Source organism: Cannabis sativa, chromosome 9 (genome assembly GCF_029168945.1).
Source record: "Cannabis sativa cultivar Pink pepper isolate KNU-18-1 chromosome 9, ASM2916894v1, whole genome shotgun sequence".
Lineage (NCBI taxonomy): Eukaryota > Viridiplantae > Streptophyta > Magnoliopsida > Rosales > Cannabaceae > Cannabis > Cannabis sativa.
In genome coordinates this window covers 5,112,835-5,184,923 of record NC_083609.1, presented here as the reverse complement: position 1 = coordinate 5,184,923, position 72,089 = coordinate 5,112,835, and the positions used below count along the sequence as shown (strand labels likewise).

The 72,089-nt window shown below is 32.9% G+C and overlaps 3 protein-coding genes across 3 annotated transcripts in view; all 3 read right to left on the bottom strand.

The window, feature by feature from the left end:
• LOC115724183 (putative beta-D-xylosidase) overlaps positions 1–5,271 on the bottom strand; it is a 6,079-nt gene extending 808 nt beyond the window's left edge. Inside the window, exons 1-6 of the mRNA XM_030653656.2 lie at positions 4,636–5,271; positions 2,677–2,958; positions 1,105–1,274; positions 926–1,023; positions 476–826; positions 1–377 (exon numbers count right to left, since the gene is read on the bottom strand). The exon at positions 1–377 is cut by the window's left edge and continues 37 nt beyond it. Coding sequence (XP_030509516.2) covers positions 1–377; positions 476–826; positions 926–1,023; positions 1,105–1,274; positions 2,677–2,958; positions 4,636–5,067 — 1,710 coding nt within the window. The 5' untranslated portion in view covers positions 5,068–5,271. The remainder of the gene's footprint in view (positions 378–475; positions 827–925; positions 1,024–1,104; positions 1,275–2,676; positions 2,959–4,635) is intronic.
• Positions 5,272–33,766: 28,495 nt separating this feature from the next.
• Positions 33,767–37,586, bottom strand: LOC115724162 (acetate--CoA ligase CCL3). The gene is made up of 3 exons (XM_030653628.2): positions 37,082–37,586; positions 34,836–35,426; positions 33,767–34,748 (listed from the first exon to the last, which is right to left on the bottom strand). Exons 1-3 carry the CDS (start codon positions 37,301–37,303, stop codon positions 33,852–33,854), a joined length of 1,710 nt encoding a protein of 569 aa, XP_030509488.1. The 5' UTR covers positions 37,304–37,586; the 3' UTR covers positions 33,767–33,851.
• A 17,916-nt stretch (positions 37,587–55,502) lies between these two features.
• On the bottom strand, positions 55,503–59,041 carry LOC115723198 (chitinase-like protein 2). The gene is made up of 3 exons (XM_030652633.2): positions 58,442–59,041; positions 56,730–56,889; positions 55,503–56,250 (listed from the first exon to the last, which is right to left on the bottom strand). Exons 1-3 carry the CDS (start codon positions 58,842–58,844, stop codon positions 55,836–55,838), a joined length of 978 nt encoding a protein of 325 aa, XP_030508493.2. The 5' UTR covers positions 58,845–59,041; the 3' UTR covers positions 55,503–55,835.
• Positions 59,042–72,089: the final 13,048 nt, after the last annotated feature.

Sequence of the window (72,089 nt, the reverse complement as noted above, 5' to 3'; positions counted from 1 at the left end):
AGCACCACCAGCTTGGCCAGGGTATCCAGCCCAAAGAATCGCACTAATACGAGGCTCATTCTTGACAAATGAAATATCGATTGGGCCACCAGACATTAAGACCAAAATAGTTGGGCCTCTAGAGGCCTTAGCTACTCTTAATATGAGCTCTTGTTGGTGGCCTGGTAAGAGAAGCCCAGTTCGATCCAAGGACTCGGCCTCAATTGATTGGTCAAGGCCCATTACCAAGACGGTGGCATCAGCATGTCGAGCTGCAACTTCTGCATAACCAAAGTGTTGGTTGTCGCCACAAGCAACGCTTGTGCACCCATTTTGGTGAACAGTCTTGGCATACCTTCCTATTCCTTGTAGCGGTGTCACATAACCACAAGGAACACCTAAAAACAAAGAGATTAAAGTTTTGTAAAATCGAATTGCTAAAGTGGTATAATTGAAAAGTGTTTAATGTGGTAAATTTGAAAAAGTAAAACAGTACCAGCATAGTTTCCTATCATGGTTTGAGTAACATCAGAATTGGGCCCAATGACAGCTACAGTTTTGTGAAGTCGAGTTGAGAGTGGCAAGCTTTTGCCAAGGTTTTGAAGAAGAACAATGCCTTGGTGGGCTGCTTCAAGAGCCAATTGTTGATGGGCTGGACTGCAAACATCTTTTGGGCCCAAGTTTCCAAATGGTTGGGCTGATGGCTCACCATCAAACATGCCCAATCTCATTTGGACTGTGACTGTGTTAATAAGAGCATTGTTAACATCATTTTCACTCAATAAGCCTTTACTTATAGCTCCCTGGGTGTGAACTGCTAGGAACGGCCCACAATCCAAATCCAAACCTATATGTCAATACAATAATAATGTATCACTATACATGTAAATCTCATCTCATAATATAATATAATACTTGTATAAAATAATGGTATTTTTCTAAAAACCTGATTTGATAGTGACAGCTGCTGCTTCTTCTGGTGTCTTAGTATAATGTTGAGAATCATATAGAACACCAACAGAATCACAATCTGAGACAATATATCTGTTTTTTGCCAATCAAAAAATAATTATTATTCATTTCATAAAAAGTTTTTAATAATAAAATTGAAAATGACAAACTTACCCATTGAGATGCCATTGACCTCTGATTGTGCCCTTTAGTAGATTAGGGTCAGCACAAGTGGGTACTCCATTGACTTGATTGTAAGAGCACATTACACTAGCAACATCTCCTTCCACTACACAAGCTTTGAATGGTACATCATAGGTATCTTCCAAGTCTTGCTTGCTCACCTTTATATTAAGAAAAAAAAAATATGATTTTTTGTAGTATAAATTTGTAAAAATATGGTTTTTTCTTAGAAATAAGAAAATCTTAGAAAAATGTAAAAAAAATATTGAAAAAAATAACATAAGGTACCTAGTTATTCTCTTATAGTAGCTGGTTAACCTTCTAGTTACTATAAGGGTACCTAGTTACTAAAAACCCATAAATTTGTAGTTTACTGAAAAAAAAACTATAAATATTATAACTGTATATAGAATTGAATTTTTCCCATGCATTATGTTCGCTCTACAATGGGGTCCCTAATTATCAAAGATGCTATTTTATTACATACAAAATAGTCTTTAATTTTTTGAAAAGTACCATTTTATATATACAAAAGAAAATCAGAAAAATAACAAATTTTATATTTGTTTTCACCCTGTCAACCTATAATTGTGAGGTCAATAGTTGAATCAATCGAACAGAGATGTATTAATTATTGTAAACTTAATTTCATTAAATTAAATCTAAATACAAAAAGCTAGGTAGAGACCTCCTACAACAGATATTTGGTTTTTCAAAAAAGACCAAATGATGTGTATTTTATATTTAAATGAGATGGGCAATTCAATATTGAATAAAAAAACCATGTCTAGTAAAAAGAAGGTGGACCACACTCATATTTAATAAAACCATAATACCAATTTTTAGTAGTTTTATCTGAAAAGTTACAAGTAGCACGAGCAAGGTGCATTAATGTTATCAAGAGAAATTAAGTAAACTAGTTTGACTTGGTTGACAGCGGTAACTAATAATAAGCTTTTGGATTGGCTATTTCAATTATTAAATATTATTAATTACTGTCACTTTTTTTAATGAAGTCCAAAATAATGCATCTTAGATAGTATATTTATATATATATATATATATATATATATTTATGTATATTTAAGTGTTTTAGGACCACAAATAATTCCCCTAACTCTCTGAGCAAGAAAACCTAGTGATTTTGGATTCTTAACACATAATTGGAAATTGATCATTATCATCATTATGTGACTAATAATATATATTTTTTTTACCAAACTAAATTAATAATAATATCATTATTATATGGTAAGGAATAATCAATTACAAGTGCCTTTTTTATGCATGCTTCTGCAGCTTTATACTAAAAAAAATAATGGTATATGAGCAAGAGAGACAATGACAAAAGTACAACACACAACACAAATAAATCATTATAATTATTTTTTTTTGCCAAGAAAGTTCATGCATTGAAAACAGAAATAAAACATATGCACACTCTATATGAATATTGTAGAATATATAATTGACTAAAAAATGTAGAAATAATAATTAAAATTATTTATAATGAATCAATATTTAATAATAAAGAAAATTATAAGATATGAATTATTTTCTTACCCTAGCATTGAAATGGTACCGATCTACACCAATCCAATTATCAAGATCATAGGCTGTGTAGTGCTTGCAACAAGCAGCAACCTTGAGCCTATTTCCTGACCCGGCACCTTGGAGTCCCTTAACATAATTAACGGCGTACTTTGCAGCCAAGACGGGGTCTTCACCGGGAGTTTCTTGGCCTCGGCCCCACCTAGGGTCCCGAAAAATATTCACATTTGGACTCCAATATGTCAAACCGGCTTGTCCTCCATTGTACATTGCTCTTGCTTCATCTGACACTACCTGTGAATCCAAAATAAAATAATTTAATATTTATTAGAGCCAAAAAAATAAAAATTAAGTTACTACGTAAATGTATGTATTTTTATATGGTCCATAACATATTATCATTTATTGAGATTTAAAATTATACGTAACCCCAAAAATGTTCAATTGCAATTATTTTGAAAGCAACAATTTGTACAATTGTCAATTTTGTAAGGCTGCAAGAGTCATTTTGGGTTAATTTATAAACTCTAACTATTGAAAATTATATATTAATTTAGAAAAAGAGGCCAACTTTCTAGATTACTTGTCGAAAGAAAAAGAATAATTGAAATGAATTAATTAAAGGATAAGAAGAAAAAATAATCAAACAACCACCTAATAACTTGTTGAAAGATGAAGATATTCATTTGTTGTCTTTTTGTAGTAGTTAATTTTCATGATGACATAAAGGACTTCTCATATGTGTTAATAAGTACCATTAGTTATATATATAGTCAACTTTCTTTTTCAATTTGATATCATTTAAATCATATGGAATATATTATATATATAAATATTTAGTAAGTAATTAATTAAAATCTTAAAATATAGTGGTGGGACCAAAATAAAGTTTTTAATTAATATATTATTCTCTTAATTTAGTCTCAAGAACCAAAAATTAATAAAGTTTACAATCTATATACATGAAAAAAAAGATATTATATATTATCTTCTTAAATTAATTTCAATCACATAATAGGCCATGTTATATTATATCTATATGTATATATATGGCCTTGTTGATTGTGACTACCAGTGATAAAGGTCTTTTAATAATAATATAAGAGAAGAAAATACTTATCAAATTAATAACAAGAATCTTTTAGTTATAGTAAAAGACAACGTAAAAATGCCTTTAATCTATCTTTATATACATGTATAATTAATTAATAATCTAAAAAAAAAAAACGAAACTAGATATTGTTGCAACTTGCTACAACCATAAATTTCTTTTTTATATATATATAATCTATTTTTCTCAAACCAAGCATAACAACGTAAGATATATATGTCAAAAAAACAAAAACAAATCTCAATTTACTTCCAACCATATATTTAATAAATAAAAAATATATATTTTTAAAACGACGTAACAAATTGACTGAGATAAATAATTAAAATTCTAACTATCACACAATCCTTGCCAGAGTTAATTAGGAGAGAGCTCATATATATAGATAAAGCTAACTCAACTGATCATTTATATATAAATTAATATGTTTTAATATGTCCCCTCGTTTTTTTTTTAATTAAAAAAAAAACTATCGTTTTATTCTAGATTTTAGTAATTTAGAAATAGCATTATTTCTCCAAAAACAAATACATAATTTAGTTGTAAAAAAAAAATAGGTACGACTATATAAATAATATAATCCACATTTTGCTTATATATATATAATATAATATAATATGATGAAAACTACATCAATGCCAAATAATTGTTATATGTAATACCCGATACTAAACTTACATAATTTAATTTAATAAGTAATATCAAAAAATACTTAATTAATTTTTTATTATATATAAGAGAGAGAGAGGAGGAGAAAAAGACTGTGGTGCATGTTAGCCGATAAATATTTATTATTATTATTATTATTATTATTATTATTATTATTACAAGATTAGAGGGAGAGAGAGAATTAATATTACCCGTCCGATTTGTTGCCACAAGGATTGATTGAAAGAAGCAGCGGTGGTGATGACTTGAGGGAAACTAGTGGAACCAGGGAAGGCCCCACCAAACTTAACCCCAGGACCAGTGTTGGAGACCCCATGAAGAGCCTCCGACCACCATTCGTAGCCTTCAATCCCAAGCCTAGGCACAGAAATTGCGTTGTTAACCAACAGTCTGATCTTCTCAGCCAATGTCAGCCGTCCGATCAAGTCTCTAGCTCTTACGTGTATTGGTAGTCTCGTTTCACAGAATCTTAGACTCTTTGTGATACCCTTTTTGGGGTCACAAGCAAATGGTTGCCGTGCTTCCACTACTATTATGCTACTAATACAAAACGACACACAAAATAGTAAAACGACAAGTGTGTGACCATATTTGAGGTCGTTAATATTGGTGGTTTTGGCCATAATAGCTAGCCAGATTTTTTAGATGGAGTAATGGAATAGTGGAAAGTACTGCTATAGTAGTAATGAGTTTGGGTTTTGGTTTTGGATAAAAATGAAATGAGATAAAGGGGTATATATAGTGTTAGAAAATGCATGAAAGAGAATATATATATATATAGATTATTAACAAATTAATTGGATGGATGAGTATAGCGTTACAAGATGGCAATATCATCATATATATATTTAACAGTTTTTAAATGATTAGATTTCCACGTCGATATATATTATATTTATTATATATAAGAAAAATATAATAAGATGTTAAAGCTGTGAAGCTAAAATTAACAACAACAAAAGAATAAAAACCAATAAAAAAGAAGATGATATTGTATGTGAAAAATAGAATGAGAATCAATACGCATAGCTTTGAGTTTGATAGCTACATATTTTTATCTGCAGAGTTTGATATTAGGTAAAAATGGTTAATCATATTAATCTAAAAATATTATTATCAATAGTAATAGAACATATTGGTTAGTATTAAACATTATACTGATATATTTTTTTTGGTTTTTTTTTATTACATTTCAAATCAATTTTTTATATATTATGAGATAATTTCTTTTTTTTTTTACCATGTGAAATAATTATTAATTAGGCATGATCTATTTGATTGAGAGTGTGTGAATGTGTGGGTCACGGACTACAGAATAATCTCTATTATTACTTTATTTCAAAGCCACCATATATGAATTGTGATGGTCCCCTCAATCCACGGTGAATATATAATAGTAAAAAAAAAGTTACATATTTTATTTTGAATTAATATTAATTATCAAATATGTCTCTGTTTGATTTGTCTGGTTAAATACCTTTCCAAGAAAGTAATTATACAAATCTTTTGGAAAGATCTGTTTTTTCTTAGTTTTTTTTTTTTTTTTTTTTTTTTGGTTAGTACTACTGATCATATATATCTCATTCATTGGCAAGTGATGGCTTTGACTATATATAGGAATATTGTGTATATATATTATTTAAGACTTTTTTAATTAGTCCTTTATAAAAAAAAATTAGGACAATTAATACTGGGTGCTATAGGTGATCAGTAATACCAGAAAAAATATTATTGTCTTATCTCGTGACTGTAAAAATCTATGCTCAATAAACATAAACATTTGTCTTCTTGATCTTCAACTTTTAACTTATTATTATTATTAATTTTCTTCTTTGCATGTGATTTTGTAATTTAAAAAGAGTGAAAATATAAATAAAATAATAATGATATAAATATAGAAAAAATACAATTTTTTTTTGGTGGTCTAGCTAGCTACAACTAATTAATTATTAATTATTATATATTTATATATAAGTGCTTTATTGTGATTTGGATATGGCAGCTGACAAACATAATAAGATTTATGTAAATAAATACAGAAAATTTATAATTAATTATATTATATTATTGAGAATCATTTAATTGGTTGGGACCCAATAAGAGAATAAAGTCGTAAAAGCTACCTATGTATACTGTAGAATTTTATATATGTTATCTTTTATTTTTTTTGTTTATTCTAATTTGATCTTATTTCTTCTTCTTCTTCTTCTTTTTTTTTTTTTTTTTTGAAAGAAACTTCTAATTCTAAAACAAACTTTTATGTGATCTTATTTCTTAATAAAATAAAAAGAGTGATCTTTGCTTTTTAAATAAATAAATAAACAAAATTCGTACATACAATTTCATAATTTGGCGTATATACACACACATTTTGTTTAGTTATTGTTAATTTTATATATATATATATATATATTGTTAATCCAATTCTAGCAAATAATATAGGACAGCTATATATATGTTAGAATATTGTGAGATAATTATAGTATATATATAATATATATCTAACAGAATTATCGGTATAAAAAAATAATTGCCATTAATTATATCATTTGTGATTATATTCAGTGACAGCTACCAGTATTATCATTATTATTAAAAATAATAAATTGGTATAATAATTCTTGATTCCACATGCATATAACAACCATATCTCTTTATATATATTTGTTAATTATACATGTACTAGGGAGGGCTTACCATGCTAATTATTACAAGGAAGTATTATTTTTGTTCTTACTTATATGACTAAATAATAAGGTTCATTATGTTTTTAAGAATGAATCAATTAAAGCTGTGTATGTGTAGGTATTGTTTATATGAAGATAATATATACACTAGGGAGGGGTGGGCAATCGATCTAATTCAATGTATTTTTGCTCATCCGATCCAATTCAATTAGACCTCAAAATCCAATCCAATCCAATCCAATTACTAATTGGAATATTGGATCGGTTTTTTAATTGGATATCCAATTGCACACTTAGGGCTCGTTTGGTACGTCGTATTAGAACGTATTGTATTGTATAGTATTATATTAAATTATATTTCATGCAATATTTTTATGTAAAATTATATGTGGTAATGACTTTTATGGACATTTACATATATAATATTATAGTATAAATTAAAATTTAATATAGTTTTATATAAAAATATAATATATAATCCAATTTAATATAATACAATACAACACAATACGACCTAATACAACATACCAAACGAGCCATTAAATTTCAATATTAGTTTAAAAATATAAAGAAAAATACGTAAAATACTAAGTATCACTTTTTATTTAAGTTTAATACTTCATAAACATACTATTCTTATAAGTGTATTGTAGCTAAAAGTTTTAAATAATTAAAACAACAACATTTCTAAGTAATAAAATAGAACAAAACATTATGAAAATAAATATACTAAACAATCAAGTGTTACAAATTCAACATACAAAAAAATCTAATAAAAATATAATAAATATTTATTATATTTTTCAATATTTTTTATTATATAAATAATTTTTTATATATATAAATATAATTAGATTGGATCGGTTTTTAATTGGATTTTGAGATTGACATCCAATAATCGATCCAATCCAATTAGAATCTAACTTTTAGCATCCAATCTAATCCAATTGTAATTGGATATCCAACTTTTTGTAATTGGATTAGATTGGATCGGTTCGGTTCAATTGGATTGGATGATGCCCACCCCAGGTACAATTTAATTGATCCATATAAATAAATATTTTAAAATAAAATAAAATTTAAATGAAAAAAATATATTAAATTTGTTGAAAATTAAATTTTAATTAATAACTAAAAGAATTAAAATCAAAAACTTAAAAAGAAAAACCATAATTTTAGAAACCCTAAAATCTAACCCTAATTCCCTTTCATTCCTCCTCTCTCAGCCACCCTCTCCTTCTTCCTCCCATTCTCTCAACCACACTCTCCTTCTTCACCTCTGCCCTCGAAAATTCATAGAACCAAAAAACCCAATTCTGACCCCCCCCCCCCTTTCTCTCTTGCTATCGAACCTCTCTCGTCTCTCTCAGCGTGGCCACAATGGGCAACCTCTGTCATTGTCTCGTCTCCTTAGGAGATCATCAGATCCGAGATTTCACAATGTAACACCCTAACTAACATAGGCGTATTACGTGATTTTTAAACATACTGTGCAGCTCGTTGCTAATCAACGAGGTTTATGGAAAAACGTGATTAATTAAAATTTTGCTTTTTAATTAAACTTGCAAAACAATATTACAAAAGACTCGGGATCCCGATTATAAAATCATTTACAAAAATATTTAATTGTTTAACTGATACATAAAATAAAAGTCGTCTAACGACCAGTTACAAAAATCAGCTCACGTCCCGATGATCGTACGCTCCAGGCCTAACCGCCCCAACATGGACAATCTTCTCAAGCTCGCTCCCGCCCATCGCCTTTAGCCTTGCCTTTACCTACACATAACGTAGAACCGTGAGTCGAATGTACTCGCAAGAAAAGCATAATAATACTCATACATAATTCCAACTGCCGTGTCCAACACGATACTGAGTCCCGCTACTGCCATGTCCAACATGGTACTGAGCCACTACTGCCATGTCCAACATGGTACTGAGTTCTGAACGTTCATAGGGACGGTACTATTGACACGTAACAACCTGATCGGTCGAACCTGGGCCATACTCCCATTGCTGGTCATACTCCACTCGTACCGACGTGTTACTATATCCTCCTCGATCGGCCGAACCGGCCATACTCCAAATTGGTCATACTCCAAACTCGTACCGACGGATACGTCAATAGCACGGAACCACCAACCAAGTGTCGACTGACGGCCAAACCGGCCATACTCCGCCGCCGGTCATACTCCACTACCGACGTGACAGGGTTGGATGGTTCGAAGCCAACATACAACTAATGTAATCTAATAGGCTTCCTACATGCACGCTAAACATGTAATCTACATATGCATACTGTTATACTAATCTTACCTGGATTCCGAATTCAGGGGTGCCGGTCAACCTGACTGGAACTTAGCTGAGCGGCGGATTACAGGCTCCTAAACCGTAAAAATCACAACACTGATAAGTGACACGCTAAATCACAACGAGGACAAAGGTTCTGAAGCCAAACTTAACCTACTGTAACTTAACACAAAATACCCCCAAACTAGCAGAGAACAAACTGTCTGAAAACCCGAAACTAGCACGAAACGGCAAGTTGAGAAAAACCGGTTTCTCACCCTACCGCAAAATCCGGTAACCTGCTTATGCGGCAGTAAAACCGGTTAAGCTTTACCCAGAAAAACCACAAAAATCAATTCTCCAACCAAAACGTTTCCAAACTCAACCAAACTTTCCAGACCTGCTAATTAGACCCTAATAAATATTTTCCAGGTGATAAAACAAAGCTTCATGCACAGAATCAAAATTCACCATTAAAGCTCAAGCTTTGAGTTCTAAATCAAACTTGAGCAATTCCCACAATCATGCATTCAAACAAGCTAGAATCTACTAAATCATGCATAAATAAGCCTCTGCAAACAATAGAAAACATCCAGCAACTTCACAGCAACAATTTGAACCATTTCTTTCAAAAATTCATAACTTTTTACATGAAAATCTAACCTACAAGAACAAGGAACTCAAGCATGCTATACAATCTCATTAAACCTATTTATTTCAACATTTAATCAAAGAACAACAACAACAATAATCAGCAGTAACAATCACCAAAAACATCATGCATTTCACTCAATATTTCATCATTTTTTTCATAATTTTAAGGAGGAAATCAAGAGAAGCTAACCTAGCTTGGAAAAAGCTTAGATTTGGATGAGAATCCACTTGAAAAATTTGAGCAAAACCCAGTTCCAAGCACCCACATGCACAGCCGAAAATAGAGAGAAAAAGAGAGTGTTTTTTTTTTTTTGAAATTTCCTTTCTTTTCTTACTTAGTGATTTTTTTGATAAAAAGGGAAAATGAAATACACTACATACACTATTCATTTCAGCCAAGTACACAATTAAATAATTATTTAATTTCAATTAAACAAGCCACTAAAAGACAAAACATTAATGGGGCAAAAAGACCATTTTGCCCCTCCACCTTAAAACCACATAAATCATACTAAAGGGGTATTTTCGGGAAATTCTAAATTCCCGGCCATTCCCGACATTCCCAATGTCTAAAACCCGTCCCCAAACTACTAACATACTAAGTTGTGATTTCTACTGAGCCAAACGCCGAGTTCCAAAATACCGGGCACCGAAAATGCAAAATATGAAAGCTACTAAATAACATAACATGCATTTCTGAATTCCATAAATAATAGTAATAAATTATTTAAATAGCTATAAATAATTTCATAATTAATCATGATTAACTGCTAATTTTCAAATTAACTAAGCGGGCTTTACAACTATCCCCCCCTTAAAAGGATTTCGTCCCCGAAATCTAACCTGAATAACTCTGGATAATGAGCTCTCATATCTGACTCTAGCTCCCAGGTGGCTTCTTCCACCTTACTGTTTCTCCAGAGAACCTTGACCAATGCTATGGTCTTATTCCGAAGGACTTTATCCTTTCTATCCAGATCCGCACCCGTTCCTCATAAGTCATGTCCGGCTGAGCCGAAGACTCTCATAACTGAGTATATGAGAGGGGTCTGAAACGTATTTTCTCAACATCGAGACATGGAATACGTTGTGAACTGCTGATAAGGCTGGAGGCAATGCTAACCGATATGCCACTTGACCTATTTTCTTGAGAATCTCGAAAGGTCCTGTAAATCTAGGGCATAACTTGCCTCTTTTCCCGAAACGTTTAATCCCCTTCATCGGAGATACCCGTAAAAACACATGTTCCCCTACTTGGAACTCAACATCCCTGCGTTTCGGATCTGCGTAACTCTTCCGCTGCTCTCCGTGAGGCAAGCATTCTAGCTTTTATCTTCTCTATCGCCTCATTGGTCCGCTGTACTGACTCTGGACCTAGGTATTTCCTCTCCCCTGTCTCATCCCAGTGGATAGGGGATCTACAATTCCTACCGTACAACAGTTCATAGGGAGCCATCCCTATCGTACTCTGATAACTGTTGTTATAAGAAAATTCTATCAACGGTAGATACTTATTCCATGAGCCTTCAAAGTCCATAACACAGGCTCTCAACATATCCTCCAATATCTGAATTGTCCTTTCTGACCGACCATCCGTCCGAGGATGGAATGCCGTACTAAATTTCACTTTCGTACCCATTCGCGTTGCAAACTTTGCCAAAATTTGGAGGTGAACTTCGGATCTCGTCCGAAACTATAGACTTCGGTACCGTGAAGTCTTACTATCTCTCTAACATACAACTCGCCAACCGATCCACCGTAAATGTTGTTCTAACCGTAAAATGAAGATTTCGTAAATCGATCCACCACTACCCGGATGGAATCAAATAAACTCGTGGTCCTAGGTAACCCGACCACAAAATCCATCGTGATATCTTCCCATTTCCATTACGGTAGGGTTAGATCGCAACAACCCGCCGGCCTTTGATGTTCGCCCATTCTTGGCGACAAGTGAGGCATCTCGATACGAATTCTACCAAATTCTTCTTCATACTGCTCCACCAGAAGTACGGTTTCAAATCTTGGTACATCTTAGTGGTGCCGGGATGCAGAGAATACGGGGTAGAATGAGCCTCCTCGAAGATCTCATTTCTAAGTTCTACACTGTTCGGAACACAAACCCTGGCTTTATACAAAAGCATCCCACTGTCTGACACTGAAAAGTCTTTGGCTTGACCAGCCAACACCTCATCTCGGATCTTCACTAACTCCGTATCTGTCATCTGAGCGACTTTTATTCTTACCAACAGATCAGATTGCAGCGCTAAGTTGTGAAGCTGACTTACCACAAACTCAATGCTGGATCTAACCATATCCTCGCTAGGCCGAGGTGAGATCTCGAACCATACTAGCTACTTGCCCGGACCCTTTCTCGCTCGGGGCATCCGCCACTACATTGGCTTTGGGATGATAGAGGATCTCACAATCGTAATCCTTCACTAATTCCAACAAACGCCTTTGTCTCATGTTCAAATCTTTACGAGTAAAGAAATACTTCGAGACTTTTATGGCTCGTATCATCTCACACTTCTCCCCATAAAGGTAATGCCGCCAAATCTTCGCAAAACCACTTTGCGGCCAATTCTAAATCATGAGTCGGGTATCGCTGCTCATAATCCTTTAACCGACGGGAGGCATATGCGATAACCCGGTCGGCAACAATACACACCCCAAACCCCGTTTTGGATGCGTCACAAGAGGATCGCAAACTTCTCCTTGTCCGAAGGCAAAGCTAGCACCGGGCAATCAATCAACCTCGCTTCGCCCGAAAACTAGCTTCGCATTTATCCGACTAGATAAACCGCCGATTCTTCTTTGTAAGCTCTGCGTAGGGCATTGAAATTTTGGAGAACCTCCACGAACCTACGGTGCATTCCCAGCTAAACCCAAGAAGCTTCGATCTCCGTCACCGTCTTCGGTCTCGGCCAATCCCCGACGGATCAATCTTCCCGGATCCACCTTGATCCCATCTTTACTCACAATGTGCCCTAGGAAGGACACCCGAGACAACGTAACTCACATTTCTTGAACTTGGCGTAAAGCTTATGTTCTCGAAGCTAGTTGCGTACCATCTCGAAGATGTAACTCATGCTCCTCTTCGATTGAGAGTACACGAGGATGTCGTCGATAAACACAATCACACGGACTATCGAGGAAATCCTTGAATACTCTATTCATCGGATCCATGAATGTCAGGGAGCATTGGTTAGTCCGAATGACATAACCGAGAATTCGTAATGTCCATACCTAATGTGAAAGCCGTCTTTGGAATGTCCTCCTCTCGGATTCTCAACTGATGATAACCCGAACGGAGATCAATCTTAGAAAAGACCGTCTTCCCCTGAAGCTGATCGAACAAGTCATCGATCCTAGGTAATGGATATTAATTCTTTATCGTCAGCTTGTTCAATTCCCTGTAGTCGATGCACATCCTCATAGATCCATCCTTCTTCTTGACGAACAAAACCGGGGCTCCCCAGGGTGACACACTGGGCCGAATGAACCCTATGTCAAGCAACCCTTGGAGCTGAATCTTTAATTCCTTAAGTTCAGCTGGAGCCATCCTATACGGGGCTTTGAAACCGGTTCCACCCCAGTGCCAAGTCAATCACAAAATCAATCTCCCGCCGAGGTGGTAACCACCCGGAAGCTCTTCGGAAAAACGTCCAAAATTCCCGAACCACTCCGATGTCCTCTCGGCCGAGCCGATGGTGTACGAGTGGTGTCCACCACCACGCCGAAACCCTAAGCACCCGCCGTGCAACAATTCTCTCGCTGACATAGCCGAGATCACCGGGATCCGAGATCCCTGAACTGAACCCACAAATACAAACGGTTCTTCACTTTCCGGTTGGAAGACCACCATCTTCCTTTTACAATCAATGCTCGCCGAATATTTAGATAGGAAATCCATTCCTAAAATAATATCAAATTTGACTAAGCTCATCTCTATCAGATCAGCGCTTAATTCTCTACCATCTATCATGATCGGCATAGACCTAATCCACCTATTGGAGATGACCAATTCTCCGCCAGGTAACAGGGTTCCAAACCCTGATTCATATCTATCATACGGTCTATCCAATTTATTAAAGATTCTAGCAGCCACACAAAAACAACCTTGACCCAAGCACACACCCGGGGGATGCCTCTTACTGATGAGACACTCCAGTAGGAATAACGGGTCTCAACACTACCCTGACGACCGCCTTAATTCTGGTTCCCTCGGAACCTCTTGTTCTGCCTCGAGCCACCGGATGCAGTGGATGATTCCTCCTCCTCCACCATGGCCGAACCACTACCTCCCCGTCGAAACCCCGACGCGAAGCGGGTAGGAGCCCCGCCACATTCCGGAGTCCTAACTGATTCCACATACATCAAGCTGCGCCCTCAGCTCACCATGCTTTCTTCGCCATCTCAGCTTAGATGGTCTTATCGTCGGTAGTGATCATAAGGTCATACTTGATCCTCACATTAAGTCCATCGAGATATTTTCTTTCTTACTGAAATCGGTTGGCGCAAATCCCGAGGCTAACCTCGCCAACCAGCTGAACTGAGTAATATATTCCGTCATGCTCATATTCTCTCGCTGGGTCAGGTGGGCGAACTCTTTCCTCTTGGTGCTTCTGACCGCCTCGTTATAACATTTAACGCTGAAGAGTCCCGAAAACCTTTCCCAGGTCATAGTGATGACGTCATGGATCTGAGACACCATGTCCCACCGCACGAGCGTCTTCTTAAACCGAAAAGTGGCACTCACCACTCGTCGTTCCCGGTGACACCCATAAAGTTTAGAATCTTGGTGATCACCGTCGCCCATCGTCGGCTTTCATCACGTCCCACCTCCCAGAAAACCGAGGTGCACAGCTTTCCGAACCGTTCGTACAAATGTTCCAATCTACCGGCCGCCACCACTATCTCGGCCGGACAGCGGCGGTGCCATTGGAACTACGGCACAGGAACCGGCGGAGCACCCCCGCTCGTCTCAACCTCTCGAATCTCGAGGTCTTGCTCTTCAATCCGGGCTTGCATTTCAGCAAACCTAACTTCCCAATTCTGGGCTTCCTGATTGACTTGGGCAGCCTGCGGCGAGTTAACATCCTCCAACTGCGAACCCTGCCCCTGGGACCTCTACCTCGGCCCCAAAACACTGAGGGGAACCGAGCTCCTCGACCTTGATCCGACCCGACCGAGATGCCCCCGACTCCTAATATTTTGTCTGGCGTCCATCTAGTCTGAACCGCCTCGAAATCCCGAGTTGGCACTTCAGGTCACGATCATCGAGAGCTTTACTAATGCCGCTTAATTTGGAAATTAAAAACGAAACATGCGCCTATTCTACTATCAGGCTACTAACATGCTTCCTAACAGGCTTTTCTTTTTCATAACTGAATAACATAAACTACTAAAGCAATAAAGGCTTACTGAACCGTGAAACGAGCTAACCCGATGATGATTGTACATGTCGTGACGATCTTCTAAGACAACCCGGCGGCTCGATACCAAATTGTAACACCCTAACTAACATAGGCGTATTACGTGATTTTTAAACATACGTGCAAGTGTACTCGTTGCTAATCAACGAGGTTTATGGAAAAACGTGATTAATTAAAATTTTGCTTTTTAATTAAACTTGCAAAACAATATTACAAAAGACTCGGGATCCCGATTATAAAATCATTTACAAAAATATTTAATTGTTTAACTGATACATAAAATAAAAGTCATCTAACGACCAGTTACATAAAAATCGCCTTGTCCAGATGATCGTACGCTCCAGCCTAACCGCCCCGACATGTACAATCTTCTCAAGCTCGCTCCGTCCATCGAACTTAGCCTTGCCTTTACCTACACATAACGTAGAACTGTGAGTCGACAGACTCAGTAAGAAAAGCATAATAATACTCATACATAATTCCAACTGCCGTGTCCAACACAATACTGAGTCCCGCTACTGCCATGTCCAACATGGTACTTAGCCACTACTGCCATGTCCAACATGGTACTGAGTTCTGAACGTTCATAGGGACGGTACTATTGACACGTAACAACCCGACCTGGCCGAACCGTCATACCTCGTCGGTCATACTCCCGTACCGACGTGTTACTATATCCTCCCGACGGTCCGAACCGAACCATACTCATTCGGCCGGTCATACTCCATCCGTACCGACGGATACGTCAATAGCACGGAACCACCAACCAAGTGTCGGCTGATCGGTCACAAACCGGCCATACTCCGCCGTCATCATACTCCGGCACCGACGTGACGGGGTTGGATGGTTCGAAGCCAACATACAACTAATGTAATCTAATAGGCTTCCTACATGCACGCTAAACATGTAATCTACATATGCATACGTATACTAATCTTACCGGATTCCGAATTCGAAGTGCCGGCCAACCCGACCGGAATGTTTACGGCGGATGTGCTCCTAAACCGTAAAAATCACAACACCGATAAGTGACACGCTAAATCACAACGAGGACAAAGGTTCTCAAGCCAAACTTAACCTACCGCCAACTTAACACAAAAATACCCCAAACTAGCAGAGAACAAACCGTTCGAAAACCCGAAACTAGCACGAAACGGCAAGTTGAGAAAACCGGTTTCTCACCCTACCGCAAAATCCGGCAACCGGTTTACGAGTGTAAAACCGGTTAGCCGGTTTTACCCAGAAAAACCACAAAAATCAATTCTCCAACCAAAACGTTTCCAAACTCAACCAAACTTTCCAGACCTGCTAATTAGACCCTAATAAATATTTTCCAGGTGATAAAACAAAGCTTCATGCACAGAATCAAAATTCACCATTAAAGCTCAAGCTTTGAGTTCTAAACTCAAACTTGAGCAATTCCCACAATCATGCATTCAAACAAGCTAGAATCTACTAAATCATGCATAAATAAGCCTCTGCAAACAATAGAAAACATCCAGCAACTTCACAGCAACAATTTGAACCATTTCTTTCAAAAATTCATAACTTTTTACATGAAAATCTAACCTACAAGAACAAGGAACTCAAGCATGCTATACAATCTCATTAAACCTATTTATTTCAACATTTAATCAAAGAACAACAACAACAATAATCAGCAGTAACAATCACCAAAAACATCATGCATTTCACTCAATATTTCATCATTTTTTTCATAATTTTAAGGAGGAAATCAAGAGAAGCTAACCTAGCTTGGAAAAAGCTTAGATTTGGATGAGAATCCACTTGAAAAATTTGAGCAAAACCCAGTTCCAAGCACCCACATGCACAGCCGAAAATAGAGAGAAAAAGAGAGTGTTTTTTTTTTTTTTGAAATTTCCTTTCTTTTCTTACTTAGTGATTTTTTTGATAAAAAGGGAAAATGAAATACACTACATACACTATTCATTTCAGCCAAGTACACAATTAAATAATTATTTAATTTCAATTAAACAAGCCACTAAAAGACAAAACATTAATGGGGCAAAAAGACCATTTTGCCCCTCCACCTTAAAACCACATAAATCATACTAAAGGGGTATTTTCGGGAAATTCTAAATTCCCGGCCATTCCCGACATTCCCAATGTCTAAAACCTGTCCCCAAACTACTAACATACTAAGTTGTGATTTCTACTGAGCCAAACGCCGAGTTCCAAAATACCGGGCACCGAAAATGCAAAATATGAAAGCTACTAAATAACATAACATGCATTTCTGAATTCCATAAATAACAGTAATAAATTATTTAAATAGCTATAAATAATTTCATAATTAATCATGATTAACTGCTAATTTCCAAATTAACTAAGCGGGCTTTACACACAATGTCAGTTTGACCATATCTAGGATCTCTCATGGTAAATGACCTCTAGATCCTTACCCTAGTCTATGTGAGCTTCATGATTTTGAGATCCATTTCTTATTTTGTTATTATTGAATGTTGACAGCCGCTATGAATGGAAGGGCTCCAGTGGTGCTCTGGTTAATAGTACAAAAAATTGCTACTTTTAGTGATAATTTTTAGTCACAAAAAAATCTATTACACTGATCAATATAAAAAAAGTTGTGATTAAAGTTAAACCCAACACACTTTGAGATTCACAACAAATCAACAACAATTTCAAGAGCTTGAAACAAAATTGGGAGCGTCTGAAATGATGACTACATTACAAAATTTTTTACTTTTAGTCACAATAAAACTGGTGACTGAAAGTAAAAAAATTGTGACTAATTATAAATTATGATTCCTATGTTGTGACTAAAAAAGTCTGCGACTATAAGTATTAGTCACAAAAATTACAATTTGTTGTGATAAATGTATTTTTAGTCACAATACTTGTTGTGACTAAAACTAAATTAGTAACAACTTGCAACTAAATGCTATGTTTTAGTCACAAGTAACATTTTATAAAATTAGTAATATTGTGGTTGGTTTGGACTGTAATATTGTTTGCACTGTTATGGGAGTTGTAATCTCAACTATTCTTATTGTTTGTGGGAATTATATTGCTAATTAATGTTACATTTTTTAAGCGGAATTACTTCATATACTGTTTTTTTAACTTTTTTTTTTCAAATTTACGGTTTGGATTTCTGAAGTGGTTTCTCTGGTGGTTTCTATGTGGGTTGCTATACGATTTTTTGTTGCAATTTAGGTTGCAGCGCTAGTTGGAATATGTGTCTATGTAGAATTCCGTAAAAAATACAAAAAAATAAAAAAAAAACTATTTTGAAGTGTAAAAATAAAAAAGTACAATTTTTTAATTGGTTTTGAAAATGAGAAATGCCTAATTTAACAGGGGGAGAGAATGGGAGAGTGTGGTTGAGAGAGGAAGAATGAGAAGAAATTAGAGTTTCTAAATTTTAGGGTTCCTAAAATTAAGAATTTTCTTTTTAAGGTCTTAATTTAATTCTTTATTTATTAATTAAATCTTTAATTTTGAACAAATTTTTATACGTTTTTTTATTTAAAGTTTATTTTTTTTTTGAAATATTTATTTACATAGGCAAATTAAATTGTATCACGTGTACACTGTGTCTATGTCGACAATACTCTATATACACATGGACAGTCAATCTAACTGCTAAAATATTAATGGAAATGACTAAATACAAATAAAACATGAGTTTTGGGGAGTTTAACTGCTAAAATTTAAGTTTTTAAAATTAATTGCTAGCGAGATAAAAATTTTAAGAATTTTACCGTAATTTATTTCTTTGTGAACTTCTCAAAAAAAAAGTAAAACTTTAAAATATAGTAGGTTAAGGAATAAAAATATTATTTTCTCACAAAATCTATGTATCATCAAAACATTAATTATTGCCTAAGTTCTTTTTTTCTTAAAGAGAAAAAGAAAGAAAGAAAAATGGATGTGAAGTATATATATAGTTGTCCCATGCAACATGTTGCATCATTCAGTTTCGATCTTTAATATGCAAGCTCCCAAAATTATTCCCATATAACTCTCTCTCTCAAAAAAATGGTCTTATATTATTATGGAAGAATAACCAAGTTGTTATGTACAAAAATAACTTCTTTTTTTTTTGGCTGTTTCTTTCAATGAACAACTTTATCATAGTAGTCTTTATTTGGTCATGTCATCAATAGAATTACTTGATAAGGTTTCTTATGGTTCTTTTTATTGTTTCATATAATATTTTAATTTCGATTTTTTCTTGTCTCTCCTGATTTTTTCACAAAAATATTTTATTTTTATAAAACAAAATACAAAAATTATAATAAGTTGAAAAAGATCATCATAATTACATTATGACTAAAAAAAGCAAGAAATATTTTTTTACCAGAAATTTACAATGAGTAATCTTAAACAATGTAAAGTTATTTTTTATAACTAATTAATATATTTTTCGTTGTAAATAGATAGTTAGCGGCATCCCCCACTAAATTTTATATACATTTTATAAATTACGTTTTTTAAATAAATACCCTTATAATTAAGCTCAAGTCTACAAAAACCAATAACAGAAAAATAGTTACAAACTACAACGACTGAAGCATAGCAAGCTACTTTCACTGTCTCTTACTCTAACAGAATTTACGAAGAAAAAACTTCAATATCAACAAATCCAACTCAACTGAACCAGCTCAGAACAGACCTTAGCAAAAAAGAACAGAAGAGCATCATGCTGCATTTTCCATCTGTGAGCTAAGAGTTAGAGAGAGAGCTTTCTTTATAGAGAGAAGAACGTTACTCACCATTGTTGTACCAGCAAAGAAAAGAAACAAAAGAGAGTTAGTAAAAAGAAAGAGGAAAACACATTTGAAGAGAGTTAATACAATATATTATCTGCCAAACCTAATTCTGGCATGAAATCTTGAGAGACTCAAAGATCTGTACCTGTTATTGACGATAGTGGAACTCGAGCATCACTAAGGCAAGCTCGAAAAGGATGTAGCCTATCTCTTGGGTGAATCTTTGTCAAAAATATGGTGTTTTGTAAATTGTTTTCATTCTCTCTTTGATTCTGATTGATCATGTGCGTGTGTGCATGTTTGGATATGAAACCCTAATTTTTCTCTCTGTGTTTTGTGTTTTCTCGAAGGAGACAAGTCTCGAATGTTCTAATCAAACATTTGAGGTTTGCTAGGGTTTGCCTAGGGTTATTGGTATTGCTATTGGGTCGGGGTTTTGGTTTTGTGTCAATTTTTTAAATGGACACATTAATTTTTTTTTAATAAACACCGTAAAACGTTTAATTGGGCCTAAATTTGTGTTGAGTGATTTTGGTGTAGGAATAGGTAGAATTCCAATAGTGGTATCAAAGAAATTTTTCGCAACAATTAAGATCACAAGAAATATAAGAAGCTAGCAATATTGGAAGAATTCAATCAGTAAGAACCAGAGGAGGGTGCTCCTCAAGAACTTGAATCAGACAATGGAGAACTAAAGGACATCCCTTTGGATGATCCTATCAAAATATCTAACCCTAACTCTGATTTGATTTCTAGCAACTTTAGCATGAGTAGAATTAAAAATGATATTGAAAAGTTTGATGTTTTAGGTGACTATCGAATCTAAAGAAGGAAGATAAGATGATTGCTGGCACAACGAAAGCTTCTAAGAGTTCTTGAAGAACACATTGAATGGCCAGAAGAAATCTCTAAGATTTAACAAGAAGAGTTCCTTGAGACAACAACTAGGATCATTTTCTTCACTCTCACAAATGCAATCATCAGGTTGGTTGCTGAGGAGGAAACTCTAGCAAGAATCTAGAAGAAGTTGGAAGATAAATTTCAACATAAGTCTTTGACCAATAAGATCTTTCTTAAGAAAATGATCTTTGGATTCAAGATGAACAGGCCAAAGAATCTAGAACTAAATCTAGATGAATATTTAAGGATGCACAGAGTTTGCAAATTCTAGTGAAAATGAAGCTCTAAGTGATGAGAATCAAGCTATTATAACCCTCAACTCACTATACAGAGAGGCGAAGACATCTATAAAGTATAGGAGAAATTCTATTACTCTAGAGGAAGTCATCTCTGCACTCAATTCTATGGATCTTGAGATGAAGAATGACAAACTGGGAAGTTCTAATGGTGAACTGAACCTAAGCCGTGGAAGACCTAATCAAAGAAAGCCATGGAAAAGTAGAGGAAAGAGTCACAGTAGGGGTCCTAACAGAGGTGGATGACATGGCAAAGGAAAGTCTAAATATAGAGGACTCAAAGACCAAAATGGATGTTACCGCTGTGGGGAACTTGGGCACTACAGAAGGGACTCATATTTCTGGAAAAGAAATAAGAACAAGTCTTATGGGAATGGAACAGATACAAATCAGGGAAACAATCATTTTACAAATAAAAAAAAAAGCAACAAGAAGCTAACCTAAGTGATGGATATGAAAGTGGAGAAGTCTACACAGTTGCTTTAGAATTTAAAGATGAATGGATCCTAGATTCTGGTTGTCAATTTCACATTACAAACAATAAGAATCTTCTTTATGATTACAGGGAATCTAAAGGTGGAAATATAATTCTAGGAAACAATCAGACTTGCTACATAGAAGGATCTGGAACATTAAGCTTTAAAATATTTGATGGTGTAGTAAGAACCCTTACATGGGTAAGGTTTATGCCTAACTTAGCTAGAAATTTAATATCAATTAGTTTTCTTGATGATATTGGTGTTGTAAGTAAGATTGAAGTAGGTACCATGAAACTTAACAAAGGTGCTATGACAATTATGAAAGGGTTCAAAGAAAGTGGTTTGTATTACTTACAAGGAGAACCAGTTTCAAGCTGTCACAACATTTCTGTTAAGACACCAGAAGACTAAGGCAATCCTATGATATAGAAGGCTGAGACACATAAGTGAAAGAGGTTTAAAAATTACGAATGACCAACATCTATTATGCAAATACAAAGTAATTAAATAGATATCTGTGAGCATTGCATCCTAGGTAAGCATCACAGGTTAAAATTTAAAGTTGGCACTCACAAATCTAAAGGCATTCTAGAATACATGCATTCTGACTTATGGGGTCTGAAAAAACCTCAACTCATGGTGTAGTTGTAATTACTTTATGTCTATAGTAGATGACTACTCTAAGAAGGTCTGAGTTTCTCTATTGAAACATAAGAATGATGCATTTCCTAAGTTTCAAGAGTGGAAAGTAAAATTGAAAATTTGACTAACAAAAGAATTAAGACTCTAAGGATAGATAATGACCTAGAGTTCTGCAATGATTTGTTCAATTCTTATTGTAGAAAGACAGGTATTCAAAGGCACAGAATTGTGAGGTTAACAACTCAACATAATGGTGTGGCAGAAAGAATGAATAAGACAATCCTAAACAAAACTAGATTAATGTTGTTTTAGTCAAGACTGGCAACTAGATTTTAGGGAGAAGTTGTGCTCACTTTAGCATATTTGATAAACAGATGCCTATCTAGTGCTAAAGAGTTTAAAACTCTAGAAGAAAGGTGGAGTGGTAAGCCACCATATCTAGTGCCAAAGTGTTGGTAAGTTAGAGACTCAAATATATTTTTCTAGGATACCCGGATGGTACTTAGGGTTATAGACTTTGGGTGAATAAAAATAGGGTTTAAAGACTATTAACAATAGATATGTTATTTTTAATGAATCACATTTTCCTTGTGCTATTAAAAACTCTACTGTTGCAGGAAATAACTCTAAAATTGACAGTGCTAACACTATCAATTTTGACTTGGGGACTAGGACACCAAAAAATATACCTAATCCAGAAGTGATAAATGGCACTAATCTAAACCCAAATATTGTTTAGGTGAACAGACAAAGAATGAAGAGGATATTGTTCAGGTGGAACCCCAAGAGAACTTGGAGAACTCAGGAACTAATCTAGACAACTACCAAATAGCTAGAGACAGACGAAAAAGACCACCTAAGCCTAATACTAAATACAACTATAAAGTTTGGAATAAAGAGAATTCCTATGCACTACTAAGTACTCTAGATGGTAACAAGCTTGAACAAGAGTGTTATGAAGAAGTTGTGACTTGCAAGGAATCTAAGAAATGGGTATGGATGAGGAGATGAATTCTCAAATCAAGAACAAGACTTGAAAAGTGGTACCTAGACCTAAAAGGAAGCACATAGTTTCATGCAGGTGGATGTTCAAGCAAAAAGAGGGAAACAATAAAGGTGATCTAGTAAGGTACAAGGCCAGACTAATGGCTAAAGAGTTGCACAGAAAGAAGGCATTGCTACACTGAGATATTCTTCCCTATAATCAAGTATAAAACGATAAGAATCATGCCATGACTGGTTGTTCAGTATAGCATGGAAGTGGATCAAATGGATGTGCCTACTGCTTTTCTATAAGGTGAACTAGAGGAAGACATCTATATAGAATAACCTAAGGGATATGACATTAAGGGCAAGGGGGACTTAGTTTGCAAGCTAATAAAGTCGTTATATGGACTCAATCAGTCCCCTAGATAGTGGAACAAGATGTTTGACAACTTTATGAAATTAGACAGGGATTCACTAGAAGCTACTATGACACATACCTGTACTTTAATAAAACCAAGATGGAAGAGGTCATCTACTTACCGTTGTACGTAGAGGATATGTTAATTATCAGCAAGGAAAGAGTCAATATTAATATGATGAAGCAACTCCAGAATTCGAAATTTGAGATGAAGGACCTTAGAGTGGCTACTAAGATTTTGGAAATTTCTATCATTAGTGGGAAAAAAGAAGGGGATCCTAAAGTTGTATCAAGAAGACTACTTAGAGAAGCCAATTGAGAAATTTTTTATGAAGGAAGTTAAGAAGACTAGTCAAACTATCACTTATCAATACCAAGTCTTTAAGAAGGATTTCCCTACAACTAAGATAGAGAAAGAACATATTAGTAAGGTGTATTATAATGTTATGGGATCAATTATGTACCTAATGGTGAGCACTAGGTCTGATTTGGATTTTTCTATAAGTGTACTGAGCCAAGTACATGGCTAACCCAGGATAGGTTCACCAGTTAGCCATGAAATAGATCTTTGGGTACTTAATTGGAACAACTAAAACTATGTTGATCTATAAATAGAACAAGAATTCAACTCTAATTAAAGGATTCTGTGATTCTGATTATGCAAGGGATAGAGACACTACGAGGTCTAATTTTGCTTACTACTTTCTAATAGGAGGGAATTGTGTTAGTTGGAGAGTTCAATTGCAACCCGTGATTTCACTCTCAACTACTGAAGCAGAATACATATATACTACAAAGGCTATTAAAGAAACTATGTGAATCAAAAGAATTATGTAAGACCTAATGCTAAGTAATGGAATGTCTACAATATACTTAGACAATTAAAGTTGCATTGCAAAAATTCTGCATTCACTACTACAAAAATGAGTTTTTCTGACGTTTTTAAATAGTCGTTTAAAGTATTCCCGTCGGTTTCTATAACCGTCGCCTATACGACCGTCGTAAAATGGGCATAATAGGCGATGGTTCAAAACCGTCGCTAATGTGGGTCTTCCGACGGTTTTAAATCGTCGGGAATATAAAAAAAAAATGCAAATTTTTCTGCCATTAATGGTTAATGGCAGAAAAATCTATATTTTCCCCCATTTTTTTCCTCCATTAGCTTTATAATTTTACCTAAATTAAAATAAAAACACTAATTAATTTTGTTACAATAACAACTAACTTTAAAACACATTAAATTTATACAATAAATAAAAAAAGTATATAAATAAATAAATGTATTTATACCGAGCTTGGAGAGAGAGAAAGAGAAAGAGCGAGACGGACGGGAGGTGGTGGTGGTCCGACGTATGCAACGAAGAGTAGAGAGAGACCGACGGGAGAAGGGGTGGGTGGAGATCGATGAACAAGAGAGACAAGAAGAAATGAAGATCGAGAGAGGGAGGAAGACGGCGAGAGAGGAGGGCGATGGTGCGTAGGCGTGGGTGGGGTTTTGGAGAGTTAAGATTTTCGTTTTAGGGTGTGGGAAATAGAGAAGAAATAGGTGAGAAGATATAGGTGGGCATGTGGGAAATAGAAAAAAAGTAGGTGGGCACGTGAGAAATGTGGCAAGAAGTAGGTGATGATTTTTCAATGGACCCTTATAGGCGACGGTTCAAAACCGTCACCAAATTACATTTTATTAAAAAATGTCGCCTATTTTGTTTACTACAATTTTAAACCGTCGAGAATACTAAATTTTTCCCGACGGTTTTAAATAGTTACTTAATTTTTTTAGTGACGATCCCCGAAAAAAATCGTTTTTAGGACCGTCGCGAATTCTAATATTTGTAGTAGTGATTTCATGATAGAACCAAGCATATAGAGATTAAGTATCACTTTATTCGAGATAAAGTGACACAAGGAGAAGTGATAGTAGTGAAGGTCCTTACTGAACACAACCCAACAGACATGGGAACTAAAGTCATATCCCTGAGCAAGTTTAAACATTGTATGGGCTTGCTATGGATTGACAAAGGAAGCTAACCTTAAAGGTTAGAGATCCCCTATCATTAGGTGGAATTTTTTTAATAAATACCCTTATAAGCCCAAGTTTACAAAAACCAATAATCAAAAATAGTTACATACTACAACAGCTCAACTTCAAGCTGCTGACATTGCCTTTTGCTCTAATAGAATTTACAAATAGTAAAATTTTAGTCACAACAGGTCCAACTCAACTGAACTAACTCAAAACAGACCCTAGTGTTATAAAAGTCAAAAGAGAATAACAGAAGATCAACATGTTGCATTATCCATCTTCTGCGAGCTGAGAGTTATAGAGAGCTTTCTTTGTATAGAGAAGAACGTTACTCGCCATTATCGTACTAGAAAAAAAGGAAACAAAAGAGAGTACTTAGTAAAAAGAAAGAAGAAAACACATTTGAAGAGAGTTAATACAAAAGATTATATGCCAAACGTGATTGTGGCATGAAATAGATTCAAAGATCTGTACCTATTATTGACGATAGTGGAACTCGAGCTTCACTGAAGCAAACTCGACAAGGACATAGCATATCATTTGGGTGAACCTTGACAAAAATTTGGTGTTTTCTATATTGTTTTCATTCTCTCTTTTTCTATCTTTGATTCTGATTATGTTTGGCTAGTTGATCGTGTGTGTGTGCATGTGTAACGTCCCCGCTTCAAGCCTCCATTGGGCCCTTACACCCACGGACTAATGGCTCTTATACACGAGTACGCCACTCTGGCTGCTTCCTGGATTGATGACTGACCCTACAGACCAACGCGAGTGTTTTCAGCGTGCTTTGTCCTCACTCACACGCATCCTGGGAAAACTTCCCAGGAGGTCACCCATCCTGAAATTGCTCCCAAGTCAAGCTCGCTTAACTGTGGAGTTCTTTCGAGATGGGCTACCGAAAAACAAGATGCACCTTGTTGACATAGGTAGTACCAATCAATCCATTTAAGCCCTCTTCAACTGTGTAGTCCCATACCTACACAGTCTGAGAATCATCCCACTTGACCTTCCCCAGGCGGTGTGGGATTGCACAGCTTACCCGGTGTTTCCCCTTACGGATCACGGGACTACTGACTGTCACAGCATGTTTGGATCTGAAACTCTAATTTTTCTCTCTGCATTTTGTGTTTTGTGGAGGAGACAAAGTCTCGAATGTCTTGATCAAACATTCGAGGATTGCTAAAGTTGGCTTAGGGTTATTGGTATTGCTATTGGGTAGAAGTTTTAGTTTGGTGTCATTTTTTTTTTAATAGATGCATTAAAATATTTTTTGATAAATATCATAAAATGTTTAATTGTGCCTAAATAATTTGTGTTGAGCAAAATGTAAGAATTGGTAGAATTCCAACATTTTTTCTATAGAAAAAATTACTATATTATGCTCTTGTTGTAGTTTTTTTTTATATGTAAGTTTTATACTTTGACAATTATGTATGTATTTACATCATAATACCTTTTATAAATACATATATTTTATACCTTACATTTAAATCTCACTCATGCAAGATGACCAGCGGCTATAGAGATAGAGAGGTAAAGCTTATATATATATGTTTTTTCTTACATTTATGTTTATATTTCGTGTCTCATGTCTTTGTATATATATATTAACTTATTCTAGTCCATGTAAGGCTTCAGACTTCATGTGTTTTTGTTTTGAAATTTTGTTGCTCGTTGTTGAGTATGTTTATCGATGCATGATCTGAATATACTATTTACGAATTACTCTCAAACCTTGATCGGGGTATTTCTTTTCATTATTATTATTCTTTCGGCTCCTGGTCCGTGTGAACTCTGATAGCCTTTGGACTATTTTTATACACATAATATATATATACAATTATTACATTTGTTTTTATATTTCATAAGTCTCTAATAGTTCATAAGTTTTTCTTTTCGACTCAAAATTTGTTTCTATTCTTTTTTCGGCAGGAAGTTTTCTTTTCCTATATTTTAATTATTATTAGTTTCTAATTCTTTGTGACTGAATTTCTAGGAAGAGATGATGTTCTGCAAAGTTGTTACCGGAAAAAAGTTAAAAGAGTTTTATTTTTCGATGATGAGGGTGGTGGCGGAATAACCGGAGACATGATTTAAGTTGTTTTGGTTTAAGCTTTATTACTTTTTATGGTAATTTATATATTATATTTATTACATTTATTATTTTCATATATATAGTTATTACATTTATTATTATATTTATATAATTTTGACTTTTGTTATTAATAGTATCTTTTCTTATTTTTTCCTTTTATATATTTAGCGGTAAAGTTTGTTTCTTTTCATTTATTGAATCAGAAATTTCTAAATTTCTTTCTTTAATATTTTATTTTAATGAATTTTATTATTATTATTAATACAGACTTTTGCTTAATTTGTGGTTTTTATTTTATTTTAATATTTTTAGAAATTATTTTATTTTAATATTTTAAATAATTAAATAAATATATTTTCTTTTAATTTATTTTCCTTGATTTTAAACTATTGTATTTCTACCCTATTGATAGTTTATAAATTTATATTTAGCAGATTATTATTACTTAATTCAGTATCAATTTGATAGTTAAGTTGCGCCATTGATAATAGTTTTGGTGTCTTTCAAGGCTTTTGCGCCTATTATATGGCTAGCCCCTAATTATTTAAGTTAATTTGGTTAAAATATCAGTATTTCATGAATTTTAAAATATATTAAAATTTTAAATGAGAAAATATTAAGTCATAATACTCAAATTGGATTGTAAATATATTAATTAGTTCATTTTAATTCATTTTATGGGAATTTATATTGATAATAAATATAAGGTTCATTATATATAACATAATATTTTTTTGGTGTAAAAATTATAAATGTGGAGATTTTATAATCAATGGGAGGTGGAGACATTAAAAGTGAATTGGGGATATTTTTTATTTTATTCTATTATTAGGAAGATACTAAAATAAATGGATCGTAAAGGTTAATGAGTATTGATTTTATTGTTTTTTTGTTGTTTAGATAGATACGAATATAAATAATTTATAGTAAATCGAATGGCTAAAATAATTAGAAGGTTTAGCATTGGTTATGATGGTGGTATTCCAATCCATCTTTATAGATAATAAATTAGAATAATTAAGCTGAATTGATTTGTGATTATATTAGTTAATTTTAATTTGGTTATATTGTCTATAAATATGATTTTTACCATAAATAGATATATAAAATAATACAACTTTATTGTATAAATTATAAATGTGGGGATTTCGTCATCAATAAGAGAGAGGGGACATTAATAATGAATTGGAAAATTTTATTTTATCCTATAAGATGCTGAAATAAATGGACAATTAAGCTTAATAAGTTTGAGTTTTATTTTATTGTATTGAAAGATAATAATAAAAAATAGCTATATATAGTATTAGGAAAGCATTAAGATATACATTACTTTTTCATTGACATCTATTTATCTTAATACTACTAGTAGTATATTATAATTTATTTAAAAAGTAGTTAACTCCAATAGAGTTAAATTATAGTTTTATCCTGTTGGAAATGTCAATCAAAAAGCTTAGATTTTTCCAAGGTTATTTTTGGAAGATCTTTTTCAAATAAGACAGTCAACTTCTATAATTGATATAAATAGAAATTGATCAAATTATAGTTTCATTATATATATAGTAGGATTTAGGTTCATTCTTTTTTACTAAATTACATACTAAAATTTATTTTAGATGATATGGTCTTATTAAAGGATGGTGACTTTAAGAAGGTTATGAAGTAGAGTGCTATAATTCAGTTGCTACTAGCCAAAGGGTAATCCATTTGGCTAGTTCTAATATTTTTTAGTGGGGTTCTGGTTGCTTAGATCTTGTTGTTTGGTAGATTCTAGTCAATTTGATAATTTTCTAGTAAAAGTTTTATTCTGGTTTTCTGCTTTTTTTATATGTATTTCAATGAGCTAGGAGCGGTATTTGAAAATGTTATAGTTTTATTGTCTAAATTTCTGGGGCACTTTTATCCTATGTGGTTCGCTTTGGATATTTAGCGGCCCATAGTTTGGCAAAGCATGCTCTGCGGTTAGACGATGAGATATCCTGGTTCGAGGAGGTTCCAGCGCCAGTAGCGGACGTCTGCGGCGTAAATTCATGAGTGATTCTAATCAAATTATCAAAAAAAAAAAAAAAAAAAAAAAAATCTCACTCATGCAAAAAAAAAAGTTGGTTCCTCCCTCCAATCATTATATACATAAAAAATTATATTTAGTAATATTTTATAACCTAACTTTATTATTGATATAAAAAATAAAAAATAAAAACCTATAAACTAAATTAAATTAAATTGCAACTAAAAATGAAGGTGTTGCATTGCAACTAGCAAATATTAATTATATTAATATAATATATATATTAATTATATTAATATTATATTATTTATCAAAAATATATATATATTAATTATATGAAAAATGTCATATAAAAAGAAGGTGTTGTGTGTAGCACTTTTTATGATTTTGTCACCAGATAAGTTTTAACCTCTATTATTTAGGTAAGAAATGTGTTGGTACTTTTCTGATTTTGTCACTGTTTTTAACCCCTAATTTTGTTATTTATTGAACATCTTCCACAGTTTAAAACAAAAATAAAATTGTTATGAAAATGGTGTCTAAACAAAATAAATTTTTCAATAGCTAAAGAAAATTAAAACAGAAACTCCTTATTATAATATTACCAAAACTCTTTATTGGTATGTGATGTGACACCTTTAAAATGACACATACACACCAACCAGTACCACCATAACTTGTGCACCAAATTCGAAAAGAAAGACATAACATTAGATAAATTAACTATTATTTTCATCCAAATCAAAAAAAAAAAACTATTATTTTCATCAAAATTAATTTTTGTATCTAAAACCATGAAAATAATTAATTAATTCTAATTTATTTATCAAAACATTAGAAGTGTTCACAGATTGTTCTGGTCCGATTTTTTTATATTTTTTAAACGAAACAAGTATAATAATTTTTTAAGTATTAGAAACAAAATCAGACCAATAAACTTGTAATTAAACTAAAGCTAACGAAACCATTAAGAATATTTTAGTTTGGTTTGAAACTATAGTTTTAGCATAATTCCAAACCAAACCAAATCGTTTGTATAAGTTTTTCACTTTTATTTTTGAAAGTATTTATATTTAACATAATAATAAGTAATAAGTTTATATATAAATAACAATATAAAAGTCAAAATGTAACATAAAAATTTAAAATTTATGCAATAAAAAACTTGACACATAACAAAAATTCTATATGTTAGTCACTATATAAGAATAATAATGATTTATAATTTATGCAATTGGGATAAATATATTTTTTTTCTATACAAAAAGTACGTATATATAGATATCTTATTATAGGAAAATGATATTAATTATTGTATCTAAAGGTGATATGAAATAAGATAGTGTGTAACAATTCAATAATATCAAGTTTTTGGTTTTTTGCTTTAAGGTCATGGCCAAGCAGTGACGAAGCTAGAAATTTAGTTGAGTGAGGGCTTGAATAAATATTAAGTCAAAACTAATAAAAATAATGATAAATGTATCTTTCAAATTTTCATCTTCAACAAAATAAAATAATACTATTGACAAAAATAAAATAAAATATTGTCAATGATATTAATTTATTTTTTAATAAAGTATTATTTTTTTTTATTATTTGTATTGGACTACTTTTTAAATGGGCTTGATTAGAATAAGAGTAGGCTCATGAATCATGATTAAGATATTTAGTGAGGGCTTTTGTGAATTGGACTTTAATAAATTGAGCAAAGTGAATTAATATATGTATATATCTACATATAAAAAATTTGATGTTTATATTTGAGTGAGGGCTTTAGCCCACATATGGGCTAAAGTCCCTCCGTCCCTGTGGCCAAGCCAACAAACTATATTTATATATTCTTTCTTTACAAGCAATGATTTAGAAGAAAGAGTAGAGTAGGGTAGTTAGTTGGGTTTGGGCAAGGAAATGACATAAAAGACAGACTAGTAATTAATGTGAGCAACAATAAATTGTATTTTTGAAAAACATGATTGGTTGGAATTTAATTAATTGTAAGCCAAAGAAGGCTTGACTTAACTAGTTAGGGCCATGAATGAGTGTGTATGAGATGGAGATGGACCCCAACTAATCCTCTATTATCACAATTTTTGACTACTTTGAGTTTTTTTTATTTATATATATTTTTTTGGATGAGTACAAATATAACCCATAAAAGAGAAAAAAAAAGTTTTATAAATAAAATAAATTAATATTAAAAGATCAAATTGCATGGATGAGACCAACCTTTGTGGATGATAAGCTAATTTAGGCCTCAACATGAGCATGGTGATGAAGATAGTGATTGGCCCTTGTGTTCTTATCCTTAAATAAACAAAATGCAAACGCAACTAAGTAGAGTCAAGTAGCTTGTGTATAATATATTATTATTATATATATGTATATAAATGTATATTTAATTAAGAGCTCATAAAGCCACTCTTATCCTCTTCTAGCTAGATATTTTTGCTACCTTAGAAATCCCTTCGAATTTAAGTCACATAGTATGTATGCCCTCCCAAAACATATTAGAAAGCTAGCCACTCAAAAAAAAAAGACATTATATGATTATGTCGTTCATTGGTTGATCATGATATGAAAATGTATTTCCATCTCATATACACATGACAAGTATATATATATAGAAAGATCTGATAGTAGTGATCAAAATTGTTATGGTTTTTTTTTTCATTCATTAATTTGCATGGACCAGAAACACCACACAAACAATCATCTCAGATTGGTGATTGTCATTACTTGGTTTTTAGTAATGAATAATGTTCATGCATGGGTATTCATTTCCCATGGTTTTTGCTCTTATTGTTATGAAATGGAGCATAGTGAAGCTCAATCTTTCTTCCCTAGAAAATGAATAATATGATTTCAGGATGTTTTGCCTTGGAATTGGAATACTTTACTGATGATGATCACTGAGGCATTGAAATATGTCCTTTTCTATATGTCCACAATGTAAAAAAGGAATTAAAAAAAGTTGTAAAAGCAAAGAAAAGGTTTATAATGAGAAGATGATTAGTGTACGTAATTAAGAAAAAAGATAGATTCCTTAGTAGGCCTAGTATTGTCTCCCCAACCCTCGATGATTGGCATTTGGTACATAAAAGTAGTACAAGAAAAGAGGTCTTTAAAAATCACAAGAAAGAAGTCAAATCGTAATTTATGTTGACAAAACACAAACAAAAAAGAGAAAAATGATATTAAAAATGTTTTGTTAAAGCTTACACGGCCTAATATGCCTGGCCCCAAACCCATTTGGCAGGCAAGCAAGCAAAAGCAATAAATTGGATAATTATCATATGTTTGGAAAATGAAACAGTGATTTTCATCTTGTGAATAAATAGTGAGGAATATTACATAATATATAGTTATCAAATTGATTGAACATGTAAGATTTTAATACTTGATTGGTATTATACTTTCTGGTAATGCTAATGTGTTATATATGACTGGGAAAGTGGATAATCATCATGGTCATTGGTCATCATATAATGAAACCACATTTGGCCCCACTAATGCTTTCACTTCCGTCTGAACCAAGTAATATAACAATAATAATAATAATAAAGACAGAAACATTGGAATGAGATGTGGAGAACAGTCCCAAATCTCAAACTAAAAGCTTTCCTTTTTTTTTTCCTTCATATAGAGAAGTATATGAATAAGAAGAAGAAGCATATCTTTATTGATCTGATCAGTCAGCATCATACATATATATATAGTAAATAATAAATATATCTAACTTATAACTTACTCTTCTTAAGGGCCCCCATCTCTTTGGCCTTGGTCCTTAGTACATGCTTTTGTATCTTACCAGTGGCTGTCTTTGGCAATGGTCCAAAAACAACTGATTTTGGGACCCAATAAGCAGGCATTTTGGACCTGCAAAACTTAATGATATCTTCAGCCAAACCTTGTTCGTTGGAATTGTCGATATTGGGCTTTAATGTTACAAAAGCACATGGGGACTCTCCCCAACGCTCATCGGGCCTGGCCACAACAGATACTTCCAACACTGCAGGGTGCAAATACAGAGTGTTCTCAACCTCCAAGCTACTTATATTCTCACCTCCTGAGATAATGATGTCCTTTGATCTGTCTTTGATTTCTATGTACCCATCTGGATGTTTTACAGCTAGATCACCTGAATGAAACCAACCATTAGCGAAAGATTCTTTGTTAGCTTTTGGATTCTTTAAGTAACCCTTCATCACAGCATTTCCTCTCATAACAATCTCTCCCATAGTAGTTCCATCAGCAGGGACAGACTTCATTGTTTTGGTATCGACCACATCGAGGCCCTCCAATGCAATGTATCGAACACCTTGGCGTGCATTCAGTCGAGCTTGTTTGATAGGAGGAAGTGAATCCCATTCTGGCTTCCATGCACATATTGTGGAAGGACCATAAGTTTCAGAGAGACCATAAGTGTGGGCAACCTTGAAGCCTTTTTCGGACATTGCAAAGAGAACTGATGGAGGTGGAGCAGCACCAGCGGTCATGACATGTACAAGATGAGGGAGAGGAAGGATAGCATCCTCTGCTGGGGCATTCACTATGGTGTTGAGTACCACAGGAGCAGCACAAAAGTGAGTAACACCATACTCGGCTATGGCGGAATAGACACCCTTTGCTGTAACCTGCAAAGATGAAACAAAAACAAAATGAAGAAAGGTTCGTGTCTAAAATATATTATGTAAGTAAGAAGTATAGATCATTTCTTTTACCTGTCGTAGACATATGTTTGTACCACACATAGCAGCCATACCCCAAGTGTAACACCAACCGTTGCAATGAAACATGGGTAGAGTCCATAAGTATATAGCTCCTTCATTCATCCCCCAAACAACAGCAGCACTCAAAGACATCAGATATGATCCACGGTGACTCAATACCACCCCCTTGGGGCTTGCTGTCGTACCAGAAGTGTAACCCAAAGCAATGCTTTGCCACTCATCCTCTGGTGGTTCCCAAGAAAATTCAGGGTCACCCCCTTCAAGAAATTTCTCATATTCAATGGCTCCTCTCTTCAAAGCATATTCAAGATTCTTAGGATCACAGCTTTCATCACCTATTACAACTAGAAGTGGAGGCTTGTAATGACTTTTTCTTTCCTCTGCTAAGATTTTCAAAGCTTCCTCAGCCAAGGGGAAAAACTCCTGATCTACTATCACAGCCGCAGCTAATGAATGACCCAAAAGGAAACCAATGGTTGATGCATTTAAACGGATGTTCACAGCATTCAAAACTGCCCCTGCCATTGGTACACCAAAATGTGCTTCATAAAGTGCAGGGATATTTGGAGCAATTACAGCTACCTGTTGAATATAAATAAAATCAGACAGCAAATTTATACATTATCAGCAAACGTAGATACATAAATTGCAGAAATGAATCAAATAATGGTGGGAACCTGCTAAAACATCAAAGGTAAAATTTGCAAATACTTCAAATTCTGTTAAATAAATTACTGATGCTGTAGAGAAACAAGAAGCTATGACAAAAAAGGACTTCCATTTCCAAGTTTCTCTGAAACATAGTACCTTTCTGGTGTGATTGAAATGAAACAATAATAACAACAAGCACTAACTCTCTCTGAAAAAGCTACCCTGCTAGTGCTATCACTTCACTCTAGTCACTAGCCCTGCCTTGGTTTAGAGACATAGTTCATCTTCTTCTGCTCCTAATATATTGATGCTTTAGGGGAAGATATATAACAAAGTAGATTTCCATTTCCAAGTTTCTCTCTGAAACGTGGTTCTTTTCTGGTGTAAAAAAAATGAAACAATATTGTGAACATTGTCCCACATGGAATAAATGGTAGAAAATTAAGTCATATATAAGAACATGGGCTACTCTACCATTGCCAATTGATTTTGAGATGGAACCCCATAATTCTCAACAAACGAAAATACCAACAAGTAGTAACTCTTTTGCATAAGCTATACCCTGCTATCACTTCGCTCTAGTTACTAGTTCCAACTATATTGATGCTACAGGGAAAGAAAATATAACAAAATAAGATTTCCATGTCTAAGTTTCTATGAAACATAGTTCTTTTCTGGTGTGAAAGAAATGAAACAAAAAAACCAATAATCTATCACTTCACTCTAATCACTAGCCTGCCTTGGTTTAGAGACGTAGTCTGTCATTCCAGCACGAAAGCGGAAAGCTTGAATAACAAATGAAGATTTCACCCAACTATTCTGATCATATGTTTTTCTTAATTATCTTTGTTATTACATCTTACTTCTATAATGTGCTCCTGCAATATCCAAAGTTCAATATACCCATATACCTGACATTATAAACTCAATGAAAGAGGAAACCAACAACTAAAGGCTTCTTAGTTCTTAGTAACATTTATAAATTATATACATACATACTGCATACATGTGTATATGGGTATCTACACACGCATTTCAAACAATCTCTTCTTCAGTACATTTCATTATTCAGTATCAATTACTTCACTGATATACAAAGTAAAACAGAACCAAACCCATAATTTCATTAATTACATTCTTTTTCGCCATAATCTCAGGTTTCAACACGCAGTCCTAGCACCCAAAATAATTAAAGTCAACTATAAAGTAAGATTCTTTTACTGTTGTGTAACCATAACATTCCGAGAGAATCAAGAAACGAACTACGTTATTATTATTATTATTTTTTTTGTCCATACAAATTATGAAAAATTCAAATTAAAATAAATAAATGTAGAAATGACATATTACAAAATTGAAAAAGTCAATAACATGACTCATTCATCAGCTCACCTCAGCTGAGGTGAGCACAATCAGTATGTATTGTCTTGTCCCACACGGATTAAATCATATATAACTTTACAACATGCCAATCTTTTGAGTATGAATGATTCAACCGAAACTTAAGTACGGCGCCCGGTTTCTCGGCAACCAAACAGATTTAGCAAAAGGATTAAGTAAGTAGGTAAGTAAAAAAGAAGTAGTACCGTGCTTCCGAGGGCGATGGAATGAGTGGTGAGAGCAGAGGCAAACTGGCGGCATCGACGATACGTCTGAAGCCAGGTGTAGCGTCGAGATCCATGGACCACTGAGTCTCTAGTTGGATGTATGGTCGCCGCTCTCTCCAGAAACCAGAGCGGAGTCAACGCCGTGTAATTGGCGGCGTTCTTCGGAAGATCGTCGATATCTCTCCTCCCTACCATACCCATATCCCTGCACTTCTCTCTCTCTCTCTCTATAAATATATGTATATATGTATATGAGTCGGCGGCTGTGGTGGTGACAAAGAGGAAAATAAAATTAAAAAATAAATAGCAAAATTAATTTAGGAGGGTGAAGCTCTTGAGCTGAGTCTGAGAAGATTAGAGAATAGAGACAGATATATATATATGGCTGAAGGTTGTGTCACTCTTTGCTCATCCAACGGCTCTGATTCTGTATTTGACCTTTTTTTTAACGTATATTTTTTTGTATATATAAACGAACGGTTTCCATTTGTTCAAAGAGGCTATGTGCATGTATTTATTTATTATTTCATTTTGGGAAGGATTAGAAAGTAAATATTTTACCATAATAAAACAAATTCTAAGGTGGTATTTGGTTGGAAGCAATGAAGATATAGGAATGAGAATGAAGACATAGGAATGAGAATGAGAATGAAGACATAGGAATGAGAATGAGAATGAAAATGGAAATCGGAATATGAATAGAATGAAATAAAATTTAAAATGCATAAAAAAAATTGATAAAAAAAATTATTAAATTTTTTCTCATCATACATTGGAATAATTTTTCCTTCCATTTCAAAATAGAATATTCATTCCACTAAAATGGTGGAAAAAGTATTTTAAATTCTAATACTTTAATATGCAACCAAACAAAAGAACAAAAATTGTTTCCTTTCATTTCCATTCTATTTCATTACCTCCAACTAAACATTATATTTTGGTTGAAATAAATGAATGAAATAGAAATTGTTTCTTTTATATTTCATTTCATTTCACTATTTCCAACCAAACGCTACTTAAAGTTTTTATGGGTTAATGGCGAAAATTTAAAAAATAATTTTTTTTATTAAAAATATAATGTAAAACTTAAATAAGTCTACAAACAATTAGCATTAACAAGTCCTAACATTATTGACTTTCATTAAGAAAAAAAAAATATTTTGTTGCCATGCCAAACTATTTATGATTAGGTATTATTGTCCTTAAGAAAATAAAAAAGGTGTGGATGGCTGTTGAGCCAAAAGAATTAGTAATAGAAGTAGCAATTGTGCCTATCATCTTTGGATAGGATGTTAGGGATTTTGGCTTTGGCATTCTAAGTTAATATAATATGGTTGTTTTGAACTCTTCCAAAGTTTAGTACCAATTGTGCCTATCATCTTTGAATAAGATGATAGGGATTTTGGCTTTGGCATTCTAAATTAATATAATATGGTTGTTTTGAACTCTTCCAAAGTTTAGTTGTATATATTCTTTATGTTATGCATGAGTCAAGCTACTCTCGTCTAAAATAAGGACGGTTGACCAAAATTTTTCAGTAACCATTAAATAAGTATGAGTAAAGATGATTACGAAAAATAAAGAATAGATTTTTTACGTGATTCCAGTATTAATGAACTGTAGTGCACGAGTCATTTTTATTTATGGAGAGAATGTTCTCTTGATCAAAGAATATTTAAGTTAGTCTGAAAGCCCACCCTTGTGTGTAAGTCCAAAAATTTTTTTTCCTATTACAATTCTAAGTATTTATAGGAAAAAGAAAGAGTCAAAAGGAAGAAAAAAGGTTCATCTCCCTTCTCTAGGTGCTACTCAACTTTCATTGTAAGAGTTTAGTGATACAAAATTTATTCCATGTGCGGTTGATGTGATAGTGTATAGTCATCACTTGATGATGGAGTCATGTACAGTGACCTGCTTTAATGATGGAGTCCCGGAGAACTTGTGATCCGAGCGCTTAGTGCCTCTTGGATAGTTAAAGATCTACTTAATCATTTATCTTGATATGGGGGGCCTACTCCCAAGTGCACCCTTGCTCAGGGAGTCCGGGTGCAAAGCAATAATAATCTCTCCACGAGTAGGTTCCCCCCTTGACACGTGGAATCCATATGCTTACCTTGCTATGTATTTTAGTTAAAAATGAGTCTAATACGGATGGGTTTGAAGCATTCATAAAAAAAAAAAAAAAATTATGTCTAAATAAAAAAATGGGTCTTTCTATAAATTATTTTTGATTTTCAATATTTATGAAGATCATAAGAAAAAATTAAGGTGACGTTTGGTTGGGATGAATGAAAATATAAGAATAGGATTGAAAATGAGAATTGAAATAGGAATAGAATGGAATAAAATTTAAAAAGCATAAAAAAATTTGATAAAAAAATTATTAAATTTTTTCAAATCTTACATTAGAATGGTCTTTCCTTCCATTTTAAAATGGAATAATTATTCTACTAAAATGGTGGAAAGGTCATTCCATTAGAATGATATTCCAATACTAATCTAACCAAACAAAGGAATGGAATAAAATTATAAAACTTGTTTTATTTCTATTCCATTTCATTTTATTACTTCCAACCAAACGCAACCTTAAATATGATTTTTCAATTTGAACCTATCAACAATTATGTTTTGATTATGAATGCACAAGGAGTGAAGAATTGGGAGGTGATTATAGTAAATAGTAATGTTATATGAATTCACCACTAATCCTAATGCATTATACTAATTAGTAATTATCATAAAAGGATGAGTAAAGTAATAGTTAGGGGTGGTGTACATCTATTTTTACAATTTACAAACTTTAAAATTCTTTTTTTTTTCCTAATATCTTTAAAATTCATTTATATTAATTAGTATACAATGTAGTCTTTTTTGGATACTACAAACAAGATAAGACATAATCACTAATTCTTAAAAAAGAAAAAAGAAAAAATAATGCTGAACCACTTGTGGTGTAACCAGAAATGGTTTTTCTTTCTTTTTTTTTTCTTTTTTAATTCAACAAAAAACTAGAAATGGTATTTTGAAATAGCTTTATCATGTATTTTATTTATTTTTGTTCCAGCAAAATAAATAAAATGGAAAGACAATACTTTTTCCTAAAACAAGAAAAGATAAAGATAAAACAATACTTATGGAAATATTATATAACAATTTTTTAGCAGAAAATATTAAATAACATTTAAGAAAAAGACAATAAACATACCTTAAAAATAGTTTATATATATAACTACCTTAAAAAGACAATAAACATACGTTTTTATAAAAATGTTATATAACATTTAAAAATAATATATAACAATATTTTTTATAACTACCTTAAAAGTAGTTGGAGTAACTACTAAAGCAATTATTTTTTTTTTTTATTTTGTCAAACTAAGCAATTATTTAAGGAGATTTCTATATATATTAGGAAAATAAAAAAGAAATATATATTTCTATATATATAGACTAATTGCAAGCGAAAATGAATTTTTCTTCTAGATATCCTAAATTCCTATTACCTATTTAAATGACTAATTCACCCCTTTTAAATTTTTTAATACATCCACTTGAATGAAACGGCTTTCTATTTTTTATTTATTATTTTTGAGAAATCAAAACAACAATAAGTGCCCATTTATAATTAAATATTTCAGTCTAACGAAATAGAATTTATGTGATATAAGAGTGTTCACATGTTAGTTTGGATGATTTTTTATATTTTTTGAACCAAGTATAGCTGTTCTTTTTAATGTTAGAAATTAAACCAAATCAATAAATTGCTCAAACCAAAATGAATTAGTTTAGTTCGAAACCACGATTTAGAGTTTATAATTATTATTTTTTTAAAACAAAAAATAATAATAATAAAAGAATACTATTTATTATTTAACCTTAATCTTCCCCATGCGATGTGAGATTGCATACCTCCCAGTCTTTCCTCTTCTGGCTCACGAGACTCTGACTGTCATAATCACCCCCCTTTGAGGGTTTAACGTCCTCGTCGACCACACTTCCAAATAGGTCAAGGCTCTAATACTATGTTGTAACTCCCTAACTCCTAGGGATGCTACATGCGTGCTTTTATAAATTAGTTTATAATAATAAATCAACGATTTGACGAAAATTGTGTTTTAATTAAATTTAATAATTAATTAAAATACACAATTTATGCTGGTATTAAAAAAATTTAGGATTTATTTAGGAGTCCCTCTAAGACCGACAAAGTGGAAAGCTGAGGATTGTGGGATCATTGTGGATAAAATCAAACAGAGATTACATACTTGGTCGAGCATACATCTCTATTTTGCTGGTAAGGCTCAACTAATACATTCTGTTTTACTTGGCTTTAGAAATTACTGGATGAGTATCTTTGTTCTTCCGCATAGCATGACTAAGGAAGTTGAAAAACTTTATCGAGGCTTTCTTTGGGGAATGAACGGTAACAGAAGTAAGATCCACATTGCTTCCTGGGAGAAAGTTTGTCTGCCGAAGGCTTATGGTGGCCTAGGTTTTAAAAAAAATGTATCAAATGGAACCAATCTATCCTGGCCAAGTACATTTGGGCGATTTCTACTAAGCAAGACCTTCTATGGGTTAAATGGATAGATAATATCTATCTGAAATCAGAGAGTTTTTGGGCTTATGATCTTAAACCTGACACTAGTTGGTATTGCACAAATTATGTCATCCGAGGAAGAAGTTTCAGAGGTCTGATGTAAAGCCCGCTTAGTTAATTTGGAAATTATCGGTTAATCATGATTAATTATGAAATTATTTATAGCTATTTAAATAATTTATTACTGTTATTTATGGAATTCAGAAATGCATGGTTATGTTATTCAGTAGTTTTCATTTGTTGCATTTCCGGTGCCCGGTATTTTGGAACTCGGCGTTTGGCTCAGTAGAAATCACAACTTAGAATGTTAGTAGTTTTGGGACGGGTTTTAGACATTGGGAATGTCGGGAATGGCCGGGAATTTAGAATTTCCCAAAATACCCCTTTAGTGTGTTTTATGTGATTTTAGTGTGGAGGGGCAAAATGGTCTTTTTGCCCCAATGATATTTTTGTCTTTTAGTGATTTTATTTAATTGAAAAAGACTTGTTAAATGCTTATTACTTTGCTGAAATAAGGTTAATATATGTTAAGTGATTTATTAGTTTATTTTTCAAAATTTTAAAGTTTAGAAAAAATAGAAAATTGGAAGCTTTTCTCTCTTTTCTCTCTCTCTTTTTCGGCTGAAAACTTGGGGTTCAAAAGCTGGATTTTTGTGGTGATTCAAGCTTGGTTTGCAAACTCTAGTGATCTCTTGATTGTGGTATGTATTTCTTATTTGTCTTTCTTTGTTTTCTTAAAAAAATGATGAATTATGGAGTGAAATGCATGCTTTTTGATGTTGTTGCTGCTGCTTGTGATTGTTGTTGTTTTTATGTTTAAAATGTTGAATTAATTATGTTTAGTTAGGTTGAAATGCATGCTAGTTGTTCTTGCTTGAGTTGGTTAATTTTCTTGTTAAGAAACTAAGGTTTTCAAGTAAAAAATTGAGAAATTGGTGGCTGTAGTTATTGCATGAATTAGGTTTTGTTTTCTGCAGTGTTTCTATGCTTGATTATGTGATTCTAAGCTAGCTTTGAGGCTTGTGAGTGAGCTTTAGCCAAGTTTGAGTTTTAACTCAAAGCTTGGAGCTCACATGGTGATTTTTGTTTCTGAGTATTCTGGGTTATTTTGAGGCCTTAGAAATGTTCTAGGGAAGGTTTAGAACAGGTCTGAAAAGTTTGAATCAATTTGGGGTTGAATTGGTCGAGTTATGAAAATTTGATGTTGCTGCCTGCGAGGAACCGGAATTCCGGTTGTACATCCGGAATTCCGGATGAGGGTCCTGAATTTCCCAAAACCGGAATTCCGGTTGGGCAATCGGTCTACCGGTTGGGGAATTTTCAAAAACCCTAGTTTTTCTCGTTTTTATGTTTTAGGGGGTATTGCCATGCTTTTTATCGATAGGGAAACTTTTAGTTCCTAGTTTAAGTCCCCGGGAAGTGATTTAGCGTATCACTTATAGCGTTGTGATTTTTATGGTTTAGGAGCCAGTAATCCGCCACTCAGCTAAAGTTCCAGTCAGGTTGGCCACACCCGAATTCGGAATCCAGGTAAGATTAGTATAACAGTATGCATATGTAGATTACATGTTTAGCGTGCATGTAGGAAGCCTATTAGATTACATTAGTTGTATGTTGGCTTCGAACCATCCAACCCTGTCACGTCGGTACGAGTACTGGAGTATGACCGGCGGTCGGAGTATGGCCCAGAGTTCGACCGATCAGTGTGACATTTGGTTGGTGGTTCCGTGCTATTGACCTATCCGTCGGTACGTGGAGTATGACCAGCAGGCGGAGTATGACCGGTTCGGCCGTCGGGAGGATACTTGTCAATAGTACGCGTCACTGTGAACGTTCAAAACTCGGTACCATGTTGGACATGGCGGTAGTGGCTCGGTACCATGTTGGACATGGCGATGGCGGGACTCGGTATCGTGTTGGACACGGCGATTAGATTTATGTATGAGTATTATTATGCTTTTCTTGCGGGGTACGTCGACTCACGGTTTACGTTTATGTGTAGGTAAAGGCAAGGCTATAGCTGATGGGCCGTGAGCGAGCTTATGAGATTGTACATGTCGGGGCGGTTAGGCCTGGAGCGTACGATCCTCGGGACAGCAAGGCTGATTTTTGTAACTGGTCGTTAGACGACCTTTATTTTATGTAACAGTTAAACAGTTAAAACTTTTTGTAAATAATTTTATAATCGGGATCCCGAGTCTTTTGTAATATTGTTTTATAAGTTTAATTAAAAAGCAAAATTTTAATTAATCACGTTTTTCCATAAACCTCGTTGATTAGCAACGAGTTGCACAGTACGTTTAAAAATCACGTAATACGCCTAAGTTAGTTAGGGTGTTACAATTTGGTATCAGAGCCGCCAGGTTGTCTTCCGAAGATCGTCACGACATGTACAATCATCATCAGCAGTTAGCTCGTTTCACGGTTCAGTAAGCCTTTATTGCTTTAGTAGTTTATTTTATTCAGTTATGAAAAAGAAAAGCCTGTTAGGAAGCATGTTAGTAGCCTGATAGTAGAATAGGCGCATGTTTCGTTTTTAATTTCCAAATTAAGCGGCATTAGTAAGCTCTCCTTGAATACGACCTGATATGCCAACTCTTGGTTTCGCAGGCGGTTCTAACTAGATGGACGCCAGGCGGACTACCAGGAGTCAGGGCAACTCCGTAGGGTCGAACCAAGGACAGGGAGCTCAGTTTCCCCCACCTGCTAGGGGCCGAGGTAGAGGTCCCCGAGGCAGGGCTCGTGGCCGGGGTGATGAGAACCCGCCACAGGCTGCCCAGGCTCCCCCAGCCGATCAGGGAGCACGGGCGGGAGTTACGGTTTGCGGAGATGCAAGCCCGGATAGAAGAACAAGACCTCGAGATTCAGAGGTTGAGACAGCAGGGTGCTCCTGCAGTTCCTGTGCCCGTAGTTCCAGTGGCACCTGCCCCTGCTGCCCAGGCCGAGATAGTGGTGGCGGCCCATAGATTGGAACCTCTGTATGAGCGGTTCCGGAAGCAAGCACCTCCGGTGTTCCTGGGAGGTCCGAACGTAATGAAAGCCGAGCAATGGCTGACGGTGATCACCAAGATCCTGAACTTTATGGGTGTCACCGGTAACGACAGAGTGGTATGCGCCACATTCCAGTTCCAGGAGGACGCTTTGGTCTAGTGGGACATGGTGTCTCAGATCCATGACGTCACCACCATGACCTGGGAAAGGTTTCAGGAACTCTTTAACGCGAAATACTACAACGAGGCGGTCAGAAGCGCCAAGAGAAAAGAGTTCGCTCACCTGACCCAGCGTGAGAACATGAGCGTCACTGAGTATGCTACTCAGTTTGATCGGTTGGCGAGGTTAGCCTCAGGAATTGTGTCGACCGACTTCAGCAAGAAGGAGAAGTATTTGGACGGGTTGAATGCCAGGATTAGGCATGATTTGATGATCACCACAGACGACAGCACCACCTATGCTCAGATGGTGGAGAAGGCCTTTGCGAGGCGAGGCGCAGTGGGGTGTATGTCAGAATCAGCTAGTACTCCGGTTAGTGGCGGGGCTCCTACCCCTCCTGCATCAGGCTATAGCAGGGGGAGTAGTGGTTCGGCCATTGATCAGAGGAAGAGAGCACCCACTGCTTCCGGTGGCTCGAGTTAGAACAAGAGGTTTCGGGGGAACCAGAACAGAGGGAGTCGTCCTGGTGGTACTGAGACCCGATTCTCCTATCCCGAGTGCCCTAGCTGGAAGAGGCACCATCAGGGCGAGTGCAAAGGTCAGGGATGCTTTCATTGTGGCATGCCCGGACACTTCAAGAGGGATTGTCCCCAGCTCCGAGCCGTAGGCACGCGAGCTCCGGCGATACCCACTCCCGACGGGGTGTTCGCTATCACGCGGCGATGCAGATGCCAGCCCATCAGTTGTCACAGGTCAGCTTTCTATTAACAACTCGCTATATTCAGTGCTGTTTGATTCTGGGGCTACACATTCTTATGTGGCGGCCAGAGTCTTTAGTAAATTGGGTAGACCCTATGATAGATATGAATCAGGGTTTGGAACCCTGTTACCTGGCGGAGAATTGGTTATCTCCAATAGGTGGATTAGGTCTATGCCGATCAGGATAGATGGTAGAGAGTTAAGTGCTGATCTGATAGAGTTGAGTTTAGTCGAATTCGATATTATTTTAGGAATGGATTTCCTATCTAAATATTCGGCGAGCATTGATTGTAAAAGGAAGATGGTGGTCTTCCAACCGGAAAGTGAGGAACCATTTGTATTTGTTGGTTCAGTTCAGGGATCTCGGATCCCGGTGATCTCGGCTATGTCAGCGAGAGAATTGTTGCACGGCGGTTGCTTAGGGTTTCTGGCCGTGGTGGTGGACACCACTCGGCCAGATACCATTCGGCCAGAAGACATCAGAGTGGTTCGGGAATTCTTGGATGTTTTTCCCGAAGAACTTCCAGGGTTACCACCTCAGCGGGAGATTGATTTTGTGATTGACTTGGCACCAGGGGTGGAACCGGTTTCCAAAGCCCCGTATAGGATGGCTCCAGCTGAACTTAAGGAATTAAAGATTCAGCTCCAAGGGTTGCTTGACATAGGGTTCATTCGGCCCAGTGTGTCACCCTGGGGAGCCCCGGTTTTATTCGTCAAGAAGAAGGATGGATCTATGAGGATGTGCATCGACTACAGGGAGTTGAACAAGCTGACGGTGAAGAATAAATATCCATTACCTAGGATCGATGACTTGTTCGATCAGCTTCAAGGGAAGACGGTCTTTTCTAAGATTGATCTCCGTTCGGGTTATCATCAGTTGAGAATCCGAGAGGAGGACATTCCGAAGACGGCTTTTCGCACTAGGTATGGACATTACGAGTTTCTGGTTATGTCATTCGGACTAACCAATGCTCCTGCAGCATTCATGGACCTGATGAATAGAGTATTCAAGGATTTCCTCGATATCTGTGTGATTGTGTTTATCGACGACATCCTCGTGTACTCTCAATCAGAAGAGGAGCATGAGTTACATCTTTAGATGGTACTACAACGGTTTCGAGAACATAAGCTCTATGCCAAGTTCAAGAAATGTGAGTTCTGGCTATCTCAGGTGTCATTCCTAGGGCACATTGTGAGCAAGGATGGGATCAAGGTGGATCCCGGGAAGATTGAATCCGTCAGGGATTGGCCAAGACCGAAGACAGTGACAGAGATCAGAAGCTTCTTGGGTTTAGCTGGGTACTATCGTAGGTTCGTCGAAGGGTTCTCCAAAATTTCAATGCCCCTAACCGAGCTTACAAAGAAGAATCAGCGGTTTATCTGGTCAGATAAATGTGAAGCTAGTTTTCAGGAGCTGAAACAGAGGTTGATTACTGCTCCAGTGCTAGCTTTGCCTTCGGACAAGGAGAAGTTCGTAGTATATTGCGACGCATCCAAACAGGGTTTGGGGTGTGTATTGATGCAAGCTGATCGGGTCATCGCTTATGCCTCCCGTCAGTTAAAGGATTATGAACAGCGATACCCGACTCATGATTTAGAATTAGCTGCAGTGGTTTTTGCACTGAAGATTTGGCGGCATTACCTGTATGGGGAGAAGTGTGAGATCTATACCGACCATAAAAGTCTCAAATATTTCTTTACTCAGAAGGATTTGAATATGAGACAAAGGCGTTGGTTGGAATTAGTGAAGGATTACGATTGTGAGATCCTCTATCATCCCGGAAAAGCCAATGTAGTGGCCGATGCCCTGAGCAGAAAGGGTCCCGGGCAAGTAGCTAGTATGGTTCAGATCTCACCTCAGCTAGCAGAGGATATGGTTAGATCCAGCATTGAGTTTGTGGTAGGTCAGCTTCACAACTTAACGCTACAATCTGATCTGTTAGGAAGAATAAAAGTCGCTCAGATGACAGATCCGGAGTTAGTGAAGATCCGAGATGAGGTGTTGGCTGGTCAAGCCAAGGACTTTTCAGTGTCAAACAGTGGGATGCTTTTGTATAAAGCCAGGGTTTGTGTTCCGAACAGTGTGGAACTTAGAAATGAGATCTTTGAGGAGGCTCATTCTACCCCATATTCTCTGCATCCCGGCACCACTAAGATGTACCAAGATTTGAAACCGTACTTCTGGTGGAACGGTATGAAGAAGAATTTGGTAGAATTCGTATCGAGATGCCTCACCTGTCAGCAGATTAAGGCTGAACATCAGAGACCAGCAGGGTTGTTGCAGCCTCTAACCCTACCAGAATGGAAATGGGAGGATATTACGATGGATTTTGTGGTCGGATTACCTAGGACCACGGGTTTATTTGATTCCATCTGGGTAGTGGTGGACCGATTTACGAAATCTGCTCATTTTTTGCCGGTTAGAACAACGTTTTTAGTGGATCAGTTGGCAGAACTGTATGTCAGAGAGATAGTAAGACTTCACGGGGTACCGAAGTCTATAGTTTCGGACAGGGATCCGAAGTTCACCTCCAAATTTTGGCAGAGTTTGCAACGGGCAATGGGTACAAAGCTAAAATTCAGTACAGCATTCCATCCTCAGACAGATGGTCAGTCCGAAAGGACAATTCAGATATTGGAGGACATGTTGAGAGCCTGTGTTATGGATTTTGAGGGCTCATGGAATAAGTATCTACCGTTGATAGAATTTTCTTACAACAACAGTTATCAGCGTACGATAGGGATGGCTCCCTATGAACTGTTGTACGGTAGGAAATGTAGATCCCCTATCCACTGGGATGAGACAGGGGAGAGGAAATACCTAGGTCCAGAGTCAGTTCAGCGGACCAATGAGGCGATAGAGAAGATAAAAGCTAGAATGCTTGCCTCACAGAGCAGACAGAAGAGTTACGCAGATCCGAAACGCAGAGATGTTGAGTTCCAAGTAGGGGAACATGTGTTTTTACGGGTATCTCCGATGAAGGGGATTAAACGTTTCGGGAAAAGAGGCAAGTTATGCCCTAGATTTACAAGACCTTTCGAGATTCTCGAGAAGATAGGTCAAGTGGCATATCGCTTAGCATTGCCTCCAGCCTTATCAGCAGTTCACAACGTATTCCATGTCTCGATGTTGAGAAAATACGTTTCAGACCCCTCTCATATACTCAGTTATGAGAGCCTTCAGCTACAGCCAGACATGACTTATGAGGAACAGCCAGTGCAGATCCTGGATCGAAAGGATAAAGTCCTTCGGAATAAGACCATAACATTGGTCAAGGTTCTCTGGAGAAACAGCAAGGTGGAGGAAGCCACCTGGGAGCTAGAGACAGATATGAAAGCTCAATATCCAGAGTTATTCAGGTTAGATTTCGGGGACGAAATCCTTTTAAGGGGGGAATAGTTGTAAAGCCCGCTTAGTTAATTTGGAAATTATCGGTTAATTATGATTAATTATGAAATTATTTATAGCTATTTAAATAATTTATTACTGTTATTTATGGAATTCAGAAATGCATGGTTATGTTATTCAGTAGTTTTCATTTGTTGCATTTCTGGTGCCCGGTATTTTGGAACTCGGCGTTTGGCTCAGTAGAAATCACAACTTAGAATGTTAGTAGTTTTGGGACGGGTTTTAGACATTGGGAATGTCGGGAATGGCCGGGAATTTAGAATTTCCCAAAATACCCCTTTAGTGTGTTTTATGTGATTTTAGAGTGGAGGGGCAAAATGGTCTTTTTGCCCCAATGATATTTTTGTCTTTTAGTGATTTTATTTAATTGAAAAAGACTTGTTAAATGCTTATTACTTTGCTGAAATAAGGTTAATATATGTTAAGTGATTTATTAGTTTATTTTTCAAAATTTCAAAGTTTAGAAAAAATAGAAAATTGGAAGCTTTTCTCTCTTTTCTCTCTCTCTTTTTCGGCTGAAAACTTGGGGTTCAAAAGCTGGATTTTTGTGGTGATTCAAGCTTGGTTTGCAAACTCTAGTGATCTCTTGATTGTGGTATGTATTTCTTATTTGTCTTTCTTTGTTTTCTTAAAAAAATGATGAATTATGGAGTGAAATGCATGCTTTTTGATGTTGTTGCTGCTGCTTGTGATTGTTGTTGTTTTTATGTTTAAAATGTTGAATTAATTATGTTTAGTTAGGTTGAAATGCATGCTAGTTGTTCTTGCTTGAGTTGGTTAATTTTCTTGTTAAGAAACTAAGGTTTTCAAGTAAAAAATTGAGAAATTGGTGGCTGTAGTTATTGCATGAATTAGGTTTTGTTTTCTGCAGTGTTTCTATGCTTGATTATGTGATTCTAAGCTAGCTTTGAGGCTTGTGAGTGAGCTTTAGCCAAGTTTGAGTTTTAACTCAAAGCTTGGAGCTCACATGGTGATTTTTGTTTCTGAGTATTCTGGGTTATTTTGAGGCCTTAGAAATGTTCTAGGGAAGGTTTAGAACAGGTCTGAAAAGTTTGAATCAATTTGGGGTTGAATTGGTCGAGTTATGAAAATTTGATGTTGCTGCCTGCGAGGAACCGGAATTCCGGTTGTGCATCCGGAATTCCGGATGAGGGTCCTGAATTTCCCAGAACCGGAATTCCGGTTGGGCAACCGGTCTACCGGTTGGGGAATTTTCAGAAACCCTAGTTTTCCTCGTTTTTATGTTTTAGGGGGTATTGCCATGCTTTTTATCGATAGGGAAACTTTTAGTTCCTAGTTTAAGTCCCCGGGAAGTGATTTAGCGTATCACTTATAGCATTATGATTTTTATGGTTTAGGAGCCAGTAATCCGCCACTCAGCTAAAGTTCCAGTCAGGTTGACCGGCACACCTGAATTCGGAATCCAGGTAAGATTAGTATAACAGTATGCATATGTAGATTACATGTTTAGCGTGCATGTAGGAAGCCTATTAGATTACATTAGTTGTATGTTGGCTTCGAACCATCCAACCCTGTCACGTCGGTACAGGCTGGAGTATGACCAGCAGCCGGAGTATGACCGGTTCGACCGATCAGGCTGACATTTGGTTGGTGGTTCCGTGCTATTGACCTATCCCGTCGGTACAGGCTGGAGTATGACCAGCAGCCGGAGTATGACCGGTTCGACCGATCAGGAGGATACTTGTCAATAGTACCGTCCCTGTGAACGTTCAAAACTCAGTACCATGTTGGACATGGCAGTAGTGGCTCAGTACCATGTTGGACATGGCAGTAGCGGGACTCAGTATCGTGTTGGACACGACAGTTAGATTTATGTATGAGTATTATTATGCTTTTCTTACTGAGTCTGTCGACTTACAGTTTACGTTTATGTGTAGGTAAAGGCAAGGCTATAGCTGATGGACCGTGAGCGAGCTTATGAGATTGTACATGTCGGGGCGGTTAGGCCTGGAGCGTACGATCCTCGGGACAGCAAGGCTGATTTTTGTAACTGGTCGTTAGACGACCTTTATTTTATGTAACAGTTAAACAGTTAAAACTTTTTGTAAATAATTTTATAATCGGGATCCCGAGTCTTTTGTAATATTGTTTTATAAGTTTAATTAAAAAGCAAAATTTTAATTAATCACGTTTTTCCATAAACCTCGTTGATTAGCAACGAGCTGCACAGTACGTTTAAAAATCACGTAATACGCCTAAGTTAGTTAGGGTGTTACATCTGATATCCTTAAAGCAGGCACTAAGGATCGGTTTAAGACTAACTGGTTATACAATAAAAATTTATCCCAAAACCAGGTCAACTATCACAAAGCTATTTGGAGTTTAATCATTGTGCCAAAACACAAATTTATTTTATGGAAAGTGATTAACTCCCATCTTCTCACAAGGGACAAGTTAACCCGGTTTCATATTGAGCTGAGTTCAACTTTATGCCTAATGTGTGAATCTGAGATTGAATCTCATGAGCACATTTTTTCTCTTGTGTGTTGTCAAGCAGAGTTCTTGATATGGTGTTCAACTGGATGGGATATAGAGGATGGTCGGTAGATTTTTCTAGCTGGTCTAACTGGTTAGCAGTGAGAGGGCAAGGCCCATTGCAAAGATTCAATACCTCCATTTTGGCAGCCGTGACTTGCAATCTTTGGCTTTATAGAAATAGATCCATCTTTGAGGGTTACTCAAAATCCATTTGTGGTGTTGTTAATGATGTAAAGAACACTGTTAAGTATAGGTTACAAATTGTAAATACGAGGAAACTGACTACTCATGAGAAAAACTATTTGCTGAGATTGCAAAGTAGTTAGTTTTTTGTATGGTTGGGTCTTCTTCTCCTATTTGGAGTTTGAAGCTTGTTCTCTTGTATTTTATTGGTGCTTATACTTGTTCAGTCGATTAATGAAATTTTCCTTCTTGATAAAAAAAAAAAATTAGGATTGGGAATTCCCTTTTAAAATTTTATAAAAGATACCATTGTGGTTTTACAACAAAGTACTTATACTTATCAAAGTCGCCATAAATCAAAATCCTGACTACTCGATATTGCTAGCTAGATAAGCTGATATGTAAATCTGTCGGGGTACCTTTAACTCATGGTTAACCTAGCTCAATCATTTTCTTACCTGCACCACAAAGCACCCGTGACTCACAAAGAATCAATAAAAAAAGCAAAATATAAACAGTATATCTCAGTATGCAAACATAAGCACATATATTCACATAATCAAAATCAGACAATCATATATTCAATTCATAATTAGGAAATTACGCTATTTAACGACAATGTTCATCATTGACAAATATTTATTTAATAAGACAAACTAAGGTTGTTACTTAATCAAGTAACAGTTACTCGTTGTTGCCTAATGAGACAATCTTAGTATTGTTACTGTGACAGTCAGTAGTCCCGTGATCCGTAAGGGAAAATACCGGGTAAGCTATACAATCTCACACTGCCTGGGGAAGGTCAAGTGGGATGATTCTAAGACTGTGTAGGTATGGGAGTACACAGTTGAATAGAGCTTAAATGGATTGATTGGTACTACCTATATCAACAAAGTGCATCTTGTTTTTCAGTAGCCCATCTCGAAAGAACTCCACAGTTAAGCGTGCTTGGCCTGGGGCTATTTTAGGATGGGTGACCTCCTAGGAAGTTTTCCCAGGAAACGTGCGAGTGAGGACAAAGCATGCTGGAAACACTCGTGTTGGTCTGTAGGGTCAGTCGTCAGTCCATGAAGCGGCCAGAGTGACGCACTCGTGTATAAGAATCATTCATTCCGTGGGTGTAAGGACCCAATGGAGGCTTGAAATGGGGACGTTACAGTTACCTAACTAGACAACCCAATGTCACTACCGTTGTCTAATGAGACAACCGATAAGTAAGAAACCTAACAAAGATTTCAATTATTAGTGTAATAACTCTCTCTTATATTGTTGCCTAATGAGACAACCAAATGGAGTAATAACCCTTCTTATTAACATTAATTAGCGAATCATATATTGACATGCTATGTGGTACAATTGTATTTTTCTTACCTCAAGTCCAAATTCAAGTGTGCTGATCAACTTGAGTGAAAAATATTCGATGATCCCAGATCCTATGTCACAACAACGGTAATTTGATAAATAACTTAATTTAATCTCTTCTATGATTTAAACTCAAAATTTGAAGTTTCTCTTTCGATAAAAGGCATAGAAATACCCTAAATATAGATAAAACATGAAAACCAAGGCATCCAAACTAGCCCAACCGATTAAAAGAAATCTTGATCTGATTAACCGGAACTATAGGATCCAGCTAACCAGTTCCTAACCGGCTCACCGTCAGTTTGCACCAGTAAACTAAAAACTCGAGTTTTCACTACTCGAAACTATCCCAAACTCCTCCAAACCTACCAAACTTCATAGAACAGCATAAATGACAGTTTCAAACATAAACCATAGCTCACATAACATAAAACCACAAAAATTACAAAACTATCATTAATGAGTAAGCTTTGTGTTCTTAGAATTCAACTCACTCAATTTAAAGCTACAACAGCCACCCAACTAGAATTACAAATACAAACAACGTTAATTTAAATTCAAGAATAAGCTCTAACAAGATTAACCCTATATAGAACTGAATTTACAAAATTCATCTCAAAACCTATATTTTTTCAAAATTTGAAAGAAATTTTTTTAAAAAAAATAGGTTCCTCAAGTTTCTTCAATTCTACTCTAATTCTAATAGAAATTTGAAATGATGAGGATAAGGTCTGAAAATTCTAGCTTGAAGAGGATTTTCCTCTAGGTTGGTTTTGGGCAAAAGAAAGGAAAAGAGAGAGATACTAACGATTTTTGAGTTATCCAACTAAATTTAGAAAAAAAAAAATCATATACACCCATTTTTGTAAAAGATCAGCCCAAGCAAGCCCTAGAATATACACTAAGGACAAGATTTAAATTAATTAAGACAAAAGACCAATCCTTAACTTAGTTCATAAGTAACTTTTATTTTAGGGGTAAATTAGTCATGAAATCGGTTACAATTATTTTTACCCTTAACTTTATAAATTTATAATATTATTAATTTAATGGGACATGAAATCGGCCATTAGATCTTGCAGTATACTAATCCAATGGCTATAATTATTTTAGGACCAGTCCATGCTTTGTACCATAATCAGGCCCTATGTATAAACATATATATATACTAGTTAATGTTACATATATAATTAGTTTTTTTTTTTTTAATAAATTAGGTTCAAGTAGATGATGTTAACTACAATACATATGTTTAATTTTTTTAATTAAGTATCTATTTTTTTTTTTAAGTTTCTAAAACGGGGTTTGAAATTTTAATCTTTGGCGGTTTCTTTTAGCCCTTTGTGATTATATGTATACGCATTTTATATGTATAATAAAACCTAAGTGAGATATAATAGTGAATTGTTGTGTGACCGATTAAGCAAAATTGTCTTTTATTTTAATTTAAAGTTAAGCCAATAAAATTAGAAATATAGTTAAAAATATTTACAATATTTTAAGTATTTTAAATTTAAATTTAAATTGTTTATATAAAATACCTATATAATTCTTTTTTTATTTTAAAATTAAACCAATAAAATTAATAAATATACTTAAAAATATAAATTAATTTTTTTTATATAAAATATCTGTATAATTTTTATTTTTAAATACATAATAATATTATAAACTTAATAAAAAATATTATTTTTAACGTAAAGAAAATTAAAAGATACCGTTAAACTGAAAATTTCGTTACATAATTATATTTTTATATAGAATATATATAAACACTTAACTTCAAAACAATTGATGTAGTTGAAAAATTGTTTGATGGCTTGAAAAAATTGTTTAATCGTACATGATTCCAAGCTAGCTAATCACTGCTTTTAATATATAGCATATGATATTTAACTTTTTTTATAAAAAAAAATAAATAAAAACAAAATATATGTATGTACTCTTCTGAAAGCAAAGTGGTACCAAAAAAAGCAAGAGAGATTAAGCAATGTAATCTAATGTGACATTTCATAAATTGATATCCAAGTAACTGTCGTTTTCATAAGAACATGTCATTTATATTTATGATTTGTAAAAATTATCAATTAGACTTTTTATTTTATTAAATAATAAAATGGACTTGTACATTTTAAAATTGTACACATAGGACACTGAACTGATTTTTTATTAAAATAAAATTTAATAATAATCTGATCTAAAAGTGTTATGACAAAACTATTTACATTTTTTGTATCTGTTCGTGTTAGAAATTATCTTTAAGTTAGTTATACTAAAAAAAAGTTGTCAAAAATTAAGCTCAAGGTCTTATTTTTATTATGTTGGAACATACATGGTTCATTTTATCATTTAACAAAATAAAAAATCTAATCGGTAACTTTTGCAAACACAAGATTTAAAATAATATTTAACCTATTTATTGACACAAGAAGAAATCAATAAAATCAAAAGAGCTTGTATTCAAAAATGTTTGTCATAATACAATTTAAGTTGATTATATTTGTATGCAAACTATACTTAAAAGAGAGAATAACAGAACAAAACTCAATCAATAAACAATTACAAAAACACATGACCCCATGTATATATGTATATGAACAATAATAACAAGTATAGTCTCTATATTATACACATTGCCCCAATATTGGTTTAAAATTTCACACAAAAATATATATATATATATATAATGTTGATTATTAACATGAAGTATAGTACTTTTTCTCATTCAAAAAAGGAACATGTAATTATATTATAATGGTATTAATTTTGATCTAAGAATCAGAAGCAGAATCAGAAGATGGATTGAATGGTTGCTGTTCAGCACAAGTGAGAGTCTCATGAGGACCAGCCTCTTCTCTACCAACACCCATTAGATCAAGATAATACAAGTAATGAGAGACCATATTGTTCATTGAATCAACATCACCTTGGCCACAAACTTGATCAGAGTAGAGGACATTCATGGTGGCTCCAAACCCGGGCACTCGTTTCGATAAGGTGTCGTTCTTGGTTGGTTTCCATTTTCCAACAAACACATCATGAGCCGAAGGCTGATGCTTCTTCACCGGTGTCATCCACCTCCAAATCGCAGCCTGGAATGCCAATGTTGCATTCTGTTCTATGTACTCTGGGTGGCTCAACAAGTCTTGTTTCAATGCCTCCCCTGCTTTTCCATAGTTGTAGTTCCTATAATAACAAAATCAAAAAATTTATTAGCCCGCTTTTTCATAGGTAGGTTAGACTCGCGTTTAAAGCTCACTCATTTTAAAAAGAGAATTTACATGATATACTAATTTTTGTTATTTTTTTACAAAAATACTGCCAGGCGGTATTTTTTACTGTGTTTTTTTATAAGTTTCATACTGCAGTATACTATGTTAAGTTTTCACTGGTGTTTTTTAGGTGTTCTACGGTTGTTTTGAGTTGTTCTGCTTTGTGTTTTACTGGTGTTTTACAAAAACACAGTATTTTTGAAAAAATTTCCGTGTGACAGTATTTTTGTAAAAATTAATTCAAATTTCAGTATTTTTATAAGTTTCCCTTTTAAAAATACTATTCATCTTTGTAGTAAAGGCCTAAAAAATTTTTTTTGGTTATGACCCATTTCAACTCAAGGCTGGCCCTGGCCCGACCCTGGGAAATTTATGATGGTTGTGGAGGTGTACCAGTATAGAGGCAAGGCACCACGACCATGGTAAGAAACACCAGGAGTGCAAGGGTAGGTGAGTTTGTAGTAGTCATCACAGTATAGTTTGCTTGGACTCATCTCCTTGTTGTAGCATAGTCCCCATGCCAATGGCCCACCTGTGGCCACTCCATATCCACCTGATCAATCAAACTATAATCAATCAAACTCTCTCCTTTTACTCAATTTTTATCAAAATTTATGTTAATTTTAGCTATAAGAAAAATAGTCATTGCTAAAGTAATGATAATAATAATTTATTATTAAAATTTTGCATTAATATTATGCATGTGTCAAATTTTGACACACCATTTTATATTTCTTGAAAATGTACTAAATATGGTGAGAATTGTTAAAACTTACTCATGGTAGTAAACGTTTTTATAAGTTGTAATATTGTTATTAGTGTAATTTAATAATGTATCTCATCTCATATTAGTGTTAGACACGTCTTCCAATACTCAAAATAGGGCAAGGAACCACTGGTAACACTATGCTAACAAAAGTTGAAAAAAATAAATAAAAATTATTGACTATCAAACTTCATTAATTAATTGAAACATCAAACAAATTAATTCTATCAAATCTTTTAGGAAAAGAAAAACATTACAAAAGTTAGTAATTAATTAATAAAACTACATAAATATATATTTTTAAAGAAAATGATGACATCTCACTAGTTGTGAATATTACAAGAGCTTACTACGTGTTACATAAGAACATTGTTATTAGATATTAGTGGTGTCTAGTATTATTATGAGATGATGTTTTAAAAATGATTAACAATATTTTATAAAAGTTAATATATTAAATAATATGAGACTTAATATTTAATTGTAATAATAACGATATAATACTTTTAGCATTTCTCTTTACTAATTTATATTAAAATTTAATTGTTATGATATGAGTCCTTAAGTACCATACCTCCTTTCAATATACACTATACTCCACCAAAAACCTCATAAAAAAAAATAAGAAAAACACTGGGAACCATGTCTAACACTACCATAATACATTACATTGTTACTAGTATAATTTAATATAAAGTGACATATTTTTTTTAATTTAATAATCATTAACCACTTATATCATGCTACTTTATAATGGTATCATGCATGCACTATTAGTATATCTAACAACAATGATTTAAAAATTGTCAACAACAAAATAAAAGACCTTATTTGGTGAAGCACAAAAACTAGTCCCACCGAGATAGATGTGACAAATTTATCTTCGTTTTTTAGAGTAGCTAGTATATTAGACTTACTAACTTTATGAATTAAAAATCTGTTTAATATGTGAAAAAGATAATAGCATATATATAATATTTTTATTGCTAATTAGTTTCCAATTCTAACAAAGTCAAAATAAACTATTATATAAATATATAGGGATATGATTTTATCCCATGATATACTTCCATCCGTGGTACATTAGATGGGTCTCAGGGTACATTAAATGAGTGTCAGGGTACGTTTCTACTTTTTAACACTAATTACCCCTAGATTAATCTCAGCCGTCAGATCAAATAACTCTCTCATCAGACGGCTGCCGTACATCACACATTTTAGATTTGAAAGAAAAAGGGACAAAATCATATCCCATATATATATAACAAAAAATATCAATAGCAATGTCACACATTTTAGATTTGAAAGAAAAAGGTTGTTGATGCATGAGAGTACTTACAAGAGGTTTTGCTACCAACATGGCCAAGAAAAGCAGCAACTTCCTTCATGGCAGTGTGTTTGGTTCCAGTTGTACCAAAGCCAAGATGTTGGTAATCAGCTGAGGCAGTAATGAAAGAATGGTAATCCCAAAATCCCACAGCATGGGCTACAGGGGAGTTACGTTTTGAAAACAGGTTCTCAAATTGGTAAGATTGGAAATAATCTGAGATTGTTTGGTTACAACAATACTCTGACCAAACCTTACATTCCCACCCTTTTGTACATACTTTCTTACCCTTTACTGTCTTAACCAATGGCTTTACAGATTCTTCTTCACAACAAACTAAAACAGCCAAAGCTATAGCTATGGCTACAAACACATGAAAATAATAAGAATATTGGTGTTTGGGATGATGATCCATATTATTAAGAAGGTGTGTTTTTTAGAGATAATTGATGAGAATATAGAGGAGATATATAGTTTATATATATGTTTGGAAAGAGAGAAAATGAAGGTGTAACTCTTTCTCATCAATATTCGATGGTTTGGTTAGGAGGAAACTTAGAGAGAAAATAAATTGAATGACCAACTTATGAGAAAGTGAATGTGCAACAACTATATGCAAAAAATATAAAACCCCTTTTTGTTGTGCCTTATTTGTTTTTGCTTCGTTTTTATTCAAGATTTGATCATTGAGTGTAAGTAAAGAAAAATCAAAGACAGTATTCTTATTACAACATCATTACCTCACTAGAATATTATGTATACACATGGAACTTGGAAGAGACCCAAACGAGTTTATATATATAATGGAAATGCGTAGCACTGTATAAAAAAAATATTTACACATAAATTAAGAGAGTTCTTTTTTTTAGGGATGGAGAATAGAGAGTATGTAGAGTTAATGAAAGATGTAGAATAGAAGGGTGGGAAATGAAGTAGCATTCTATTTAGTAGAAAGGATAGAGTAGTAGAGGGATAAAGACTATTTGTTATTAAAATTAGGGTAAATACTATTTTGGACCTTCTGTTTTACAAAAGTTACCAATTGGACCATGTGTTTTGTTAAATGACAAAATGGACCCTGTATTTTCTAAAATAGTACAAATAGGACCCTAAATTGATTTTTTGTCAAAATAAAGTTTAATTATAATCCGATCTAAAAGTGCTATGACAAAACTGTTTACATTTTTTGTATCTGTTCGTATTAAGCATTGTCTTCAAGTTGGTTGTATTAAAAAAAAAAATTGTCAAAAATTAAGCTCAGGGTCTTATTTTTACTATTTTAGAAAATATATGGTCCATTTTGTCATTTAACAAAACACAGGGTCCAATCTATAACTTTTGCAAAACACAGGGTCCAAAATGGTATTTACCCTTAAAATTATTATATTATCCTTATCAATAATATTTGGCTAACCAGTATTTTTGTTCTCTGAACTTTGACATGTACCAAACATGCCCCCTAAATTTTTAAAGTCGTTAAAAATGCTCCCTGAACTATTGAGATTGTTAGATTTAAAGATTTTTGTCTAATTTCATTCAATTTTACTATTTCAGTGATTGTTTATGTACTAAACCATGCTCCTCAGACTTTGATATCTACCAAATCATGCCCCTCAAACTTTGACATGTACTAAATTATGGCCCCTAAACTTTCATCCATGTTAGACTTTTTTACTAAATTAGAAAGAAAAAAAAAAAGTCCTTAAATCCAACAATCTCAATAGTTCAGGGAGCTTTTAACGACCTTAAAAGTTCAGGAAGCATGATTTGATACATGTCAAAGTTCAGGGAGCAAAAATCTTAATTAGCCATAATATTTTAATAATATATTAAAAGGGTATAACTATAATTTTAAGATTAATGGAAGGATCGTAAATTGGGAATTTGGGAGGATTCGCTCCCCATCCAAATATCTCTTTCTCCTCCAAACTCTGGCGCCAAACAAGAGGAATTGTTATCTATTTTATCTATTTCTCTCTTCTCCTTTCCCTTTACCCAACTCTCCTTCCTACCAAAGATAAATCTTTTTATAACATTTGCTAGATGTTATAAATAGACATAACATAATTATCCCATAAAAACATATGCATAATTAACATTTTAAAGTGTAATTAATTTTTTTTAGGGCTATAGGCCTGTCCCTGTACTTATATATGTGATATGTGGTATAAAATTTCGTTTGCTATATTGTATTAGATTGTACTATATTATATATATATATTTAGTATTGGATGACTATTTATTGGTTACATTTTTATTGTAACTATATAGTTACATTTTTCTTTAATCTGTAATAGCAGGTTACTAATAGGTAGACTTTCCTTTTCTAAATTTAATTAATTATAATTAACTATTTTCTTAAAATAATTAATTAAAGGGAAATTTGATTTTTTATGCTTACATTTGGTTAAAAAAAAAATTCTAAACAAATAATAACTAATATTTGTAAAATATGACAATTTTTATGATATCCCTAAAATACGCCCATTTACATCACCCCATTTACACCATCGGACCACCCATCGGGCCACCCATCGCACCATCCATCGGGCCACCCCATCGGGCCACCATCGGACCACCCATCGGGCCACCCATCGGACCCATCGGACCAAATCTGCTACCAATTTTTTTTTTTATGTTTTTGTACATACAAAAGTAGCATCAGGTGACCATCGGACCACCATCGGACTACCATCGGACCCCATCGGACTACCAATTTTTTTATTTTTTTTTTTAAGTTTTTGCACTAAAAAAAGTATGGAAAATTTGAGAGGGGTATTTTTGGGTTTTAGAAAAAGTGGTCATATATTTTCAATGATGATATGTATTAGTTTAGAAATAAAATATTAAGTATATGTAAGTATAGAAAATCAAATTTCCCTTAATTAAATAGACATTCCTTTTTTAGAATTATTTAATTATAATTAATTATTTTCTTAAAATAATTAATTAAATATTTAACAAGACCTCTTTTAGCAATTAATATTTATATTTAAATCCTTACTTGAATTATTTTAATAATTAAGCTATTTAAATATAATATTTACAATAAAATTTATTTTTTTTACAAAAATTAAACTTCTTTTGATACAAATTAAAATTCTCTTCTTATAATAAATTTTCAAATAATTAATTATTTTTAAATGATATTTAATTATTTTGTTACAATTATATGAACTAAGTATGAGGCCTCAAGCTAATCAATCGATAACAAGTGCAGCCATTTTTTTTCTAAAAAATCCTTCAACTTATTTCATTTTTTACTTTTTAAATATTTAAATAAAAAATTAAATAATTAAGTGTAATAATTTAAAATTAAGATTACAAGTATAATAAAATTTAAATTATGAAATTATATGTGTATAATTTTAAATTATAAAAAGTTTTGCTATAAAATTTTAAATAATTTAAGTATAAAAAAATAAATTGCTAAAAGATCCTTATATAGTAATAAATTGCAAAAAATTAATTAATAATTATAATTAATTTAATTTTAAAATATAATTAATCTTAATTAAAGTTTTATAAGGAAATAAGTGATTAGGTTACTTTCAGGTTACAAGTTATTTATTATTTATTTTTATTTAATTTCCAAATTAATCACAACCATTTAATAGTAATCCAATGGCTTAAAAAAATGTAACCATGATGGTTACAATAAAAATGTAACCATTGAAACCTCTTCCATTTAGTATTATATTATATTATAGGAATATTTGTGGTTAAACTAAACTTTATGTTTTGTAACACTTAATCACATAAATTCAATTTTTGACGGCAAAATCTACTGAAAATATTCAAAAAAAAAATTATAAATTCAGAAGAATTTCTTTTTCTTTTTCTTTTTTAAATAATTTAAAAATAATAAAAATAAATAAATTATAAACAAAATTATTTTTTTGTTTTCTTTCTTTCTTTTGTTTTTCTTTTTTTTTTTCTCTATCCTTTTTCTTTTCTTCTTCTTCTTCACTAAAAAACCTACCAAACCCTAATGCCGGTGACCACCCCCGACCCCCTAGTGCGGTGTCCGGACCATGAGACCACAAAATTAAAATCCCCAAGCCCCGAAACCCAAAACCCCGACCTCCTCCTCTCCCCAATCTCTCGACCAACCCCGGCGACCACCACGAAGAGAGAGACCTCTGGCAACCACCACGAAGAGAGAGAGAGAGAGAGAGAGAGAGAGAGAGAGAGGAGAGACAAGAAAGAGAGGGTTTGGGAAGGAGAAGATCGGGAGAGAGAAAGAGAGGGAAAATGGCTCTGCCTCCACCTCCGGCCTGAGTACTTTGACTTTGGTGGTGAGACGAGAGAGAGAAAGTGAGGGCCTGGGAAGGGTTCAGTAGAATAAGAAGAAGAAAGAAGAAGAAAAAAAAATAAATAATAAAAAAAAAAAGAATATTTTCTAATTTTTTTTTTTTTTTAATTTTTTAAAAAATATTTATAATTATTTTTTAAAATTAATATTACGGGGACCACTAAAAATTTGCCACGTGTATAAGTGTGTACACGTGGAAAGTCCACCGTAGCACTTAACTGTGATTTTTGGAGGAAGGAGTATAGAGCAAAACGGAATGAGAGCTCAGTAGGTTTTGCCATAAAAAATTAAATTTATGTGGTTAAGTGATCCCATTTAATACTTTTAGAACAATTTTAAGACCCTATCTGTAAGGATGTTGAAGAGCCAATAAAAATGTGACACATCAATTAATAAGTATGAATTTTGTAAAGTGGAGAAACATTGAATTATTTTCTATTTTGCATTTCAAAATTGTCTTTTTTAAATTGTTCTACTTTTCATTGTTTAAAATAGACAATTCTATTTTTTAATTTCATTACTATTCATCTTCCTCTTCATTAGTACTCTATCTTCTCTTTTTATCTTCTCTTTCACTTTTCTTCAAATTTGAGATGCGAAAATTGTTTTGGGTAGCAACTGTTCTACTGTAAAAAATAATTATAAACCCATAAATTATACTCTTGTTTAAAAATCATATTCAACATACATAATGAAATTTAGGAAAAAAAATTACATATCAAATCAGTGTTAACCTAACTCATAATTTACAACTATTTAATGTATGAAATAAAGAATAATTAGAACAAAAATAAAAAATAAAAAATGATTATGTCTCTTAATTTTTTTTTGAATATTTGAACCCATTTCACCCAGAATAAATTAAAAATTATTCCAAGTCATGAGCCATCTCTAAATGTCAAACCCAAACTCCATAAATCAAATCCCGACAAAAGCAATATATAACCTAATTCTTAAATCACAAACTTCGTTGGTCAACTTAGAAATCACCATAAGGTCCTGTTGAAGACTCGTTGCTTCAGACCCAATCTATTGTGGACATTGTCCCACATAGAATAAATAGTAGAGAATTGAGTCATATATAAGAACATAGACTACTACACTCATTGTCAATTAGTTTTGAGATTGAACCCCATGATTCTCAACACAATCCAAGTGAATGCCATCAAGTTCAACCCAATATTCAAATGAAGCTTGGACAATGGAATACAACTTACATAGGCTTTCTGTTTGATTGCGATTATGTCAGACGAGATTACACCCACAACGGAGAAGCTTGCTTTGAAGAACAAGTTGAAGTCGCACAAGAGAAGAAGAAGAAGTATGGTAGCTTTTTTTAAAAGCCAAAGAAGAAGAGGTTGTATGGAGAGATTTAAAACTGATTAGAATTTGGTCCTAGAAGCTCTTTAAAAATTATTATATTAAATTATACGGGATTTATAACTAATAGCAATATTAATACATAATGAGAGTCCAAGGCACCACTTCTACCCTTTATATTTCTCTAGGCAAAATAATAATTGAAAAAAAATTAAATATAAATTTTAATATTGTTTAGTAATATTTTTGTTTTCTAATATTTTAATTATAAAATGAAAGTAAAATTTTTATTTTTAAAAATTTTGTTTTTGAAAAACAAAAATATGTTCTGTAATCACTTTTATTTTTTAATTTTAAAAATAAAAAATAAAAGTGTGTTCTGTAAAATTTATTTTTATTTTTATTTTTTGATTTTATTTAAGTCGGGTCTCTAGGTTCGGGATTGGATTTGAGTTCGGGTCAGAGATCGGGTTTAGCGCCAGGATTGTGGAGAGATTTGGATCCAAGCCTGGTCGGAGTCTAAAATATTAATTAAGAAAAAAAATATTTAAAAAAATATTGAAAGTGCACTTTTTTTATTTTTAAAATTTTGATTCTCAATTAAAAAATTAAAAAGTGAAAATAATTTTATAGAATATGTTTTTAAAAAATATTTTTATTTTCTTAATTTTAAAAACAAAAATTGATTAAAAAATATTAACAAAGCCACTTTTATTTTTTTATCAAAATTATTGTATATTTATATGCACGTACAAATTAATACTAAACATAATAATTCATAAAAATATAACATAAAATAATTGAATAAACAGGTTCAGTATTTTAGGAAAAAAAATTAAAAACTAATTTCTTTTTGTTTAATAAATTTTGAAGTTTCATTAATTTAATTTATCATTAATATTTCACAAAAGAATAATTGATTCATAGTTAATTATTCAATCTCCATTATCATATAACTGTATATTTGAATCCGAAAATCAAACACTTGCTCAAATAACTCATTCACAATTTATAACTCTTATATCAACTCCCATCCATTACCATTACTAATTTTAATTGAATAAGTTTACAACAATTTATATTATTTTGTGTGAGTGCTTTTTGCAATATTAATATTTCATTTTCCCTAAAGTTTTAATTCTAATACATACAACTATATACATTAGACATGGGTAAATATTATTTTGAATCTTGTGTTTTGTAAAAATAATTAGTTGAACTCTCTCTGTTTTGTTAAATGATAAAATAGACCATATATTTTCTAAAATAGTAAAAATAGGATCCTGAGCTCAATTTTCAACAATTTTATTTTTTAATATAACCAACTTTAAGACAATTTCTAATACGAACAGATACAAAAGATATAACCAGGTTTGCCATAACATCTTTAGATTAGATTATTATTAAGTTTTATTTTGACAAAAAATCAGTTCAGGATCTTATTTGTACAATTTTAGAAAATACAGGGTTCATTTTATCATTTAACAAAAAAAAGAATCCAATTAATAACTTTTACAAAACATAGAATTCAAAATCGTTTTTACCATTTATCTATACATTCAAAATTCATGGTGATCAATAGTTAAGAAAACATCATCATGCTATAAAGATGAAAAAAAAATATTGTACCTACACTAGAGTTTCACAAAGATTATTTGTTTTATTTTCCTTTTCAAAAAAAAAATTATGTATGCTTTGAAAAGAAAAGATACATAATTATTTAGATTCTTTTATTGGGAACTTTGGTGGAGCCTAGAATTGATTGAACATTGAATGAAATGGGCCATGCATGCATGGACACAAATTAGTACATCACTCCTTTCTTTTTTTTCCAATTACATTATCAGTCACTGTAGAATTTTGTACTCGATGAGGTTACCTAAAATAAATATATAATAATAAACAAAAAATCTAACTACCATTTTTAGCCCATTATCATGTTTTATGTTTTTTCTTAAAAAGAAGAAAATAATATACAAAACTTGTGAACAGCAACAACAACTCAAATATTGTTATTATCTCCAATGTATGTGGTGAAAAGTATATTAAATTTGACATAAAAAAATTAATAAATTCTATATTTGGCATATATTTTCTAATTGTGTTTCAATGTATAATAGCAAGCTAAGGTGTAACTAACATAAAAAATAATAAGTAATATTATTAAATATATTTTTTTTAAAATAATGATAACAATGTAATTAAAAAAAGTGTATTAAAGTAAATCATTAAAACTAAATGACAATAATGTAAATAAAAAAAATGTACATTAATATTAATGTTGGCTTTGCCATCAGATCAAGAGAAGTTTGTGACCTATTGTGATGCATCCAAAAAAGGTCTAGATGCGTTTTGATGCAAGTTAATATGATTTTTGCTTATGCTTCTCGTCGGCTAAAGGGGTATGAACAATGTTACCCAACTCATGACTTAGAACTTGTTGTCGTAGTCTTTGCCCTGAAGATTTGGCGACACTATCTCTTCGGAGAAAAGTGTGAAATCTATACTGACAATAAGAGTTTTAAATATTTCTTTACTCATAAAGATTTGAATATGAGGCATAGACGATGGTTGGAGCTAGTTAAAGATTACAACTGGAAAATTCTCTATCATCTCGGGAAGGCCAATGTAGTGGCGAATGCCGTAAGCATGAAAGGTCCCGGGCAGGTTTTGATTTCTTCTCGATTAACGGTTGACATGGTCAGGTCAAGAATTGAGTTTGTGGTTGGTAGGCTTAATAATTTGACACCTCAATTAGTCTTGTTAGAAAGAATCAAAAGTGCTCAGTTGGTAGTTCTGATTTAGTAAAAACTCGAGAAGAAGTCTTAGCTGGCCAGGCTAAAGATTTCTTGGTAGCAGACAGGGGAATGTTACTATATAAAACTCGATTTTGTGTTCAAAGCAATGTTGAGCTTAAAAAGGAGATCATAGATGAAACACATACCACTCCCTATTCCTTACATCCTGGTACCACTAATATGTACCAAGATTTGAAATTCTATTTCTGATGGTGCAATATGAAGAAGGATGGGGTAGATTATGTATCCATATGCTTAACTTGCCAACAGATTAAGACTGAACATCAAAGACCTACAGGGTTGTTGTAGTCTTTGAAATTTCCTGAATGCAAATGGGAGAATGTCACTATGAATTTCCTGGTTGGATTGCCTAGAACCACGGGTATGTTTGATTTCGTATGGGTAATTATGGATCAGTTTACTAAGTCAGCCCACTATCTATCTGTAAAAACAACTTATACAGTAGATCAATATGCAGAGTTATATGTAAAACAAATAGTACGTCTTCATGGGGCTTCAAAGTCTATTATATCGGACAGGGATCCGAAGTTCACCTCTAAGTTTTGGAAAAGTCTCTAAAGGGCCATGGGTACAAAGCTGAAATTTAGTACAGCTTTCCACCCCTAGAAGGATGGCCAATCTGAGAGAATAATTCAAATATTAGAGGATATGTTACGAGCCTGTGTGATGGGTTTTGAAGGCTCATGGAACAAGTATCTGCAGAGTTTTCATACAATAACGGTTATCAGAGTATGATAGTGATAGCTCCCTATGTTGTATGGAAGAAAGTGTCAATCTCCAATTCACTAAGAAGAGACCGGAGAAAGAAAATACTTAGGTTCGAAGTCATTTTAGTGGACCAAAGAGGCTATAGAGAAGATCAAGGTCAAAATACTTGTTTCCCAAAGCAGGCAAAAAAATTATGCAGATCTGAAGCACAGAAACATAGAATTTTAGGTAGGGAATCATGTCTTCCTACAGGTGTCCCCAACGAAAGGGGTAAAATGCTTCGGGAAAAAGGGTAAGTTATGCCCTAAGTTTACATGGCATTTTGAAATTCTCAAGAAAGTTGGGTTAGTGGCTTATTGCCTAACCTTGCCTCCAGTATTGTTAGTAGTACACAACTTATTTCATGTTTCAATGCTAAAAAAATATGTTTGAGACTCGACTCATATCTTGAGTTATGAAGCCCTAGAACTTTAGCCAGACTTGTCTTATGAGAAGCAACTCGTGCAGACCCTCGATAAGAAAGATAAGTCCTTCAAAATAAGACTATAACATTGGTTATATAAGATACTCTAGAGAATCAGTAAGATGGAGGAAGCCACCTGAGAGTTAGAGTCTGATATGAGGACTTAATATTTAGAGTTGTTCGGGTTAGATTTTGAGAACGAAATCCTTTTAACGGGATGATAATTATAATGACCGCTTAATTTTATTAAACGAACTAGTAGATAATTAGAGCTTATGATCAGAAATAAACTTTAGAATAATAATATCATGGGGAGTATGCCACACAGTTCAATGTAGCTACCACTGCATATAATGAAAATAATACTATATTGGAGAGACTTTTCTACTATAACCCCAAATTTAAAGTCATGTTGGAGTTGCTTATAGGACACTATTGTGGAGTCTTTTGTAATATTCTTATTTATTATTAATTAATTACTTTATTTTTCTCAGTATTTATTTGATAAGTCACATTCAGACCAAGCCTTAAACATTATAGTTTGGAAAATTATAGATAATGACCCAAAATTATAGTATTATGTAAGTAAATGTTTTCATTTCAAAATTTGTAGAGAAATGACCATTTTATATTATTTATTATTTATATTGTATTTTGCCATATAAAAAAATAATTTTTTTTATATATTTTTTTTTTATAATTAGAAGCAAATTACTTAAAAATTGTGGTATATCTATATTAGTTTTGTTAAAATCTTTTTTATTTTAAGGCACGTTGATTTTTTTAATTTTTAATAGGTTGTTGTGGGTTGTTGGTATGTAGATTTTGTTGCACTATATATTTCTGTTTTATTATATGGTATATTATTAGATATTTATTTTTTATTTGCTATGTATAATAGTGATATATAACTTTGTTAGCATAATACATATATTTTAATGTATGTATATAATTTTATTGACATGTTACATATTTAATTATTATTTTTATATATTTTAATTGTATGATATATAATTTATTTTAAATAATATTTAATTAGTTACTATTTTATTATATAATGGTGGTATATAAATTTAATTCATTGTATATATATTTTAATTGTCGTATATAATTTGGCTAGTATAGTATACATATATATTAGTAATATAAATTTTATTATTATTGTTAGTATATATATTTTGGTGAATGTTATATATATTTTTTGTTATATGGTATATCATTTTTAAAAATAATATTTAAGTTCTATTTTCTATTGTACTTTTGTTGGCGTGACATATAATTTTATTAGCATGTTATATATCTTATTGTATTTGTTGTTATTATATATATTTCTATTGTAAGGTATATATTTTTTGTTATATGGTATATAAATTTTATTATATAGTATATCATTTTTATCATGCATGTTTAGTTATTTTTTATTATATATAAATGTGATATATAAATTTGTAAGTATGGTGTAATTATTTTATGGTTATATATAATTTTGTTAATATGGTATATACAATGTTTTTAATAATATTATATTATTTTGTTTTATTTTTTATTGTAGGTATATATATTTTGTTGTATGGTATATGGTTTTTATTGTGTATAGTATATTATTTACTTAAGATGATATTTAATTTCTATTTTATTATATATAAGAATTATATATAAATTTTTTAGTATGTATACATATTTTAATAGTGGTATATATAATTTTGTTAGCATGATATATATATATTTCTTGAGTATTAACTTAGTATTATTATAGTTTCTTTGTAAAATATAATTTATTATTATGGTATATTAATTTTCAGTGATACGATATATTAACATTATTATTTATATTTAATGAGTTAATATGTTTATTCGCTTCTGTTATAATATATTATTATGTAATACTAAAAAAATTATAACTTAATTTAATTATTATATATTTTTTTTAAAAAATAATATATAATAAATGTATTTTTATAATTTTTATTAGTTAATTTATTATATTTGTTCATTTTGTTAATCTTTTTTTAGAAAAATAACATTTACCAACTTAACTTTTAATTTTTAAATTTAGGACTATTTTATATGTCAGCTGAGTTTGGACTTTTGAATATAAACATTACAGTTTTGTTTTTTATATATAAAAACATATATTAAACTATTGAACTTATATTAATTAAACAAATCCTTAAAAACTAATTAAACCTGTTTACTTAGGACAAATAAACAAGAAACCAAATTTACACGTTAATAATGTGGTAGGAAGAAAATATGAGAGAATATATTTTTGTATTTTTCTAGAAGAAAAAAATAATGGGGGACAATTTTATTTTATTTTTTAAAATAACAACAATTATAGCAAAGGGTATATGAATAAAAAAAACAAATATCAATTTCAGAACCGTGGCTAAATTTGTATGTTAGCAAGAACTTTCTTAATCAAGCAAAGGACTACAAAAATTATATAAAATAATGGGAAATTATAGTATATAGTTTCAAATTATAGAACTACGTTAGTAAATGTTATTATTTTAAAACTTGTAACAAAACGATCCTTTTAGATTATTTATTATTTATATTATCTTTTGCTATACATAAAAAAATTAATAATTCTTTTTTCATATAATTTTTTTTTAGAATTAGAAATAAATTACTTAAAGATTATGGTATATTTATATTAGTTTTGCTAAAATCTTTTTTATTTGAGAGTTATGTCGATATTTTAATTAATTTTATGAATTGTTAAGGGTTGTTGGTATATATACATTTTGTTGTACAGTATAATTCTATTTTGTTGTATGATATATTATTATTTTTAGAATATATTTATTTTTATTTTGCTATGTATAATAATGGTATATAATTTTGTTAGCATAATACAAATATTTTAATGTATGTATATAATTTTATTGGCAAGCTATATATATTTAATTATTATTTTTATATATTTTAATTATATGATATATTATTTATTTTAAATAATATTTAATTAGTTTCTACTTTATTATATACAGTGGTAGTATATAATTTTGTTGTCATGGTATATATATATTAATTGTGGTATATAATTTGGTTTGTATAGTATATATACATATTAGTAATATATATTATTGTTATTATTATTGTTAGTATATATATGTGTTTTGGTGAATGGTATATGTATTTTTTGTTATACGGTATATTATTTTTTAAAATAATATTTAAGTTTTATTTTTTATTGTACGTAATTGACATGATATATAATTTTATTAGTATCTTATATATTTTTTGTTATATGGTATATAAATTTTATTGTATACTATATCATTTTATTTTATTGTATAGTATATCATGTATGTTTAATTTTTATTTAATTTTATATGGTATATATAATTTTTAATAATATTATATTATATTATTTTATTTTTTATTATATCTATACATATTTTATTGTATGGTATGTGATTTTTGTTGTCTATAATATATAATTTATTTAAGATGATATTTAGCTTCTATTTTATTATATACAATTTTTTTTTGAATATATACATATTTTAATTATAGTATATATAATTTTGTTAGCATGATATACATATATTTTAAGTATTAATTTAATATTATTATAATTTTCTTGTACGTAGCGGATAATTTTATTATTACAGTATGCTCATAGACTAAGTGCAACAACTATATTACTAAAAAAATAAACAAGTCTTATATTATAAGAGAATAATACCTTAAACAATAAATTGTGTCAAATAGATTTAATATGAAATTGGGTTTATAAGCTCATTTGTGTTAATTAATATGTCAATTTGAATCATTCATTTCAATTAATTATAAAAATAACTAAAAAAAAAAAAGACTTTTGACTAGTTTAAATATCTTTACAAATATAATAAGTACTCTTATTATTTAGTTTTTATTTTTTTAATGAAGTGATTAGAATTGAATCCACAATGAAAATATGAACTATCAGTGAACTCCTTGAAACAAAAATAACTGACATATTCTATCAAACCATAAATTATAGTATTATTGTCGTGAATCAAAATAGGTTAAATTACCTACAAA

Coding starts and splice junctions, on each gene's coding strand:
- LOC115724162 (XM_030653628.2), bottom strand. CDS start 37,303: ATGGGTATGGTAGGGAGGAGAGATATCGACGATCTTCCGAAGAACGCC. Junction 35,427..37,081: donor CCATCGCCCTCGGAAGCACG/GTACTACTTCTT, acceptor TATATTCAACAG/GTAGCTGTAATTGCTCCAAA. Junction 34,749..34,835: donor CAAACATATGTCTACGACAG/GTAAAAGAAATG, acceptor TCATCTTTGCAG/GTTACAGCAAAGGGTGTCTA.
- LOC115723198 (XM_030652633.2), bottom strand. CDS start 58,844: ATGGATCATCATCCCAAACACCAATATTCTTATTATTTTCATGTGTTT. Junction 56,890..58,441: donor TGTTGGTAGCAAAACCTCTT/GTAAGTACTCTC, acceptor TTGATTGATCAG/GTGGATATGGAGTGGCCACA. Junction 56,251..56,729: donor GGTGCCTTGCCTCTATACTG/GTACACCTCCAC, acceptor TTGTTATTATAG/GAACTACAACTATGGAAAAG.